The following is a 72,089-nucleotide window of genomic DNA, read 5'->3' as shown; positions in this document are numbered from 1 at the left end:
AGTTCATGCAATATTTATGAAAATGTTGACATGATAGATATGAGGCATTTGTCATCATGACGGAAACAAAAGGGGTGCCATGACAACGAATCCAAAAGTGATGCCACGTCAACATATCGGTTTCCGGTAACTCGATTGAGATATCGATGCAAAGGGGAAGTGTGCGGGAGCGTGTCGTGCAAGATGGTGGGGTGATCCCGGTAACCGGGTTCCCCACGAATTAGCGGCAGAAGAGGAGGACCGAGCAAGTGACAACTCGGGCACGGTGCAAACATAGGGTGCAACTCATACAACACATGCAAACGTTGTCGGACTGTCGTCTTGGGGTTATACCTTCGAAGCGTGCGTTTCGAAGCATATCGGTTCGTTGCAAGTAGAGGAAGTAGACGTTCTCGACACGTTCGTAGTGGTAGTAATTGTACTCATGCCGTAGTGGAAGTAGTGGTTCGCGTCGATGGTAGTGGTACATAGCAATCGTGGACGAACTTGAGGGTCATCGGTACACATTCACGGTTCTTAGTCTCACAAGTTTTCGTAGATGTTCAGGGGCACGGCGAGAAACTTGACGTCCATGGAGTCTTCGAGGGACGACGGTAGTGGTACTTAGCAAAATGCACATCGACGGCAGTTGTTCTCGTATCGTCGTGGTACCTGGCGATTTCGGAGACGGCGGAAGGTGAACTTGTCGGTCCTCGTTGACCTAGTACTTGGCGTTGTTTCCGGTTCGATGATCGTTTTAGGCGTAGGGCGTCGTGGAGGAACTTGACGTTCTTAGCGATTCCGAAGACGAAGGTAGTGGTACTTAGCGCTCCGGTTCTTCCGGGGTAGTCAAACTCGACGAATCCGAAGGGGTACTCAGCAAAACCGCGTAGTTGTACACCTGTTGAAGTCGTGGTACTCCGATGTCGATGATTGTTGAACTTGGAGGGCCATCGGTAGTCTCCTGACTTGGGTCTCCGTGTGCACATCTTGACAGGTCCGGGGGTTCTCGGTGGTGGCCATAGTCTTCCTGATGGCGCCGTGGTGGTCTAGCAGCCGCAACAACAAGGGCGTCAAGGCCCATGGGCGCAGAGGAGATGGAGGGGAGGCCGGTTCAGCAGTGAGGAGGATGCAGGGGAGGCCCGGGCAGCGCATGGGGCTGCTGTTGCTGCTCCAGCAAGCAGGCAGCGGGTCGAGGCACTCGGGATCCCGCGTCCAGATCGAGCGGGGCGAGGGAGTTGCGGGACGGCATGGAGGTCGAGGAAGATGAGCTCGAGGCGGCGCTGGAGCATGGTGGCTGACGACGAGCTTGCTCCGGCAAGGAAGGGGAGGCAGATCGGCGACGCAGGAGGCCGACGCCGAAGGAGACCCTGGGCGGCGCAGCGGACGTGGAGAAGAGGGAGGTATAGTGCGGGGCAGGGGAGATGGGATCGGGCCCCTGGTGCGATGCGTGTGTGAGAGTGGCGGCGAGGGAGAAAAACGAGCGGAGGGAGATGGGGCGCTGGGGTGTAGCGCGAGGGAGAGAAGTGGATCGGGGGAAAGGGACGAAGGGAGAGGCGGCAGTGGACGAGGACGAGAGGGAGTTGAGGATCGAGTGGTAGGCTAGGGTTAGCTGCAAGTGGGCTGGCGCGGGAGGCCTTGGGCCGGCCGGCCTGAGGCTGCAGCTGGGCTCCCTCTCCTTTCCAAAATCTTCCCTATCTTAAATTTATTGTTTATATAATTAAACAACTAACAAAAGGGGAAAAACCAGGGGTTTTGGTTAGGAATATGAGATATATAAAAATATATCTGGAACCCTGGATTTATGTAGGGTTTGAATAAATTGCTCTGGCATTTTTAGAAGGTAGAAAAATAATTAGAGTTTGAATTATTCTCAAACTTCAATCATTTTTGAACCTGACCAAAACAACTTCGAATGGGATGAAATCTGACAGAGAGGGTGTAGGAAAAAAGGCAAGATTTATAGGGAAAAGATGAACATTAATGGAGGAGGAATAAGGTCGCTTGCAAAGACATGAAAGAAGAAGGAAGTGAGAGGGATGATGCATGGGTATGGCTTGAGAGAGAGAGATGACAAGGAAAAATATATGAGGTTAAGTCGGATACAAGAAGAGTTGAAGAGTAATGCAATTGTGTGATGGGTGATTCCAAGTTAATGGGATATTTAATATAGCTCCCTAATATCGGGAGGATATGTTATAAAGAGAATCACCATGTGAATTCCCTCGGTTTAAATGGATCGAAGATCCATACGGTTTATTTAGTTGAGACGCAAAAGACTTATGAGATGAAGGCATGATGACATGATGCAATGCACATGATGCAAAAAACCAAACAAATCACACAACGAAACCCAAAAACCCTGGAAGGCGTCTAAAGATCCGGTCTTGGGGCGTCACAACACTCCACCACTACGAGAGGATCTCGTCCCGAGATCTAGAATGGCACCGGAGGGAAAACGGAAGAGAAAAAGAAGAGGTAAAACTAAGTTGCATCTTTGACAAACGAGTGAAACCAAAGAACCTTGAAAAGGTTAAGCCATTTCGAGAAAAGAATGCAACGGGGATGAACGAAGTTGAAAACACTCCGTTAGAAAAGAGGGACAAGAAGGAACAAATTCGGGTAGCACTCCGATTGAAAAGAGATGCAAGGCTTGACAAGGCGAAAAGAACTTGAGCAAAAGGGCACAACACTCCGGTTAAATGGATAGGCATGAAAAGAACATGATCTTTGACAAAATGAGATGATGGTTGAAGAAAGCAACATGAAAATGCCTCCGGAACAAAAGAATAGAAGATAGATAATTGAACTAGGAGAATGGGGAAGAAAATGCCAACTTCTGACACAAAAGAGTTGAAAAGGCATCCTTAAGCGAAAGGTCGAACGGAGTTATTGGAAAACCAACAATGAAAAGATAAGCTTTAAGTGGGCTTATGGAAAACATGTCAAAACTGAGTAGAAATTCTGTCACTGACGGAAACGATAGATTGGAATGATAAGAACAAGGAAACGAGAAACTTTTTCACCGAGAGGATAAATGAAGAACTTGGGTCATCATGAGCAACATAAATAGCAACAATCCTTCGGGAAGACTTTAGGTGCAACATGACACAAGATAACTCCAATGAAGAAAGTGATGGGTTTAAATACCTCATTCTTGACAACATGTGAATCATGAAACATGAACTCAAATGATCAAGAATGACATAATACCACCTCCAATGGAGCGGTAGAAAAAAAAATTGCACTCCGGATTGCAAGATGAAGAATGCTTGAGCACCTCTGAAAAGAAACTTGATGAACACTTTGAGAAGGAATTAAATCCTTGATGAACCAGCATGTAGAACCTTCATGCAGAACTCCGGTAACAAAAGGATGATCAAAATGGAATGAAGGACAAGTTGAAAACACAAGGTGAATCCTTGCAATGATTAGATAGATCTTTGGAATGATATAATTGAAATAACTTTGAGCTCCGGAAAGAAAGATGGACAACTTGAATCAAGAATTTGATGCACCTCCGGAATAGGGAATTAATCACTTGGATGAACAAGAATAAGGATTACGTTATGCATATCCTTCACCAATTTAAATTGATGACAAACAACAGATTTGGCATTCTATTTATTCTCGTGGAAAGGATTAAGGAGAGGCATAACTTAAGCTTGAGAAGGTCTTCAATGATCCACTGGTAGAATTAGGAAAACACGAATGCATTTATATGATAAACGAAGGAAGAAGAAACTTGGAAGAACCACCGTAAGAATTGAACATAAAAATAGCAAGAGCACAAATTCACCGGGAAGAATTGGAAAACAAAAGAAGATACTTGAAGGAATTTAGATACAAGAGAACGAATAGATCCTGAACTGATAGGAGAATATTTGAATGATGCACCGGTAAGATTTGGAGAACGAGAGCTGAAAACTGGGAATGACTAAACCTGGATTGATGACCTCCGGATAATCAAACTGAACAGAATTTTGAATTGCTCCGGATAGATGAAAAGAATTTCCACAATCGAAAATAATTATGACAGGGTGGAACAAGCTAGAATCACGAATCTTGAAGAGAATGGAGCAAGATATGGAGGGAAAACTCTTCTTCGTCCTTCCAAATCTGAGAATTACGACGAGAAACACCACCATGTATTGTTGAGATACTCCGGAAGAATCAAAAGTGAAGAGGTTGAGCCAACTATGAAAAGAATTTGAAAAATCTTGGAGAAAGACATTTGACTGATGATAAATCATTCTTACGCCAAACTTCGAAAAGAAAATTTGGGGATAGCTCCGGGAAAATAAGAAGAGTCAGGTAAGATCCTGGGAAAAGACCTGTGGGTTAGGGCCCACTCAAAAGAAACACCGTTGAATGATTTAAAAGATAGATTGCGTCGGTTGAAATAAATGGCTTGAATGAGGTAACATCCTTGAAAGATCTTGAATGAATATAGAGTGGAACCACGAGTCTTCAAGATATCTTGAACACTCCGGAACAATTGAATAGGGAGAAGTGGATGATTAAGAGGCGTACCGGCATGAGAAGGTATTTGAAACGAGGAAAAGGATATGATCAACAAGGCTTGAATTGAAATCCATCGGAGAAGAAAAAGAATGATGAAAGATGAGCTAGTAGAACATCTTCATGGAAAACACCGGGTAAGAACATTGACGGAAAAAGGAATGGAGAGACTTCACAATAATAAAAGGATACTTAATAAAGAAATCTTAGTCCTTCAAGAAAAAAAAGGGTGGGTGGGCGGGAAAACAAAGGCAAGCTTGGGGCGGATGAGATGAACACCGTTGAAAAGAACCGATAATTGATCTTGCGGATGTTGAAAACAATCGGATTCACTTGAAGAGAACCACGCCGGTTGAAAGGAGTGATATGACAAACTCGATTATCGAGAAGGATTGGTATCCACATAGGAATATGAGAACATCATTTAGGAAAAGTATGGAATCACACTTGACTTCGAAGCAACTCGAATACCACAACTCAAAACAAAACAAAGGATTGGCTTGCAGAATAAGCCGGAACAAACATATGATAGAGATTTCGTCCGAAGTTTTCGTGGTGGGGCCTACACGGGCTCGATCATACAGCACCATCATGTACAAGGCAGTGCACATGACATACGAAGCGTCCCCGAGTTGGCATAGCCAAGGACTCTTTAAGACACAATGAGACCACTGTAAAACCAACCGTGAATAGGCGGACCACTAGACGTCGAACCCCAATTTCAAATCATACATCTGTCGGAAAGATATCCTAGGATCTACTTGAATTCCCACTTATAAACTCCCGAAATTTTCCCAGTTATGCAATCAGGTGTTGGGGATAGAGGGGAAGCATAATATCTTACCCAAAACTAGCAAATCCTACATCCAGTTGTATCCATCCTTCAACACATAACCAAGAAACCTTCGGAAATCATCTACCTCAACCTTCGAAAAGCATCTGTTATACAAGTTATGGCAATACTCCCGAACTCCCGCCCCAGTACTGGGTGGCGTCAAGGTTATCTCACCAACAACTGCATAAAAGAGATTTTCGATGTCGGCGAACTAAACTCAGGTATTTCGGAACTGCAACAATAAAATTGTGACGACAACACCTCGGAGCTCAACTCCCCGGGACACTGCCACAACCCCTAAATGATAGGAGGCACCAAGAACAATGTTCTTGTCACAAATCGATCGGAACGATTCCAAAATACCCGCGTGATCCTAAAAAAATTTTAGTGAAATTTGAGAAGAGAAGAGTCAAAACTCTATGTCAGGATGCATTACCAGAGCGATGAAGGGACTGAGGAGTAAAAAGAATTCCTAAACTCTCCGATATATAATTCCTAAATGACTCAAAACATTTTTTTTCTAGACTCAACAACGGCTGGTAGTTCGATCAAGCAGGGGGGCTCCTAAGGTCGGGGAAGGCTCTTATTACCAACTTGTAACGCCCTTGATGCGGCTATATCTCCCACGTGTCGAAGCACGACTTAGAGGCATAACCGCATTGAAAGCAATGTCGCAAGTGAGGTAATCTTCACACAACCCATGTAATACATAAGGAAAGATATACATAGTTGGCTTACAATCGCCACTTCACCCAATACATGAATAAAGCATTACATCAACCAGATACAATCAAGGTCCGACTACGGAACCCAAATAAAAGAAGACTACCCCAAAAGCTACACAGATCCCCGATCGACCCCAACTGGGCTCCACTACTGATCAACTAGCACGAAACGACACAAAGGACAAGATCTTCATCGAGCTCCTCCTTGAGCTTGGTTGCGTCACCTGCTCGGTAACATCGGCACCTGCAAACTGGTTTTGGAAGTATCTGTGAGTCACGGGGACTCAGCAATCTCGCACCCTCGCGATCAAGACTATTTAAGCTTATAGGAAGGGTAAAAGGTGTGAGGTGGAGCTGAAGCAAGCGACTAGCATATATGGTGGCTAACTTATTCGCAAAAGAAGCGAGAAGAGAAGGCAAAAGCATGGTCGAACAACTATGATCAAGAAGTGATCCTAGAACAACCTACGTCAAGCATAACTCGAACACCGTGTTCACTTCCCGGACTCCGCCGAGAAGAGACCATCACGGTAACACACGCGGTTGATGTATTTTAATTAAGGTCAACTTCAGGTTTTCTACAACCGGACGTTAACAAATTCCCATCTGCCCATAACCGCGGGCATGGATTTCGAAAGTTGAAAACCCTGCAGGGGAGTCCCAACTTAGCCCATCACAAGCTCTCACGGTCAACGAAGGATATTCCTTCTAGCGGGAAGACCCGATCAGGCTCTGAATCCCGGTTACAAGACATCCTCGACAATGGTAAAACAAGTCCAGCAAGACCACCCGCTGTGCCGACAAATCCCGATAGGAGCTGCACATATCTCGTTCTCAGGGCACACCGGATAAGCTAAGCGTACGGGAGCCAACGTAACCCAAGTTGCCAAGGGACGGCCCCGCACGGTGCTCTGGGTTGGACCAACACTTAGACAAGCACTGGCCCGGGGGTTTAAAAATAAAGATGACCCTCGGGATGCGTGACTCCCAAGGGAAAAAGGCTAGGCGGCGAATGGTAAAACCAAGGTTGGGCCTTGCTGGAGGAGTTTTATTCAAAACAAACTGTCAAGGGGTTCCCATTATAACCCAACTACGTAAGGAACACAAAATCCGGGAACATAACACCCATATGACGGAAACTAGGGCGGCAAGAGTGGAACAAAACACCAGGCATAAGGCCGAGCCTTCCACCCTTTACCAAGTATATAGATGCATTAATTAAATAAGAGATATTGTGATATCCCAACAAAATATCCATGTTCCAAACATGGAACAAGCTCCAATCTTCATCTGCAACTAACAACGCTATAAGAGGGGCTGAGCAAAGCAGTAACATAGCCAAACAACGGTTTGCTAGGACAAGGTGGGTTAGAGGCTTGGTTCAACAATATGGGAGGCATGATAAGCAAGTGGTAGGTATCACAGCATAGGCATAGCAAAAGAGCAAGCAACTAGCAAGCAAAGATAGAAGTGATTTCGAGGGTATGGTCATCTTGCCTGAAATTCCACAAGGAAGAAGAATGAGTCCATGAAGAAGACAAACGGACGTAGTCGAACGGGTCCTCACAAATGCGACGTTACCGAAACCAACCCGAAGAAGCAAACACCGGAAAGAAGCACACAACATAGTAAACAACCACCACATAATCATTGCATGATGCACAACCAAGTATGATGCATGTCTGGTTTAATGATACATGGCATGGCAAAGTGCACAAATAACTCTACAAGTTAAATGGAGCTCAATATGCAACGAGTTGCATATTGACAGAACACCACATCAATTATTTAGTTCACTCTCGGTTAGGTACTCAACAATATTAAATGTTGGTTAACATGGCAAGAGGTGAAGCATAACAAAACTATACCATCTAACAATTTAAATGAGGCCAGATATAACCAACAACAAATCCGGTAAATCCCCATATGCATTAACAATTTAATGCAACAACAATTTTAAACATCTTAAAGTTGTTAACATGATGCGGATGACATGTTCAAGTTCATGCAATATTTATGAAAATGTTGACATGATAGATATGAGGCATTTGTCATCGTGACGGAAATGAAAGGGGTGCCACGACAACGAATCCGAAAGTGATGCCATGACAACATATTGGTTTCCGGTAACTCGATTGAGATACCGATGCAAAGGGGAAGTGTGCGGGAGCATGTCGTGCAAGATGGTGGGGTGATCTCGGTAACCGGGTTCCCCACGAATTAGCGGCAGAAGAGGAGGACCGAGCAAGTGACAACTCGGGCACGGTGCAAACATAGGGTGCAACTCATACAACACATGCAAACGTTGTCGGCCGGTCGTCTTGGGGTTATACCTTCGAAGCGTATCGGTTTGGTGCAAGTAGAGGAAGTAGATGTTCTCACCACGTTCGTAGTGGTAGTAGTTGTACTCATGCCATAGTGGAAGTAGTGGTTCGCGTCGATGGTAATGGTACATAGCAATCATGGACGAACTTGAGGGTCATCGGTACACGTTCACGGTTCTTAGTCTCACAAGTTTCTGTAGATGTTCAGGGGCACGGCGAGAAACTTGACGTCCATGGAGTCTTCGAGGGACGACGGTAGTGGTACTTGGCAAAATGCACGTCGACGGCAGTTATTCTTGTATCATCGTGGTACTTGGCGATTTCGGAGACGGCGGAGGGCGAATTTGTCGGTCCTCGTTGACCTAGTACTTGGCGTTGTTTCCGTTTCGGTGATCGTTTTAGGAGTAGGGAGTCGTGGAGGAACTTGACGTTCTTAGCGATTCCGAAGACGAAGGTAGTGGTACTTAGCGCTCCGGTTCTTCCGGGGTAGTCGAACTCGACGAATCCGAAGGGGTACTCAGCGAAACCGCGTAGTTGTACAGCTGTTGAAGTAGTGGTACTCCGATGTTGACGATTGTTGAACTTGGAGGGCCATCGGTAGTCTCCTCACTTGGGTCTCCGTGTGCACGTCTTGACAGGTCCGGGGGTTCTCGGTGGTGGCCATAGTCTTCCTGATGGCGCCGTGGTGGTCTAGCAGCTGCAACAACAAGGGCGTCAAGGCCCATGGGCGCAGAGGAGATGGAGGGGAGGCCGGTTCAGCAGTGAGGAGGATGCAGGGGAGGCCCGGGCAGCGCATGGGGCTGCTGTTGCTGCTCCAGCAAGCAGGCAGCGGGTCGAGGCACTCGGGATCCCGCGTCCAGATCGAGCGGGGCGAGGGAGTTGCGGGACAGCATGGAGGTCGAGGAAGATGAGCTCGAGGCGGCGCTGGAGCATGGTGGCGGACGACGAGCTTGCTCCGGCAAGGAAGGGGAGGCAGACCGGCGACGCAGGAGGCCGACGCCGAAGGAGACCCTGGGCGGCGCAGCAGACGTGGAGAAGAGGGAGGTATAGCGCGGGCTAGGGGAGATGGGATCGGGCCCCTGGTGCGATGCGTGCGTGAGAGTGGCGGCAAGGGAGAAAAACGAGCGGAGGGAGATGGGGCGCTGGGGTGTAGCGCGAGGGAGAGAAGTGGATCGGGGGAAAGGGACGAAGGGAGAGGCGGCGGTGGATGAGGACGAGAGGGAGTTGAGGATCGAGTGGTAGGCTAGGGTTAGCTGCAAGTGGGCTGGCGTGGGAGGCCTTGGGCCGGCCGGCCTGAGGCTGCAGCTGGGCTCCCTCTCCTTTCCAAAATCTTTCCTATCTTAAATTTATTGTTTATATAATTAAACAACCAACAAAAGGGGAAAACCAGGGGTTTTGGTTAGGAATATGAGATATATAAAAATATATCTGGAACCCTGGATTTATGTAGGGTTTGAATAAATTGCTCTGGCACTTTTAGAAGGTAGAAAAATAATTAGAGTTTGAATTACTCTCAAACTTCAATCATTTTTGAACCTGACCAAAACAACTTCGAATGGGATGAAATCTGACAGAGAGGGTGTAGGAAAAAAGGCAAGATTTATAGGGAAAATATGAACATTAATGGAGGAGGAATAAGGTCACTTGCAAAGACATGAAAGAAGAAGGTAGTGAGAGGGATGATGCATGGGTATGGCTTGAGAGAGAGATGACAAGGAAAAATATATGAGGTTAAGTCGGATACAAGAAGAGTTGAAGAGTAATGCAATTGTGTGATGGGTGATTCCAAGGGATATTTAATATAGCTCCCTAATATCGGGAGGATATGTTATAAAGAGAATCACCATGTGAATTCCCTCGGTTTAAATGGATCGAAGATCCATATGGTTTATTTAGTTGAGACGCAAAAGACTTATGAGATGAAGGCATGATGACATGATGCAATGCACATGATGCAACGAACCAAACAAATCACACGACGAAACCCGAAAACCCTGGAAGTCGTCTGAAGATCCGGTCTTGGGGCGTCACAAGATCTTTGTGATGAAATTGATGAAAGTGGGATTGAAAGAAATAAAAATCTAGATGTTGCTAAACCCACTATATTGGATTTCAAAGAATTTAATTATGAAAGTTTCTCTTTAATTGATTGTATTCCTTGTTGCAATCCGTGCTAAATTCTCCACATGCTTATAGTCAAAATAAAGCCTTCACCGAACATATTGTTGATGCCTTGATGCAATCTTATGAATAAAAACTTGAGTTGAAAGTTTCTATCCCTACAAAACTCTATGATGGGTGGGAACCAACTATTAAAATTAAAATTAAAGATCATGAGTTTTATGCTTTGTGTGATTTGGGTGCTAGTGTCTCCACTATCCCCAAAACTTTGTGTGATTTGCTAGATTTCCGTAATTTTGATGATTGCTCTCTAAACTTGCATCTTGCGGATTCTACTATTAAGAAACCTATGGAAAGAATTAATGATGTTCTTATTGTTGCAAATAGGAATTATGTGCCCGTAGATTTCATTGTTCTTGATATAGATTGCAATCCTTCTTGCCCTATTATTCTTGGTAGACCTTTCCTTAGAATGGTTGGTGTGATAAAATTTCCATATGAAACTATCATGAGAGCCACTTATGGATTGCCTACCAAAGATGGCAATACCTAGATCTATCCTTGATTTTATGCCTAGCTAGGGGCGTTAAACGATAGCGCTTGTTGGGAGGCAACCCAATTTTATTTTTATTCCTTGATTTTTGCTCCTGTTTAGTAATAAATAAATTATCTAGACTCTGTTTTGTTTGTGTTTTTGTGTGTGTTTAATTAGTGTTTGTGCCAAGTAAAACCGTTGGGAAGACTTGGGGAAAGTCTTGTTGAACTTGCTGTAAAAAACAGAAACTTTAGCGATCACGAGAACTGCTGTCATTTTTATTTGGAGAGTGATATTTAGTTAATTCTTTTTTCAGATGATTAATAGATAAATTCCTCACGTCCAGAAATTTATTTTAGAATTTTTGGGGTTCCAGATCTTGCGCTAGCTACAGATTACTACAGACTGTTCTGTTTTTGACAGATTCTGTTTTTCGTGTGTTGTTTGCTTATTTTGATGAATCTATGGCTAGTAAAATAGTTTATAATCCATAGAGAAGTTGGAATAAAGTAGGTTTAACACCAATATAAATAAATAATGAGTTAATTACAGTACCTTGAAGTGGTCTTTTGTTTTCTTTCGCTAACGGAGCTCACGAGTTTTCTGCCTTAAGTTTTGTGTTGTGAAGTTTTCAAGTTTTGGGTAAGGATTTGATGGATTATGGAACAAGGATTGGCAAGAGCCTAAGAGTGGGGATGCCCATGGAACCCCCAAGATAATCTAAGGACACCTAAAAGCCAAAGCTTGGGGATGCCCCGAAAGGCATCCCCTCTTTCGTCTACTTCTATCGGTAACTTTACTTGGAGTTATATTTTTATTCACCAACATGATATGTGCTTTGTTTGGAGCGTCTTGTATTATTTGTGTCTTTGTTTGTTAGTATGCCACAATCATCCTTGCTGTACACACCTTTTGAGAGAGCCATACATGAATTAAAATTTGATAGAATACTCTATGTGCTTCACTTATATCTTTTGAGCTAAGTAGTTTTGCTCTATGTGCTTCACTTATATCTTTTGAGCTATGTAATTTTGCTCTATATGCTTCACTTAGATCTTCTAGAGAACGGTGGTGGATTTGTTTTAAAGAAACTATTGATCTCTCATGCTTCACTTAAATTATTTTGAGAGTCTCTTAATAGCATGGTAATTTGCTTAATAATAATATGCTTGGTATTCAAGATTTGTGAAACTTTCTTTTGAGTGTGTTGAATACTAAGAAAAGATTGAAGAATGATAATTGTTTTGAGATATGGAGGTGATAATATTAAAGTCATGCTAGTTGAGTAGTTGTGAATTTAAAGAATACTTGTGTTGAAGCTTGTGATTCCCGTAGCATGCACGTATGGTGAACCGTTATGTGATGAAGTCGGAGCATGATTTGTTTATTGATTGTCTTCCTTATGAGCGGCGGTCGGGGACGAGCGATGGTCTTTTCCTACCAATCTATCCCCCTAGGAGCATGCGCGTAATACTTTGCTTTGATAACTTCTAGATTTTTGCAATAAGTATATGAGTTCTTTATGACTAATGTTGAGTCCATGGATTATACGCACTCTCACCCTTCCACCTTTGCTAGCCTCTCTAATACCGCGCACCTTTCGCCGGTATCATACACCCACCATATACCTTCCTCAAAACAGCCACCATACCTACCTATTATGGCATTTCCATAGCCATTCCGAGATATATTGCCATGCAACTTTCCACCGTTCTGTTTATTATGACACACTCCATCATTGTCATATTGCTAGCATGATCATGTAGTTGACATCGTATTTGTGGCAAAGCCACCGTTCATAATTCTTTCATACATGTCACTCTTGATTCATTGCATATCCCGGTACACCGTCGGAGGCATTCATATAGAGTCATATTTTGTTCTAAGTATCAAGTTGTAATTGTTGAGTTGTAATAAAAATAAAAGTGTGATGATCATCATTATTAGAGCATTGTCCCAGTGAGGAAAGAATGATGGAGACTATGATTCCCTCACAAGTCGGGATGAGACTCCGGATGAAAAATAAATAAAAGAGGCCAAAGAAGCCCAAATAAAAAAAGAGGCCATAAAAAATAAAAATAAAAGGCCCAAATAAAAAAATATAAAATATAAAATAAGAGAAAAAGAGAGAAGGGACAATGTTACTATCCTTTTACCACATTTGTGCTTCAAAGTAGCACCATGATATTCATAGTAGAGAGTCTCTCATGTTATCACTTTCATATACTAGTGGGAATCTTTCATTATAGAACTTGGCTTGTATATTCCAATGATGGGCTTCCTCAAATTGCCCTAGGTCTTCATGAGCAAGCAAGTTGGATGCACACCCACTTAGTTTCTTTTTGAGCTTTCATATACTTATAGCTCTAGTGCATCCGTTGCATGGCAATCCCTACTCACTCACATTGATATCTATTGATGGGCATCTCCATAGCCCGTTGATACGCCTAGTTGATGTGAGACTATCTTCCCCTCTTTTTTTCTTCTCCACAACCATCATTCTATTCCACCTATAGTGCTATGTCCATGGCTCACGCGCATGTATTGCGTGAAGATTGAAAAAGTTTTGAAAAAGTTAGAGTATGAAACAATTGCTTGGCTTGTCATCGGGGTTGTGCATGATTTAAATATTTTGTGTGGTGAAGATAGAGCATATCCAGACTATATGATTTTGTAGGGATAACTTTCTTTGGCCATGTTATTTTGAGAAGACATAATTGCTTTGTTAGTATGCTTGAAGTATTATTATTTTTATGTCAATATAAACTTTTGTCTTCAATCTTTCTAAGTCTGAATATTCATATCACAATTAAGAAGATTTACATTGAAATTATGCCAAGTAGCACTCCGCATCAAAAATTCTCTTTTTATCATTTACCTACTCGAGGACGAGCAGGAATTAAGCTTGGGGATGCCTGATATGTCTCCAACGTATCTATAATTTTTGATTGCTCCATGCTATATTATCTACTGTTTTGGACTATATTGGGCTTTATTTTCCACTTTTATATTACTTTTGGGACTAACCTATTAACTGGAGACCCAACCCAGAATTGCTGTTTTTTGCCTATTTCAGTGTTTCGAAGAAACGGAATATCAAACGGAGTCCAAACAGAATAAAACTTTCGGGAATGTGATTTTCTCACCGAACGTGATCTAGGAGACTTGGACCCTGCTCCAAGGAACAAAAGAGGCGGTCACGAGGGTGGGGGGCGCCCCCCCCCCAGGGCACGCCCCCTGCCTCGTGGGCCCCTTGGAGCTCCACCGACGTACTCCTTCCTCCTATATATACCTACGTATCCCCAAACAATCAAAACAGGAACCAAAAACCTAATTCCACCGCCGCAACTCTCTGTATCCACGAGATCCCATCTTGGGGCCTGTTCCGGAGCTCCGCCGGAAGAGGGCCGTCATCACGGAGGGCTTCTACATCATCATAGCCTCTCCGATGAAGTGTGAGTAGTTTACCTCAGACCTTCGGGTCCATAGTTAGTAGCTAGATGGCTTCTTCTCTCTCTTTGAATCTCAATACAAAGTTCTCCCCCTCTCTTGTGGAGATCTATTCGATGTAATCTTCTTTTTGCAGTGTGTTTGTTGAGAAGGATGAATTGTGGGTTTATGATCAAGTCTATCTATGAATAATATTTGAATCTTCTCTGAATTCTTTTATGTATGATTGGTTATCTTTGCAAGTCTCTTCGAATTATCCATTTGGTTTGGCCGACTAGATTGGTAGTTCTTGCCATGGGAGAAGTGCTTAGCTTTGGGTTCAATCTTGCGGTGTCCTTTCCTAGTGACAGAAGGGGCAGCAAGGCACGTATTGCATCGTTGCCATCGAGGATAACAAGATGGGGTTTATTTCATATTGCATGAATTTATCTCTCTACATCATGTCATCTTGCTTAAAGCGTTACTCTGTTTTTAACTTAATACTCTAGATGCATGATGGATAGCGGTCGATGAGTGGAGTAATAATAGTATATGCAGAATCGTTTCGGTCTACTTGTCACGGACGTGATGCCTATATACATGATCATGCCTAGATATTCTCATAACTATGCTCAATTCTGTCAATTGCTCAACAGTAATTTGTTCACCCACCGTAGAATACTTATGCTCTTGAGAGAAGCCACTAGTGAAACCTATGGCCCCCGGGTCTATTCTCATCGTATCAATCTCCATCACTTTAATCTTGCTTTGCTTTTACTTTTCCTTTAATTTTCACTTTGCATCTTTATACCAAAAATACCAAAAATATTATATCTATCAGATCTCACTCTCGTAAGTGACCTGAAGGGATTGACAACCCCTAATCGCGTTGGTTGCGAGTAGCTATCATTTTGTGCATGTACGAGGGACTTGAGCGTGGCCCCCTACTGGATTGATACCTTGGTTCTCAAAAACTGAGGGAAATACTTACGCTACTCTACTGCATCATCCTTTCCTCTTCGGGGAAATCCAACGCAAGCTCAAGACGTAGCAGGCAAGAACCAGCTCATATCCAAATGGCGTCTGAGCCAGAAGGATAATCCTAGGATTCGACTGATGATTGTGAACATTCACAACTTTTTGAATCAAGGGACTCAAAAATGATAGTGACAAATGATGCCAATAAGATTAGTATACTTATGGGATTGACCATAATGCAAGTAAGAATTTCAAGAACAACAAGCTATTGAGGATTTTCGAAAGATCAAATAGTATTTCAAAGACTTTGGTGAAACACATGAACAACGGAGAAAGAACAGATACTCGGTAAGTGCGAGGAATTATCCGTAGGGGGTATTCATGTGGCAATAACTGCAAGGCAGTAGGCACAAAGTATTCTTAGAATAATAGAGAAATTTCTGGGTATCTTGTAATAACAAGGTCAACGGGGAATGATTGTATGAATGGCAAGTGTACGTGGTTATCCATAGGGATTTATCGGTGGAAGTGAATTGCAAAAACGATGGCACATAGTCTCAAGAGCACAACATGGGGTGTCTTCGGAATCTTCTAGTGCAGCAGGCGGTAATCAACAATAAGGGGCTCTCCAGGTGGAAGTGATCACGAGATCCTAATGTTAGAGTTAGCAAAATTCATTTAACCCGAATAGAAGAGAGATCAGAGTCCCAGAGTATAGACGAGGAGTAAAAGATCCTAATACCACCCAATGGCAACGTGGGGCCATAAGCCACACATCCATGTTAGTAAAACAGTTTTCACTGACTAGACTCAACTTCGGCCAAGGAGTTGGAAGGGGGCTACCTACATGCAGTTGGCTCTGATACCAACTTGTGACGCCCCCGATTCAATCATACACTAATCATACACACAAATGTGTACGATCAAGATCAGGGACTCATGGGAAGATATCACAACACAACTCTAGACACAAGTTAAAAATAATACAAGATTTATATTACAAGCCAGGGGCCTCGAGGGCTTGAGTACATAAGCTCGAATACACAAGAGTCAGCGGAAGCAACAATATCTGAGTACATACATAAGTCAAACAAGTTTGCCTTAAGAAGGCTAGCACAAAAACAACATCGATCGAAAAGGCAAGGCCTCCTCCCTGGGAGCCTCCTAACTACTCCTGGTTGTCGGCGGCCTCCACGTAGTAGTAGGAACCCTCAGTGTAGTAGTAATCATCAGTGGTGTCGTCTGGATCCTGGGCTCCAGCATCTGGTTGCAACATCCGGAAATAAAGGAAAAGGGGAAAAAGAGGGAGCAAAGCAACCATGAGTACTCATCCGAAGTACTCATCAAGCAAGGATCTATACTACATATGCAACATTATCAAAGGAAGGTTGTATATGTGGACTGGGCTGCAGAAATGCCAGAATAGAGAGAAGGCCTAGTCCTATCAAAGACTAGCATCTTCTGAAAACCACCATCTTGCAGCAACAAGAGGAAGTAGAGTAGCATAAAGTAAAGTAGTAGTAGTGTCATCAACCTCGGCCAGAGATCCTTTCTCGACTCCCTGCGAGAAAGCAATCCCAGAGCCATACTATCTAGTTATCACCACCATCCAAATCTCATCACCATCTAGTTCTCATCATCAGTATCCAGTTCTAGTTGCATCGATCGGGATACAACTCCAAGTGTCCGTTACCGTAGGACAGGCTATCGATAGATGTTTTTTCCCTGCAGGGGCGCACCAACTTACCCACCATGCTCGATTAACTTCGGCCGGACACACTTTCCTGGGTCATGCCCGGCCTCGGCCAAACAATACGCCGCAGCCCGACCAAGGCTTAATAGAGAGGTCAACACGCCGGACTAAACCTATGCCCCCAGGGGTCTTGGTCATCGCCCCGGGAACTCCTGCATGTTGCGTGGGCGGCCGGTGAGCAGACCTAGCTACCTCCTTCAAAAAGGTAGGTGCTTACCAGTCCAACCCGGCGCGCGCCGCTCAGTCGCTGACGTCTATTAAGCTTCGGCTGATGTATACGACGCAGAACGCCCATACTATGCCCACGTGATGGTTAGTGCTATCAGGATAGAGGCCCCTCAGATCAAATATCCAAACCGTAGTGGATTAGGAGCACGCGGTAACGAGCAGAGACTCACGATCAATGTGACCCCGTCGCCCCGTCTCGAGTACTTGCGGCAAGGGCTAAGAATGCCCGGCCACGCCTCGTAAGTATCTCGCGGGCACCTTCCAGGTCAACCTGACTCCACATCACTCGCAATTAAGCTCGCGCGGGTACCCCTCAGGGCCAACCCATCTTTAGTAACATGGCTCAGTGCAAAGTCATAGTAACCATAGTAACTGTGTGTCTAACACCAAGGGGAAAACCCGAGGAATCACCCCAGGAGAATTCCACTCGATGTTATCATCAAGGTGAACGTAAGAGGATTCACCCTCGAGGTTCACACTTGAGGGGTTGCACGATAGAGCCGTAACGGAAGTGGTTAAGGAGGAAATCACCCTCGATGATCACGACCGCATAGCTACACTACAGAGATCTCATCAGGAGTGATGTATGAGGTTCACCCTCGGCACTCGATAGTAACTCTATAGTGCCGTACAACTAGGGGGTGATGTGCGGTGTCGGGGCCTGGACGTCGATCACGTTGATCGAGTCATCGAACATAAAGCAAGGCAACTAGGACAAGGTGGGGTCACTGATGGATCTCTAACCAACCTATACTAAGCAGTTTAGGATAAGCAGGTAAGGTATGAAAGCAGGTAACAACAACAGGCTATGCATCAGAGTAGGATCATATAGAAAGGAGTAGCAGTTCTAATGCAAGAATGAGAGGGAAAGAAATGGGCGATATCGGAATGCTCAAGGGGGTTTTGCTTGCCTGGTTGCTCTGGCAAGGAGGGGTCGTCGTCGACGTAGTCGATCAGAGGGGCAACATCGGTCTCGGGGTCTACCAGAGAGAAGAGGAGGAAGAAACAGTAAATATAAAGCAACATAGCACCACAAAGCATAACATGGCAATAAGATGTGCCGGGTGTGACCTAACGTATGGCTACACAATATAGGTGAAGGGGGAAAACAACCGGGAATGTTTTCCCGAAGTTTGGCATTTTCGGACAGATGAACCGGAGGGGGGCGGTTGCAAGTTCGCTATGCTAAAGACGCGTGAAAGACGAACGAACTGTGTATTCGGATTCGTCTCGTCATTCTGAGCAACTTTCATGTATAAAACTTTTTCATCCGAGCTACGGTTTATTTTATATGAATTTCTAAAGTTTTAACCAATATTCTAGAAATCCCTGAAATTTTGCTAAGTCTGAGAATTCGACAGTTTTTTTAAACGTCACTTGGCTGTTTTCAAAAGACTACAACTATTGTTCTGTACATCCGATGAGTTAGTGCCTTATATCAATTTTGAGTACTTTTCTGTGATCTACATGTTAGTACCAATTACATCCATATTAGAGTTCATTTGCTTGAACAACAAGAGCACTAAAGTAGCTATGAAAATAAAACTATTTTTTGGTTTTTCAGTTAACAGAACATACCACTTTGCGATTTTCATAGGATTAAATCCATACATTGAAAGGATTTGGTCCAGTGGGATAAAATGGAGTTTTCCTCGTATATTTTCTACTCATATTATTTTTAATCATGTTAATATTTGCTTTGCCATAGTTTAGGGGTTGTCCAAAGGGTTAGTGAGTGTAAAATTTGAAAATCTAGCTAGCACTAGCTACAGTACTAGCAATAGGCCATCAGTACAACGGCAACAGAGTAGAGTTGACGCGCGCTTGCACGCGTAGGCGACTGCGGGCAAGCACGGGCCGGGTGCGGGCACGAGCGCGTGGGTGTGCGCGGGGACGCGACCAGGCGAGAAGCCGTCAGCGACGGCAGCAAGCCGCCGCGTGCGGGCAGCAGTAGTATGCGTAGCAGCCTTAGCAGAAGCAGCGAAGCAGAGCAACAAGCGAGCGCAGCAACAAGCGGCAGTAGGAACAAGCAGCAGCAGCGACAAGAGGAGCAATAGTGTGACTACTGCAGCAGCTAGCAGAGACAGAGGGCAACGGAACACACATACGCGTACGCATACGCCGGAGCTCAAACAAGCTCGGGGACGGCGACTATGACAACGACTCGAGGGGGCGGGTTACGGAGGCGGAACGGAGCGGGAATGAGAGGGAAGCTCGTGGAGGGCTTGATGAAGCTCGTGGAGGGCTTGATGAAGCCGGAGGGGTCGAAGGACAGTGGATCGACAGCGAGGTCGTGGTGTCTGTGCGTGGGGTGGATCCCGATGGCGAACACTGGCGGCGGTCTGGAGATGAGCCGAGGGGCGTAGAGGAAGGAGACGACGACGGCGGACCGCCTGGACGCCGTGGCATAGCTCGGGGTGGCCGGTGGCTGCGGGATCGATGCGGGCACGGCGACCACCGTTGGGATTCGCGTTGGGGAGAAGACAGTGGCGTGAGGGAGAGAAGGGGAATTGAGCTAGGGTTCGGGAGGAGTAAGAGAGCGATCTTGTAGGGCGCCAGGGGGCATGGATGGCCGCCCCGTGGCCATCAGCGCCGTGTACGGTCGCCCTGCGTCCACAAGCGCCCGATGAACAGAGGAAGGGGACAACCTAGCGGTGGGCTGGGCTTCAGTGTGGGGTGTTGGGCCAAAGTGTACCTTGACTTTAGTTTTTTTTAACTCTTTGCTATTTTGTATTTTCTACTACTGTTTTGCATCAAGTTGGGCCACCAAATGATTTTTGCTTTGAACAGAACTTTGCACATAAATCTAACACAAAAGATAAGAGTGGCACAAAAAGTTTGGGGTCAAAAGGAGTTGCCTAACCATTTTTAGAAACTGAAAAGGCCAATTTAATTGCTCCTGGACCTAACATTAATTCCCAGAGGCATTTTGGGAATTCAAAAGAGGTTGGTTCCAACATGACAAATATCCAAGGATTATTTTCCACCCTATGAACATTTTAGTTTGCATGTTTGAGAAATTTGAATTTGGACTTTAATTTGAATTTGAATTTGAGTAGTGTTTGAATGCAAGTGAGGATTAGCAACCGTAAGGGTGATGATGTGGTACCATTAACACGGGATTACTGTAGCATGGCACTGGGGGCGTTACAAGAAGTTGGGGGTATGCCCCACAGATCCAGGAGCTAATCAACTCCAAGATGGGCACTGGCACATATCTCTTGGACAAGGAACACATGCCCATCTACCCGGACTTTGAGGACAACACTGTGGTGATGGATGAAAATGAACCATCTTCTGTGCACGCACAAGCAAAGAGGGAGAAGGAAAGGGCTGGAAAGGCTACAAAGATGCCAACCACTGATGAGGCATCTCAGTATCTTCTAAAGAGCAAGCAAGATCAACTTGGCTACTTGATTGCCTCCACTCTGAGGATTGAGAAGGGATTGGCCACCCTGACTCAAAACCAGGAGAGCTTGGAGAGGATCATGGAGCAGAAGTTCTATGACTTAGATGTGAAGGTCACTGAGATCCAGTAAGTTATTGAGCAACTTCAGGATGAAGTGCAGGAGAAGAAGGGCAGGTCTACCGCTGATGCTTTTGCTAGAGTGCCTAGAGGACAGAGATCTGCTGCAGTGCCTGTTACAGACACCAGAGCAACTTCATCTGCACCAGCTACAACTTCAGTGCCATCAGCTCCAGCACCCACTCCACCAGCTCCATCTACATCAATGGATGCCTTCGTCCTCGGAGTTTTATCTACACCACCACCTGAAGACCAAGCCTGAGAGTCGATCTAGCACTATGCATTTTTATGAACTTTTTGGTAACTTGTTGCCAAAGGGGGAGAAAATGTATAGATCATAGGCTTCGAGAGAGTGTGTTGCTTTTTATTCTCTCTTATTGTTTGGTGGTTGAACTTTGTTTATTTGCTTGTTTGAGATACTTTATGCTTGTGTGTGATACTTGGATGATCATGTGTTTGATCATTTGCTACCTTAATGCTTGTTGGATGACATTATCCTTTTATATCCCCATATATGATCATTCACTTTGCTTGGTGATGAGTGCATGTATTTAATTATTATCATTTTGAGCGCTCCACCAAGATGTATGTGACTTGGAAGAGTAACCCATGATCCAAACTCATTGTGCATTTGCAGTCCAAAGCAAATCTTAAACTATGCACAAATTTAGGGGGAGCTCTTGCTTTTCACATACTTCTCAAAGGTACAATGTTTTTCATTCTTATTATCATTTGTCTAAGCTTTGATCTATATGTTGACATCAATTACCAAAAAGGGGGAGATTGAAAGTGCAACTATCCCTAGGTGGTTTTGGTAATTCCTAACAACATATAACTCATTGAGCTAATGCCATGTCAAGATTAATATCTCAGGAAAGCTCAATGTTTGGCATGGCATGGATAAGAAAAGTGGACCCCTCAAAATGATAAGGACAAAAGGATTGGCTCAAGACTCTACATTTTCTATTTATGTGATCCAAGATCACATTGAGTCTATAGGAAAAGCCAATACTATCAAGGAGGGATGAGGTGTTGCTTAATGAGGCTCTTTCTCAAAATGCTTAGTGATATGCTCCAAAACCCTCAAATACTTTCTCACATCCACATATGACCTAAACCAAAAGTCAAACTCGGCCCCACCGACTCTTTCTATCCGGCGCCACCGAGTTCAAATGTCATAGCCACTGCCACAAACCCTAGGTAAATCGGTCTCACCGATAGGGATCTCGGTCTCACCAAGATGGGATTGTAATCTCTCTGTTTCCCTTCGTAACATTTTGGTCTTACCGAGATGAGCGATCGGTCCCACCGAGATTGCAATGTAAACTCTCTGTTTCCCCTCCGTAACATTTTGGTCTCACCGAAATGAGCGATTGGTCACACCGAGTTTACCTGACCAACTCTCTGGTTAGCTTATTACCAAAATCGGTCTCACCGAGTTTGTGTAATCGGTCTCACCGAGATTACGTTATGCCCTAACCCTAATCATATTGGTCCTACCGAGTTGCATGTCAGTCCCACCGAAAACCGTAACGGTCACTAACTTTGCTGAATCGGTCCGACCGAGTTTAACTATTCGGTCCCACCGAGATTGGCAAGTTGTGTGTAACGGTTAGATTTTGTGTGGAGGCTATATATATCCCTCCACCACCTCTTCATTCGTGGAGAGAGCCATCAAAATGAACCTACACTTCCAACTTACATTTTCTGAGAGAGAACCACCTACACTTGTGTTGAGGCCAAGATATTCCATTCTTACCATATGAATCTTGATCTCTAGCCTTCCCAAGTTTCTTTACACTCAAATCTTCTTTCCACCAAATCCATATCCTGTGAGAGAGAGTTGAGTGTTGGGGAGACTATCATTTGAAGCACAAGAGCAAGGAGTTCATCATCAACACACCATTTGTTGCTTCTTGGAGAGTGGTGTCTCCTAGATTGGCTAGGTGTCACTTGGGAGCCTCCGACAAGATTGTGGAGTTGAACCAATGAGTTTGTAAGGGCAAGGAGAATGCCTACTTCGTGAAGATCTACCGCTAGTGAGGCAAGTCCTTCGTGGGCGACGGCCATGGTGGGATAGACAAGGTTGCTTCTTCATGGACCCTTCGTGGGTGGAGCCCTCCGTGGACTCGCGCAGCCGTTACCCTTCGTGGGTTGAAATCTCCATCAACGTGGATGTACGATAGCACCACCTATCGGAACCACGACAAAAACATCCGTGTCTCCTATTGCGTTTGAATCCTCCAAACCCTTCCCTTTACATTCTTGCAAATTGCATGCTTTACTTTCCGCTGCTCATATACTCTTTGCATGCTTGCTTGAATTGTGTTAAGATTGCTTGACTTGTCCAAAGTTGCTAAAATCTGTCAAGAACTAAAATTGGGAAAAGGATAAGTTTTTATTTGGTCAAGTAGTCTAATCACCCCCCCTCTAGACATACTTTCGGTCCTACACTATGCCTCAGCCATAGGTTCTATAAAGTATGCTATGTTGTGTACCAGACCTATTGTGTACCTCACCAAGAGTTTGGCAAGAGGGTACAATAGTGATCCTGGAGTGGATCACTGGACATCAGTAAAAATTATCCTTAGTGGAATAAGGATATGTTTCTTGGTTATGGAGGTGACAAAAAGTTCTTCCTAAAGAGTTACGCCGATGCAAGTTTTGACACCTATCTGGATGACTCTGAGTCTCAATCTGGATACATATTGAAAGTGGGAGCAATTAGCTAGAATAGCTCCGTGCAGAGCATTGCAGACATAGAAAATTTTGCAAAATACATACGATCTGAATGTGGCAGATCCATTGACTAAATTTCTCTCACAAGCAAAATATGATCACTCTTTGGGTGTTAATCACATAGCGATGTGAACTTGATAATCGACTCTAGTAAACCTTTTGGGTATTAGTCACATGGAGATGTGAACTAATCACATAAAGATGTGAACTATTGGTGTTAAATCACATGACGATGTGAACTAGATTATTGACTCTAGTGCAAGTGTGAGACTGAAGGAAATATCCCCTAGAGGCAATAATAAATTTGTTATTTATATTTCCTTATATCATGATAAATGTTTATTATTCATGCTAGAATTGTATTAACCGGAAACTTGATACATGTGTGAATACATAGACAAACAGGGTGTCCCTAGTATGCCTCTACTTAACTAGCTCGTTAATCTAAGATGGTTAAGTTTCCTAGCCATAGACATGTGTTGTCATTTGATGAATGAGATCACATCATTATAGAATGATGTGATGGACAAGACCCATCCGTTAGCTTAGCACTATGATCGTTTAATTTGTTGCTATTGCTTTCTTCATGACTTATACATGTTCCTATGACTGAGATTATGCAACTCCCGAATACCGTATGAACACTTAGTGTGCTATAAAACATCACAACGTAATTGGGTGACTATAAAGATGCTCTACAGCTGTCTCCGATGGTGTTTGTTGAGTTGGCATAGATCGAGATTAGGATTTGTCACCCCGATTGTCGGAGAGGTATCTCTGGGCCCTCTCGGTAATTCTCATCACTATAAGCCTTGCAAGCAATGTGACTAAAGAGTTAGTTACGGGACAATGCATTACGGATCAGGTAAAGAGACTTGCTGGTAACGAGGTTGAACTAGATATGAGGATACCGACGATCGAATCTCAGGCAAGTAACATACCGATGACAAAGGGAACAACATATGTTGTTATGCGGTTTGACTGATAAAGATCTTCGTAGAATATGTACGAGCCAATATGAGCATCCAGGTTCCGCTATTGGTTATTGACCAAAGATGTGTCTCGGTCATGTCTACATAGTTCTCGAACCAGTAGGGTCCGCACGCTTAATGTTCGATGACGATTTGTATTATGAGTTATGTGATTTGATGTACTGAAGGTTGTTCAGAGTCCCGGATGAGATCACGGACATGACGAGGAGTCTCGAAATGGTCGAGACGTAAAGATCTATATATTGGAAGGCTATATTCGGACATCGGAAAGGTTACGAGTGATTCGGGTATTTTTCGTAGTACCGGAGAGTTACAGGAATTCGCCGGGGGAAGTAGTATGCCTTAATGGGCCATACGGGAAAGGAGAGAAGGGCCTCGAGGGGTGGCGTCACCCCCCCCCCATGGCAAGTCCGAATTGGACTAGGGAGGGGGTGGCGCCCCCTCTCTTTCCTTCTCCCTCTCCTACTCCTTCCCTCTCTCCCCTCTTGGAAAAGGAAGGGGACTCCAACTAGGATTGGGAATCCTAGTTCGACTCCCCCTATAGGCACGCCTCTCCTAGGCCGGCCTCCTCTTCCCCCCTCCTTTATATACGTGGGCAAGGGGGCACCCCAAATGCACTCCAAGATTTGTCTTAGCCGTGTGCGGTGCCCCCCTCCATAGTTTTTCACCTCAGTCATATTGTCGTAGTGCTTAGGCGAAGCCCTGCCTCGGTAACTTCATCATCACCATCACCACGCCGTCGTGCTGACGAAACTCTCCCTCGGCCTCAACTGGATCAAGAGTTCGAGGGTCGTCACCGAGCTGAACGTGTGCAGATCACGGAGGTGTCGTGCGTTCGGTACTTGGATCGGTTGGATCACGAAGACGTTCGACTATCAACCACTTTACTAAACGCTTCCGCTTTCGGTCTACAAGGGTACATAGACACACTCTCCCCTCTCGTTGCCATGCATCCCCTAGGTAGATCTTGCATGATCGTAGGTAAACTTTTTGAAATACTGCGTTCCCCAACACGAATCCTCCCCTTTCCTTCTCCCTTCCCTTCCTTTCCTTATCCTCCTATTCAGCCGTTAGGGGGCGCACCAGCTCTTTCCCAACTCTTGGCCCATTAGGCCCATATAGCTTGCCGGGGGTTGCCCGGAACCCCTTTCGGTGACCCGATACGTACCCGGTACCCCCAGAACACTTCCGGTGTCCGAGTACTATTGTCCTATATATGAATATTTACCTCTCGACCATTTCGAGACTCCTCGTCATGTCCGTGATCTCATCTGGGACTCCTAACAACATTAAGTCACCAAATCACATAACTCATATAATACAAAATCATCATCGAACGTTAAGCGTGCGGACCCTTTAGGTTCGAGAACTATGTTGACATGACCGAGACACCTCTCCGGTCAATAACCAATAGTGGAACCTGGATGCTCATATTGGTTCCCACATATTCTACAAAGATCTTTATTGGTCGTACCGAAATGACAACATTCGTTATTCCCTTTGTCATCGGTATGTTACTTGCCCGAGATTCGATAGTCGGTATCTTCATACCTAGTTCAATCTCGTTACCGGCAAGTCACTTTACTCGTTCTGTAATACATCATCCCGCAACTAACTCATTAGTCACATTGCTTGCAAGGCTTATTATGATGTGCATTACTGAGAGGGCCCAGAGATACCTCTCCGATACTCGTAGTGACAAATCCTAATCTTGATCTATGCCATCCCAACAAACACCTTCGGAGATACCTTTAGAGCATCTTTATAATCACCCAGTTACATTGTGATATTTGATAGCACACAAGGTATTCCTCCGGTATCTGGGAGTTACATAATCTCGTAGTCGAATGAATATGTATTTGACATGAAGAAAGCAATAGCAATAAAACTGTACGATCAATATGCTATGCTAATGGATGGGTCTTGTCCATCACATCATTCTCCTAATGATGTGATCCCGTTCATCAAATGACAACACATGTCTATGGTTAGGAAACTTAACCATCTTTGATTTACGAGCTAGTCTAGTAGATGCTTACTAGGGACACATTGTTTTGTCTATGTATCCACACATGTATCACGTTTCCGGTTAATACAATTCTAGCATGAATAATAAACATTTATCATGATATAAGGAAATATAAAATAACAACTTTATTATTGCCGCTAGGGAATATTTCCTTCCTCAAGTATGATCATAGTGCCCCCTACTTGGTGCTTTATAAGAGAAGGTGGAGACTCAAATTCAAAAAATAAAAATTGCATAAAGTAAATGAAAGGCCCTTCGCATAGGGAAGTAGGGATTTGTAGAGGTGCGAGATCTCAAAGCGAAAATTGAGAGATAGAAACATTTTGAGAGGCATACTTTTCCCACCAACAAAAACGACTTAGTGTTCCCAACACTTTCCATGCTAGTATATCATAGGAGTTTCCAAACAGAAAATAAAGTTTATTCCTTTTTCCACCATACTTTCATTTTCCATGGCTAACCATATCCACGGGTGCCTTCCATACCAACACTTTCCAAGGAATTTATTATTTGACAACATAAAGTAAATGCATTTTTCATTTTGGGACTGGGCATACCTAATACCTTTGCCTTACTCTCGTGCAATGACAAGTGAATAAACACTCATCGTGAGAATAACACATCTAGCATGGAAAATATTAGCCACCCCTCACCGCCTCGCAAGCGGTAGGAGCACACAAAAGAGAAATCTATTTTGAATATTAGAGATGGCACATACAAATTTGCTTACAATGGCAACAGAATACCGCATATAGGTAGATATAGTGGAATCATGTGGCAAAACTGGTTTAAAGGATTTTGGATGCACAAGTAGTGATCATACTTAGTGCAAAATGAAGGCTAGCAAAACATTGAGAAGCGACCAACCAAGAAATGAATAATCTCATAAGCGAGCATTAAGCATAATTAACACCGAATAATGCACCACAAGTAGGATATAATTTCATTGCATGACTATTTACTTTGGTGCTTGCATAGGGAATCACAAACCTTAACACCAATGTTCTTACTAAAGCATAATTACTCATCAAGATGACTCACATATCACATCATCATATCTCAAAACTATTACTAAGAATAAAGTTTATTTTGTCCAATGATCTTCATGAAAGTTTTTATTATATCCTACTTGGATATCTATCACTTTGGGACTAATTTTCATGTGTTGCTTTTGATAAGCTCAAACAAATATAAGTGAAGATCATGGGCATAATATTTCTTTCTCTCAAATTAAATTAAGTGAAGCAAGAGAGAATTTCTTGAAAATTTAACTAACTCTCAAATAAAGTGAAGCAAGAGAGCATTTCTTAAAAAATACTAAAGAACACCGTGCTCAAAAAGATATAAGTGAAGCACTAGAGCAAATCCATAGCTCATAAAAATTTAAGTGAAGCATAGAGAGCAATTTTAATAAGTCATGACATAATTTTGGATCTCTCAAATAGGTGTGTCCAGCAGGGGATCAAGACTAAAAATACAAAATAGAACAAGCAAAGACTCATATCATACAAGATGCTCCAAGCAAAGCACATAGTATGTGACGAATAAAAATATAGCTTCGAGTAAAATACCGATGGTCGTTAGAAGAAAGAGGGGATGCTACTCGGGGCATCCCCAACTTAGTTGCTTGCTCTCTTTTAGAATAATAGCTTGGGATGTCGGGGCATCCCCAAGCTTAGGTTCTTCTTACTCCTTATTACTTCATCCATTGTAAGATAACCCAAAACTTGAAAACTTCAATCACACAAAACTCAACAAAAGCCTTCGTGAGATCCGTTAGTATAAGAAAACAAATCACTACTATAAGTGTTGTAGCAAACCAATTCATATTTTGTTCTTGCATTATATCTATTGTATTCCAACTTTTCGATGGCAAAAACTCATCAAAGAAAACCATAGAATCATCAAAACAAGCACACAACGCAAAGAAAATAGAATCTGTCAAAAACAAAACAGTCTGTAGCAATCTGGATATTCCGAATACTTCTGTAACTCCAAAAACTCTGAAAAATTTGGACGGTATGGGAAATTTGTATATTAATCTACTTCAAAACTAATTAGTATTTTATCGCACTCTGGTTAAAAATGAGAATTGTTTTCATGAGCGCAAAAGTTTCTGTTTTTTAGCAAGATCAAACAACTATCACCCAAGAAGATACTAAAGGCTTTACTTGGCACAAACACTAATTAAAACACAAAAAACACAATCATAACAGTATCATAATTGTGTTATCACTCAATAACAGAAAGAAAAAAGCAAAAATAAATTTTATTCATTGGGTTGCCTCCCAACAAGCGTTATTGTGTCATGCCCCTAGTTAGGCATAAGATTTCAACGATGCTCACACGAAAGATAATAATTGAAACACAAACAAAGCATCATGAAACATATAACAATCACATTTAAGCCTAACATACTTCCTATGCATAGGAATTTTATAGGCAAGCAAATTATCAAGACAATAAACATCTAACATATGCAAAGAAGAGGAATAAAACATTGACGATCCGAACATAACAAGAGGTATTTTAGTAACATGAAAATGTCTACAACCAAATTTTCCTCTCTCATAATACATGAAGGATCGTAATTAAATTCAACAATATAAAAATCACATAAAATATTCTCTTTATGATCCACATGCATGCAAAGTTGACACTCTTCCAAAATAGTGGGATTATCATCAAATAAAGTCATGACCTCTCCAAGCCCACTTTTATCAAAAAATTCATAAGATTGAACACTCTCCAAATATGTGGGATTACTTTTACCTAAAGTTGACGCTCTTCCAAACTCACTTTCAATATTATTGCAAACATATTTATCATGAGGCTTAAATAAATTTTCAAGATCATAAGAAGAATCACCCCAATCATGATCATTGCAATAAGTAGTAGACATATCAGAACAAGCATCCCCAAGCTTGGGGTTTTGCATATCACTAACACAATTGACATTAATAGAATTTATAATAACATCACTGCAATCATGCTTTTCATTCAAGAATCTATCATGAATCACTTCATCAATTTCTTTGTTTAACACTTCATCACAGTTTTCAGATTCATAAATCTCAAGCAAAACTTCATAAAGATAATCTAGTGAATTAAATTCACTAACAATTAGTTCGTCATAATTGGATCTTTTAAAAAGATTAGCAAGTGGATGAGGATTCATATTAATAGATTTTTAGCAAGCGAAGATGCAAGCAAATAAGAGACACATGGCAACACAAGCAAACAAGAGATATGACGAGAAAACGACGAACGAAAAGGAGGGCGAATAAAACAGCAAATTTTTGTGGTGGGGGAGAGGAAAACAAGAGGCAAATGGCAAATAATATAAATTGCAAGGAGATGAGATTTGTGATTAGGAGCCTGGTATATGTAGATGATCCTCCCCGGCAACGGCGCCAGAAATTCCTTTTGATAGCGGCTTGAAGCTATTTTGGTATTTCCCCAAAGAGGAAGGGATGATGCAGCACAACGGCAGTAGGTATTTCCCTTAGATATGAAACCAAGGTTATAGAACCAGTAGGAGGACCAAGCAACAACACGTAAACAACACCTACACAAAAATAACAAATACTCGCAACCCGACGTGTAAAAGGGGTTGTCAATCCCTTTCGGGTATGGCGCCCAAGATAGGCAAAACGGACATGAATAAATTATAGTAGATTGATAGATCGAACACCAAATAAAATAAATAAGAATAAATTGCAGCAAGGTATTTTTTATTTTTGGTTTAGTAGATCTAAAAGTAAAAGCAAAGGAAAATAGATCGCAAAGGAAAATAATAAGAGAAAGAGACCCGGGGGGCGTAGGTTTCACTAGTGGCTTCTCTCGAGAAAAATAGCAAACGGTGGGTGAACAAATTATTGTTGGGTAATTGATAGAACTTCAAATAATCATGATGATGTACAAGCAGTGATCATTATATAGGCATCACGTCCAAGATTAGTAGACCGACTCCTGCCTGCATCTACTACTATTACTCCACACATCAACCGCTATCCAGCATGCATCTAGCGTATTAAGTTCATGGAGAAACAGAGTAATGCAATAATAATGATGACATGATGCAGACAAGATCTATTTATGTAGAAATAGACCCCATCGTTTTATCCTTAGTAGCAACGATACATACGTGTCGGTTCCCCTTTTGTCACTAGGATCAAGCACCGTAAGATCGAACCCACTACAAAGCACCTATTCCCATTGCAAGATAAATAGATCAAGTTGGCCGAACAAAAGCCAAATATCGGAGAAGAAATATGAGGCTATAAGCAATCATGCATATAATAGATCAAAGAAACTCAAATAACTTTCATGGATAAAAAGAAATAGATATGATCATAAACTCAAAGTTCATCGGATCCCAACAAACACACCGCAAAAGAGTTACATCATATGGATCTCCATGATACCCTTGTATTGAGAATCAAACGAGAGAGAGGAAGCCATCTAGCTACTAACTACGAACCCGAAGGTCTACAAAGAACTACTCACGCATCATCGGAGAGGCGCCAATGGAAGTGGTGAACCCCTCCGTGAGGTGTCTAGATTGGATCTGGTGGTTCTGGACTCTGCGGCGGCTGGAATTGATTTTCGTCGACTCCCCCCAGGGTTTCTGGAATATTGGGGTATTTATAGAGCAAGGAGGCAGTGCGGGAGGACACCTAGGTGGGCACAACCCACCTGGTCCATTGGATGTCTTTTGGTCCATAAAAATTCCACAAAAAGTTTCGCTGCATTTGGACTCCGTTTGGTATTGATTATCTGCGATGTAAAAAAACATGCAAAAAACAGGAATTGGCACTTGGCACTATGTCAATAGGTTAGTACCAAAAAATGATATAGAATAACTATAAAATGATTATAAAACATCCAAGATTGATAATATAACAACATGGAACAATCAAAAATTATAGATACGTTGGAGATGTATCAAATGCCTTCGGGAAGTTTTTCCAAGTCCAATGCATGCAATCAATGCTTCCTAGCATGCATGGCCAACCTCGCTTCTCATTTGTTGCCATCAACATTTCGTGTCTTCCTCGTTGGGTACCTGTCGTGGGTTCGTCACGGCAGATGTCCTAGCGTAAGGACTTAGTCATGGAGCCATCGCAACGTACTAGCTTAAAGGGGTTAAACCGAAACAAAGGACGCACGGAGTTTATACTAGTTCAGTCCCTTGCGGTAAAGGTAAAAGCCTAATCCAGTTGTGATGGGATTGCTAGGGTTTCGATGACCAGGGAGCAAATACGCTTTGCTTGGCTCTCGAGTTTGTTGTTGTCTGTCCTTGAACCGCCGCCTGGTCGTCCCTTTATATACACAGGTTGATGCCCAGTGGTTTACAGAGTCCTGGTCGGCTCATAAACGTCTCCGACTCAGTTTCTACCCTTCTCCTATCTTACAGCACAAGTTACACACCATATGGCGGTTTATGTCTACGGGCCCTAATCCATTTTTGGGCCCTGGGCCTTTAGATCTGCATAACTAAGCGCCATGCTCCTTGTCTTCATAGGCTTCAATATGGATAACTCCTTATGGGTATAACCCGACCCCTCCTGGGCGGTTTATACTCAGTAGTTATATCCCCAACATTAGGCTCCAGGTTGATTTGAACCTGTTCATGTCAACCTTTAGCACTTTAGGAAAATTTCTTCTTTAGTACCTTCGAGTAAACCTTGTAATCCGCCATGACATCATCTTCCAGGATTATAATAAATTGCCATGACGTCACTTGTTCATTAAAAAACCCTATATACCTTACTTTTATTAATGAACCTCCGAAAATCGAGGCAACAGCTTTGTGATATATCTATTTTTTGGGCTCCTCGATTCCCGCGTGTGTCGCTTACCCCTTCGTCTTATAAATAGGGCCGAGGGTCCCTTTCCTTTTTTCCCTTGCCTCTTCGTCTTTCTTCCACCTCCCATCGCCTCAGTACTCGAGCGCTACCGCTGCCGTCAACCTTCGACTCTACCCCAACCTTGGCCGCTGCATCACCCTGAACGTACCAGAGAATCGCAGCGCCTCTTCGCTGTTCAACAGTTTCGGTGAGTTCTTCTTCCTTTCCTGTATAGATCCGTTTAGGGTTCGCACGGGCTCATGGAAGCTTTGTGGCATTCTTCCCCTGTTCTTCATTAGAGCATATATGATAGACTCCAAACCTGATATACTCTTGTGCGGTAGCAATGATGGTCATTTTTTGCCATCAGATAATCTATTTTGTGTATAAAAACCGATCTGGAACTTCATGAACTGCTCAAGCACCAACTTTTAGGTCTAAATATTTTACTTTTCCTAACATGTGGTAGATCCGAAATTCTAATGTGAAACTATGAAACTTGTTCTTCCTCACTTAGTCATTTTTCGGCTTCAGATCTATACTCTCACTGTCCATGTAGGCGGTTTATCTTTTAGAAAGTAACCAGCCATATACCATTAGTCCCCTTGTAAACCGCCAATCGCTTTACCATTTATAATAGCATCAACCTCCGGTTTAACAATTTTGCATGTGTGAATACCTTTTGTCTCTTAACCTGCAACGCTTTATGCTTGTCAACCATGACTCTTAAACCGGCATAAACCTTCCTTCAGGTTGTCCAAAAAATGGCCAAGACTTTTTATGCTTGTAACTGGGTTCCATCCCGGATTACGGAAGAAGATCTGAAAGGATGTGTTATAGCTGGCGCTTTACAAAAACAGAGTGAAATCCACTGGCGAGCCCCTGGTCGAGAAAATCCTCCTGAGCCCAAGGATGGCGAGATAGTTCTGTTTGTTGATCATCTGAACCGTGGTTTTAAACCTCCTGGATCAAAGTTTTTTCGTGACGTGCTTGCTAGCTTCCAGATCCACCCTCAAGATATTGGACCTAATTCTGTGTCCAATATTTGTAATTTTCAAGTGTTTTGCGAGGCTTATCTGCAAGAAGAACCGACCGTTGAACTGTTCAGGGATTTTTTTCTATTTAAACCACCATACCAAATTTGTAGACGGGCCCAATACTGAACTTGGCGGTGTTTCAATTCAGAAAAGAAAAGACGTCAGCTTCCCTCATGCCAAGCATCATAGTCACCCAAGGACAGGAATCAGACTTGGTTTTACTGCCGAGATACGTCTCCAACTGATGAAAATCCTCTGCCGGGTTATCGTCCTCATCGGCTTACAAACACACATTCGTTTCCCCAACGACTTAGCGCCAAAGAATGAGCCAAGTACGCTCCACAACTTTTAAAGCTTCGGTCCTTCGTTGCAAACGGTTTAACATGCATTGATTTTGTTCGCTGTTGGATCTCCTGGAGTATTCTGCCTTTAAGTCGATGCCCCGGTTTAATGTGCGAGTACACATGGGACTTAAAAGACCCTCAAAGGCATGTGGACATTCAACTAACAGAAGCTAAAATTACTAAGGCTGTCAAGAAAATATTGAATGAACCGGAGTCTGTCTGCAGCAAGACAGGGTTAAGTCCCTTCTGCGCTTCCAATAAACCGCCAGCTGTAAGGATCATATAAGTTTTGTTTTAACCTGATCCTTTTAAGTATTCCCTTAAAAAATTTATCAATCTTTGACAAGGTGACGATCCGTTCTGGAGAAAAAACCACCGGATAAACCGGCAAAGACACCTCGCCCCAAGACTAAGGTTATCAAAAGACCTACCAAGAAGAAAACCGCTGAATCCTCTGAACCAAATGTTGATGATGATCTGGAAAATCCGGAATCAAAGGTAGAACTTGATTCTCTTGCTTCTTTTTTCATACACCTCATTGATAATGACTATTATCAGGATGACGCTGAAGCCAGCCAAGTTGATGATGTAGAGGTAATTATTCTTTCCTCCGGTTCAGATCCTCTGCCAACACAGAGAACCCATCAAGCAATCCGGAAAGTAATATTTTCTCACCCTCTAGCTCACTTGGACCCAAACTTTCTTTTGAAGAAGCAGCAACATGAAGCTCGCCACACAACCTGGCACAGCGGCCATGTAATTACTTCAGCCGGTTTACCGAACACTCCAACCCGGAAACGTCGATCAGAGGTCTCATATATTTCTGATACTCCTTATCCCAAGGCGGGTTATTTTAGGAAACCTCTTAATCCGTCTGATTGAAACTATCAGGGAACACCTCATTCATCATCCAGCGAGTCAACAGCCACACAACTCCCTCCTCTCAAGACTGTTCCTGGGTGAGCACTTTAAACTTAACTCTTGATGCTTTACACTGGTTTGTTATACTAACCTTTATGTCTGTTCCTTTCAGGGCCAAGGCCAGAGCCAGCAAAAATGCCAAACTGAATACACCGACTGATGATAACCCGACGTCTGAACCGGAGAAGACCCTTGAACCACTGGATCCAAATGCTGATGCTATCTTAGATGATTCAGTGCCTCAATTTAAGGATACTTTTGTTGAACCGGTGGAGACAGATCCGATGAGTCGGGCTACTGATCTGCCAAGCCCAGCAAAAACGGCTGATAAACTGCCGAGCCCAGCCAAAACTGCTGAAGATAACACAGACGGTATCATGATTACCGACGTTGGCCACACCACCCCTGGCAATCCTATCGCTTTATCAAAGCATAGTGCCAAGGAAGAATTTTCTGCTATGGATAAGGGCAAGTGGAAAACAGATTTCTCCAGCTATGCCCACCTCAACGCCCAAGAGATCCATTCCGGCTTCTTAAACCATCTATATACAAGCCGTGACTATGAAGCCGGTTTAGTGGGCCTGATGAAGGAGCGATATGAGGTAAACACTGCTAACTCTTCATAATTATTTCTCTTGTGTCCAATTTCTAGTATCAACTCCAGCAGCCCCCAAGGGCCGGTTTATGATATCAACGTGAACCGGGACTTCATAATACTTCAACTTTGCATGCGTAGTCCCCAAGGGCTGGTTTACCGTTTTAGGATGAACCGGGACTTTAAAGTATGAATCTTGCAATTTTTGCTTGTGTAGCCCCCAGGGGCCGGTTTATACCTTTAGGATGAATCGGTACCTGTCTGTCATGAAGCTTCCAAAATTCTTGATAACCATCTTTGTAAACTGATTGAGGAAGAAAAAAAATCCATAACTTTGACCTGAGCAAACATACATTAGCCCCCAAGTGCCAAGTGTATAACTTGTTATGTGCTTGGGACTTAAAATGTCAATTGATAAAAGCCATATGCATTAGGCCCCAAGTGCCAAGTGTATAACCTGTTATGTGCTTGGGACTTCAAATATGCACTATTAACTCATTGAATGTCTCTTGCAGGCTGATCTGAGCAAAAAGGAATCTCAAATCGCCGACCTTCAGGAAAATATCAAATCCCAGCAATCAGAAACTTCCAAGGCTAAAGAGGAGCTGACTGGCACTTTAACCACCATGGAACAACTGAAGGAAAACTTTAAAAGCGAACGGGCAGGATGGGACGCTGAAAAAGCAACTCTGCTAAAGCGGGCGGAGGATGCTGAAACAGCTCTTAAACCGGTAGTAGAAGAACTGACTGGCTTGAAGCAGCAAATCAATGCCATGACCATTGCTGTGTTTGGTAAGTACCCTTACGATAAGCTTCAACATGTATTATCCCATAAAATGTCGGTTTATCAATATGTTCAATGATGCAGGATCTCGTATTACCCATCTGGGCTCTGGTATGCAGAAGGAGTTGAAGGTTGCCTATACTCTGATAGAGCAGTTATATACCGGTGCACAATGGATCATTTGTACTGCCGCTCATAACAAAACGCCCCCAAACCTGATAAAGGAAACATTAGAAAAGCTGTCAATGCTGCCTACCCGGTTGGACGAGTTAAAAGGATCAGCTGCAAGAGCAGGTGCTCTGACTGTGCTAATCCAGGCTAAAGCCTGGATACCAGATCTTGACTCGGCTGATATAATACGCGGCTATCCGAGCATAAAGGAAGACGGGTTAGAGTTTGATAATGACGATCTTCGAGCTTTGACGAAGGAAATGCGCCCATTAGCGAGCAAATTGGCTGAAGAAATAGATCTTTCTCACTATCAGCCAGTTTATGATGCTGACAACAAACGACTTGCTGCGCCAACTCATGATGTGGAGAATCTTATCCCACCAATTCGTAAGCATACCTATGCTCCTGATGTTGACCCCTCCACCCTTATAAGCGACAAAGCTGTATTCAAGGCCCAAACTGGAATCGACTAGACCACCATTGATTTCCAGCCGCTTGGTGGAGAGGAGGAGGGTGAACCGGTGCAGGATGACCCACAACCGTCAAGCCAGCCTGGCGAAGAGTCATGATCCGAAGGCCGATTTAATCTTCTGCATACTACAATACTTGCCGAAAACAATTATCCTTTTGGGCATCAAAACGAGGCTAGCTTAAACACTTGGTCTACTATGCCATCATGCATATTCACTTTGCATGATACTGTTAATCCGCCATGATTTATGTTATGTCTGCTTATGATCCTTAGCAGCTTTATTTGACCTGTTTCTGCATATAACAAGTTTAAAGTGCCCTAGCGGTTTATCGGCGGGCGGGTCATAATGCCCAACATATAACCCGGATTTATAACCAGGCTGGAAATAATAATAATCAAATATGAATTTATCATACCTGTGATATTGAATCACATCGTTGGCTTACCAACATTCTGTAGTAAGTGTGATAACTCAAATCATGAATACTGATAACTCCTCCCTATTTTGCCGGTTTATAATAAAACCATGCCGGGTTGTAATAAACACCGGATTATTCGTATATCATACTGGCGACTTGTAGTCGAAGCCAGGCTGGGTCAGTTAACACCGGATTATATCTGATTGTATACTGACGAGTTATAAGTGACAACAAAGCCGGGTCAATAGATGCCAACAATATTCTCAATTTGTTTAGCCGACTTATAGTCAACAGCCAGGCCGGGTCAATAAACACCGGTTTAGAATAAAACGCATCAAAAAGAAATATCAAAAAGATAGATTTCAGAAGAAAACATGTAAAAAAGGCGAGGCTTTTCATGGGCTGTCAGGCCACTAAGTTAAACCATTTAACAAAGCCTCATAAGATGGACCTCACATCAACCAATCGTCATTTTAACTATGACAAGTTCAGGTTCTTTATAAGATTGACTTGTCGAACGTTCGACGGGTCTACCAGGATTACCTGGATGGAGTGGCTTACTTAAAAAGGCAGGATAACCCGGGGTTTTAGGTGAATACACCTGGCTTCCAAGCCTGGCTTTTATAGCCTATTACAAGGTTATAGACTCTTTGTTCTTGTAGAAGCAAAGAGCCCCCAAGTAATATTTTGAGTTGTGCTCAATGGATGCCTATGTTTGAGTTGCGCTTTGCAACAAACTCTCTTTGGCTCCTTTTAACTTGAGTAGCAAGCCCCCAAGTCTGATTATGTGTGGCTTATGAGCCGGATTAATGGGATGTCAGAACTCCGCTTTATACACATAAGCCCCCATGTAACCAAAGACTTTTAAGGAAAAACAGCAGAGGCCCCGCTTTAGCAGGGATCCCGGTTTATTATATTGATCATTATAATATATACATTGTCAAGAATATGTACATAAAAGGAGTCTGTGGATCAGGTGTAGTAAGGCCGAAGATGAGCTATATTCCACGGCCGGTGGGTCTCCTCCTCCGATTTACGTGAGTCTTTGTGCTCTTGAACATCGATAAGATAGTATGATCCATTGTGCAGATTCTTGCTGACCACAAAGGGTCCTTCCCAAGGTGGGGACAACTTGTGCATATCAGTCTGATCGTGAATGAGCCAGAGCACTAGATCGCCTTCTTGAAAAGTTCTGGTTTTAACCCGGCGGCTGTGATAACGACGCAGATCTTGCTGATAAATCACCGAATGAGCCGCTGCAATATCACGCTCCTCATCTAACAGGTCAAGTGATTCCTGACATGCTTTCTCATTGTCAGCTTCAACATAAGCCGCCACACGGGGTGAGTCATGACGGATGTCACTAGGGAGAACCGCCTCTACTCCGCAAACCATGAAAAAGGTGTGTAACCCGTAGATCTATTGGGCTTGGTATTGATGCTCCATAACACAGAAGGTAACTCCTCCACCCAACAACCCGGCGTCCGCTTTAAAGGAACCATAAGCCGGGGCATGATGCCTCTTAAAATCTCTTGATTGGCTCTCTCCGCTTGACCATTAGATTGGGGGTGAGCCACTGATGACACATCAAGCCGGATGTGCTCACATTGATAAAATTCTTCCATGGCACCCTTAGATAGATTAGTACCATTATTAGTTATGATGTTGTGTGGAAAACCAAACGGAAGATCACCTTCTTGATGAATTGAACCGTCGTGGCTGCATCACACTTACTGACTGGCTCTGCCTCCACCCACTTAGTGAATTTATCAACCGCCACCAGAAGGTGGGTCTTCTTGTCCTTGGACCTCTTAAAGGGCCCAACCATATCCAGCCCCCAAGTTGCAAACGACCAAGTGATTGGAATCATCCTTAGTGCTTGAGCCGAAACATGAGCTCGGCGTGAGAACTTCTGACAACCATCACACCTTTTTACCAAGTCCTCAGCATCAGCATGAGCCGTCAATCAATAGAAGCCGTGACGAAAAGCCTTAGCTACCAAGGATTTTGAACCGGCGTGGTGACCACAATATCCTTCGTGGATTTCACGCAAAATCTCATAGCCTTCTTTAGGAGATACGCAACGCTGAAACGCCCCTGTTACACTGCAATGATGCAATTCTCCATTGACAATAGTCATTGACTTGGACCGCTGGATTATCTGCCTGGCCAAAGTTTCATCCTCCGGTAACTCGCCTCGGTTCATATACGCCAAATATGAAACTGTCCAATCGGGGATAACGTGAAGATCCGCCACCAATTGAGCCTCCGGGTCAGGAACAACCAAATCCTCCTCTATAGGTAGCTTGACTGACGGGTTATGCAAAACATCCAAGAAAACATTGGGTGGCACCGGTTTACGTTGAGAGCCCAAGCGACTTAAAGCGTCTGCCGCTTCGTTCTTTCGCTGTTCTACATGGTCAACCTGATAACCCTTGAAATAACCAGCCACCATGTCCACTTCTCGTCGATACGCCGCCATGAGTGGATCCTTGGAATCCCAAGTACTAGACACTTGTTGAGCTACCAGGTCCGAGTCACCAAAGCACTTAACCCGGGTTAAATTCATCTCCTTAGCCACTCAAAGACCATGTAGCAAGGCCTCATACTCAGCTGCATTGTTAGTGCAAGGGAACATTAAACGGAGAACATAACAAAACTTATCACCTCGCAGGGAAGTTAATACGACTCCAGCCCCCAAGCCCTCCAATTGCTCGGACCCATCAAAATGAATAGTCCAAGAAGTGTTATCCGGCTTTTCTTTTGGTGCTTGCAACTCTGTCCAGTCATTGATGAAATCCACAAGCGCTTGGGACTTGATCGCCGTGCGAGGCATATATTTTAACCCGTGGGGTCCAAGCTCAATAGCCCACTTGGCAACTCGGCCAGTTGCTTCCCTGTTTTGAATTATATCTCCCAAAGGGGCAGAACTGACCATAGTGATGGGATGACCCTAAAAATACTGCTTAAGCTTCCGGCTTGCCACAAAAACCCCATACACCAGCTTCTGCCAATCTGGATACCTCTGCTTAGACTCAATAAGCACCTCACTGATATAATAAACCGGCCGTTGAACCGGATATTCCTTGCCAGCCTCCTTACGTTCTACCATGATGGCCACACTGACAGCCCGAGCATTGGCTGCCACATACAACAACAACGGCTCTTTATCAACTGGAGCAGCAAGGACATGTGGCTCAGCCAACTGCTTTTTTAAGTCCTCAAACGCTGCATTAGCAGCATCACTCCAGACAAAATTGTTTGTCTTCTTCATCATCTGATACAGAGGGATTGCTTTTTCTCCCAAACGGCTGATAAACCGGCTCAACGCTGCAATACGACCCACCAGACACTGAACATCGTTAATACATGCCGGTTTAGCTAAAGACGTAATAGCTTTGATCTTTTCCGGATTAGCTTCAATGCCCCTGTTAGACACCAGAAAACCCAAGAGCTTGCCTTCCGGAACACCAAAAACACACTTGGCCAGATTAAGCATCATCTTATAGACCCGGAGATTATCGAAGGTTTCCTTCAAGTCATCTATTAACGTCTCCTCCTTTCTGGACTTCACCACAATAGCATCCACATAAGCATGAACATTGCGCCCAATCTGATTATGAAGACAATTCTGCACACAACGCTGATAAGTCGCCTGGGCACTCTTGAGCCCAAAAGGCATAGACACATAGCAGAAGGCTCCAAAGGGAGTTATAAAAGCTGTCTTCTCTTGGTCTTTAACTGCCATTTTGATCTGATGATAACCAGAATAAGCATCCAGAAAGCTCAAACGGTCACAACCCGCCGTAGCATCAATAATTTGATCAATACGAGGGAGAGCAAAGGGATCAGCTAGACAAGCCTTGTTCAAATATGTGTAGTCCACACACATATGCCAAGTGCAGTTCTTCTTAAGTACCAGCACCAGGTTAGCTAACCACTCAGGGTGAAAAACCTCCACGATAAACCCTGCTGTCAAAAGCCGGGCTACCTCCTCACCAATAGCCTTACGCCTTTCTTCATTGAAGCGGCAGAGAAACTGCTTGACCGGTTTAAACTTAGGATCAATATTAAGAGTGTGCTCAGCGAGTTCCCTCGGTACACCTAGCATGTCAGAAGGTTTCCATGCAAAGATGTCCTGGTTCTCACGGATGAACTTGATGAGCATGCCTTCCTATTTCGGATCCAGGTTAGCGCTGATGCTGAACTGCTTGGATGAATCGCCAGGAACAAAGTCAACCAGCTTAGTCTCATCAGCCGATTTAAACTTCAAGGACAGATCATGCTCTGTACTTGGCTTTTTTAGAGCAGTCATATCTGCCATATCAACATTGTCCTTGTAGAACTTCAACTCCTCTGTTGCACAAACCAACTCAGCATAGGCCGCATCAACTTCTTCACATTCCAAAGCAATCTTACGGCTCCCATGTACTGTGATGGTCCCCTTATGACCTAGCATCTTGAGCTGCAGATAAACATAACAAGGCCTTGCCATGAACTTAGCATAAGCCGGTCGTCCAAACAGGGCATGATATGGGCTCTTGATTTTTACCACTTCAAAAGTCAATGTCTCTGATCTTAAATCATGATCATCTCCAAAAGCAACCTCTAGAGCTATCTTACCAACTGGGTACGCCGATTTACCAGGCATCACACCATGGAAAACAGTGTTCGACGGTTTAAGATTTTTATCTGTCAACCCCATGCGGCAGAAGGTTTCATAATAGATGATATTGATACTGCTCCCTCCATCCATGAACACCTTGGTGAACTTATACCCCCCAACCTGAGGTGCCACCACTAATGCCAGATGACCCGCATTATCAACCCGAGGTGGATGATCCTCTCGGCTCCACAAAATGGGTTGTTCAGACCAGCGCAAATAACGGGGCACTGCCGGTTCAACAGAGTTTACTGCCCTCTTATGAAGCTTTTGATCGCGCTTGCATAGGCTAGTGGTGAAAACATGATACTTCCCACCATTCAACTGCTTCGGATTGCTCTGGTAACCCGATTGTTGTAGCTGCTGACTCCCCTGATGATTATAACCACCCCAGTTGCCCTGACCGCCTGGACTGCCATGTCTGCCCTGGTTGCCTTGAAATCCTGAACCGGAACTGCCTCCACCATAACCCGGCCCATGAGAACCGCGTCCTGAACCGCCGGGCGGTCCATGATCGTATTGGAAAAGATCCGAGTTTTTGAACTCCCGCATAATAAAGCAATCCTTCCAAAGGTGCATGGCTGGTCTCTCTCGCGTCCCATGCCTTGGGCAGGGCTGGTTTAACAGGCGCTCAAGATTGACACTTGATCCTCCACCCCGAGGGGGCAGTTTTCCCTTACGACACTAATTATTATTCTGTGTGTTGGTGTTATCTACAAAATCCAAACTATTATCTGCTTTGCGCTTACCGTTGTTTCCATGACCCGCCGGGTTATCTGCTGCCCCTTGGTACTGCCACTCTTATTTCCCTTCCCTGGCTTTTCATCATCAGACTCGGGGTCCTTAGTACTATCAGAGTCGTCATACTTAACCAGAGCTGCCATAAGCGTTGCCATGTCATTTTAGTGACGTTTCAGCCATCCAATTTCAGCATTAAAGGCGTGAACCGGCAATTGCCTTCCAATGTTAAAACTGTCGTATCAGCATTGATGCAGTCTGATATGCAGAATAGCTGAGACCCGCTTCACCCAATGGGTTGCCGATTCCCCTTCCTCTTGAACACAGGCGGCTAAGTCCACAATCGACATGGGCTGCTTGCACGTATCTTCGAAATTCTGGATAAACCTGCCTTTTAACTCAGCCCACGACCCAATGAGTTAGCTGGTAAACTCTTCAGCCAGGTACGGGTTGTTCCTTCCAACATCATGGTGAAGTATTTAGCACATGCCGCCTCATCCACATCCAGCATTGATACGTCTCCAACGTATCTATAATTTTTTATTGTTCCATGCTATTATATTATCTGTTTTGGATGTTTATGGGATTTATTAGACACTTTTATATTATTTTTGGGACTAACCTATTAACCCAGAGCCCGGTGCCAGTTTCTGTTTTTACCTTGTTTTAGAGTATCGCAGAAAAGGAAAATCAAACGGAGTCCAATTGACCTGAAACTTCACGGAACTTATTTTTGGAACGGAAGCAATCCAGAAGACTTGGAGTGTACATAAGGGAAGCAACGAGGAAGCCACGAGGTAGGGGGGCGCTCCCTCCACCCTCGTGGGCCCCTCATGGCTCCCCTGATGTATTTCTTCCGCCTATATATATCCATATACCCTAAAACGATCGGGGAGCACAATAGATCGGGACTTCCGCCGCCAGAAGCCTCCGTAGCCACCGAAAGCCAATCTAGACCCATTCCGATGGCCATCTTCATCATCCCGGTGCTCTCCATGACGAGGAGGGAGTAGTTCTCCCTCGGGGCTGAGGGTATGTACCAATAGCTATGTGTTTGATCTCTCTCTCTCTCTCTCTCTCTCTCGTGTTCTTGAGGTGATACGATCTTGATGTATCGCGAGCTTTGCTATTATATTTGGATCCTATGATGTTTCTTCCCCCCTCTACTCTCTTGTAATGGATTGAGTTTTCCCTTTGAAGTTATCTTATCGGATTGAGTCTTTAAGGATTTGAGAACACTTGATGTATGTCTTGCGTGGGATACCCGTGGTGACAATGGGGTATTCTATTGATTCACTTGATGTATGTTTTGGTGATCAACTTGCGGGTTCCGCCCATGAGCCTATGCATAGGGGTTGGCACAAGTTTTTGTCTTGACTCTCTGGTAGAAACTTTGGGGCACTTTTTGAGGTTCTATGTGTTGGTTGAATAGATGAATCTGAGATTGTGTGATGCATATCATACAATCATACCCACGGATACTTGAGGTGACATTGGAGTATTTAGGTGACATTAGGGTTTTGGTTGATTTGTTTCTTAAGGTGTTATTCTAGTACGAACTCTAGGGCTGTTTGTGACACTTATAGGAATAGCCCAACGGATTGATTGGAAAGAATAACTTTGAGGTGGTTGCGTACCCTACCATAATCTATTCGTTTGTTCTCCGCTATTAGTGACTTTGGAGTGACTCTTTGTTGCATGTTGAGGGATAGTTATGTGATCCAATTATGCTATTATTGTTGAGAGAACTTGCACTAGTGAAAGTATGAACCCTAGGCCTTGTTTCAACGCATTGCAATACCGTTTACGCTCACTTTTATTATTAGTTACCTTGCTGTTTTATATTTTCAGATTACAAAAACCTTTATCTACCATCCATATACCACTTGTATTACCATCTCTTCGCTGAACTAGTGCACCTATACAATTTACCATTGTATTGGGTGTGTTGGGGACACAAGAGACTCTTTGTTATTTGGTTGCAGGGCTGCTTGAGAGAGACCATCTTCATCCTATGCCTCCTACGGATTGATAAACCTTAGGTCATCCACTTGAGGGAAATTTGCTACTGTCCTACAAACCTCTGCATTTGGAGGCCCAACAATGTCTACAAGAAGAAGGTTGTGTAGTAGACATCAAGCTCTTTTCTGGCGCCGTTGCCAGGGAGGTTAGCGCTTGAAGGTATATCTTTAGAACTTGCAATCGAATCTTTTTATTTCTTGTTTTAGCACTAGTTTAGTTTATAAAAGAAAACTACAAAAAAATATGGAATTAAGTTTGTCTCATACGCTTCATCTTTTTAATATCTTTCATGAGTATGATGGAAAGGAAAATTGTGCTTAAATGCTAGAAGAAGAATGCATTAAAATGTTTGGCACTAAATATTTGAATGATGAGCATGATTGCAATGTTGTTAGTATGAACTCCTTGAATATCCATAGTACTAATGATGATTGCACTAGTTATGATGAAAATGTCTCCTATAAACATGTCAATTTTTGTGGAGTGCATTGGGTTTGCAAGTATACACCAAATAGGGAAGATAGATATTGCAAGAGGCATAAGCATTTAGAAACTAAATGGTTGCAAGAAAGGCTAGAAGTTTGTGCTGAAAATTTAAATTTTCTTAGCCGTACTTGTGAACTTTGTAATGAACATGATCATTTCAGTACCCAATGCAAATTGTTTCATGATCGTATCGTATCCAAAAATTGTGATGACTTGATTTCCCTTGCACATCATAATGAACTTAGTTTGCTCTTGGGTTATGAAGAAATGAAACGTATAACTAAGGATATTCCAGAATTTTCCCTTGATAGAGTTCTTCATTTTGATCTAGAGGAAATTTATATGTATTGTGCGGTGAATTGTATTGAAAATCCTTATATTGCCAACTACATAAAGAAAAGAAAACAAATAGAAGATGAAGAGAATACTAATGAAAGGGAAGAGACTTCCCAATACCCTCCTATTATTTCTTATGATGAATCAGGTAATGAGGAGGAGCCTCCTATTCAACCAATCTCATTAATAAGGAGCTCCAAAAAGAGGATTGAACCCACACATGATGTTGTGAAGAAGAAGAAAAGAAAAAGGAAGAGAGGTAAAAAGATATCTCTCCAAAATAATGCTGCTCCTATTACTGTTTTGCATCATAAAAATATAATTGTGGAAGATAATGATACTTCTTATGATCTTGAAAATCTTTTTGTCACTTGCTTGGAAGAATATGATAATTGCTATACTATTGGTGCTATCCATACTATTAATGATGAGAGTGATTATGCTTATGATATGAAAAGGGCCAAGCTTGGGGATGCTATGTTTGATGAAGACGATGTTTTTGAGAATATATTTGCTGCAATTAATGTCTGTCCCAAGCTTGGGGATGCTACGTTTAATGAAGATGATATTTTTTGTCTCCCAAGTTTTGATATGCAAATTTATAATGATGATAGCATGCCTCCTACTTATGATGATTATTGTGATGATAGTTATGCTATAAAAAGTAGTGATTATATTTATAAAACTTGTCATTATTATGATTACCCCTTTTCTGAACATTACTCTTTTAATGTGGAAACAATTTATAGTATCCGAGTCTCTTATGATACTCCCACTATTCCGAATGAGAAGAATTTTGCTTATGTGGAGAGTAGTAAATTTTGTATGCTTGTAGATAATGAAAAGAATGCTTTAGATGCTGGTTATATTGTTGAATTCATTCATGATGCTTTTGAAAATTATTATGAGGGAGGAATATATGCTTGTAGGAATTGCAATAATATCAAGTTCCCTCTCTATGTGCTTAAAGTTTTGAAGTTATGCTTGTTTTACCTTCCTATGCAAGTTGATTCTTGTTCCCATAAGTTGTTCTCTCACAAAATCCCTACGCATAGGAAGTGGTTATACTTAAATGTGCTAGTCATATTCTTCATGATGCTCTCTTTATGTTACAATTCTTATCTTTTATGTGAGCATCGTTGAAATCATCATGCCTAGCTAGGGGCGTTAAACGATAGCGCTTGTTGGGAGGCAACCCAACTTTATTTTTATTACTTACTTTTTGTTCCTGTTTAGTAATAAATAATTCATCTAGCCTCTGTTTAGATGTGGTTTTATGCTTTTAATTAGTGTTTGTGCCAAGTAGAACCTTTGGGAAGACTTGGGGAAAGTCTTGTTGATCTTGCTGTAAAAAAACAGAAACTTTAGCGCTCACGAGAACTGCTGCCATTTTTTATTGAAGAGTGATATTTAGTTAATTCTTTTTGAAGATGATTAATAGACAAATTCCTCACGTCCAGCAATTTACTTGAGAATTTTATGAGTTCCATAAGTATACGTTTGATTAAGATTACTACAGACTGTTCTGTTTTTGACAGATTCTGTTTTCATGGTGTTGTTTGCTTATTTTGATGAATCTATGAGTAGTATCGGAGGGTATGAACCATAGAGAAGTTGGAATACAGTAGATATTACACCAATATGAATTTAGAATGAGTTCGTTATAGTACCTTGAAGTGGTGTTTTGTTTTCTTCCGCTAACGGAGCTTACGAGTTTTCTGTTAAGTTTTGTGTTGTGAAGTTTTCAAGTTTTGGGTAAAGATTCGATGGACTATGGAATAAGGAGTGGCAAGAGCCTAAGCTTGGGGATGCCGAAGGCACCCCAAGTTAATATTCAAGGACAACCAAAAGCCTAAGCTTGGGGATGCCCTGGAAGGCATCCCCTCTTTCGTCTTCATTCATCGGTAACTTTACTTGGAGCTGTATTTTTATTCGCCACATGATATGTGTTTTGCTTGGAGCGTCATTTTATTTTATTTTCTTTTGCTTGCTGTTTGAATAAAATATCAAGATCTGAAATTCTTAAATGTTAGAGAGTCTTCACATAGTTGCATAATTATTCGACTACTCATTGATCTTCACTTAGATCTTTCAGAGTAGTTTGTCATTTGCTCTAGTACTTCACTTATATCTTTTTAGAGCACGGTGGTGGTTTTATTTTGAAGAAATATATGAACTCTCGTGCTTCACTTATATTATTTTGAGAGTCTATAGAATAGCATGGTAGTTTGCTTTGGTTATGAAACTAGTCCTAGTATGATGGGCATCAAAGAGGGATATAATAAAAACTTTCATATAAAGTGAATTGAATACTAAGAGAAGTTTGATACTTGATGATTGTTTTGAGATATGGAGATAGTGATATCAAAGTTGTGCTAGTTGAGTAGTTGTGAATTTGATGAATACTTGTGTTGAAGTTTGCAAGTCCCATGTCATGCACGTATGGTAAACGTTGTGTAACAAATTTGAAACATGAGGTATTATTTGATTGCCTTCCTTATGAGTGGTGGTCGGGGACGAGCGATGGTCTTTTCCTACCAATCTATCCCCCTAGGAGCATGCGCGTAGTGCTTGGTTTTTGATGACTTGTATATTTTTGCAATAAGTATGTGAGTTCTTTATGACTAATGTTGAGTCCATGGATTATACGCACTCTCACCCTTCCACCATTGCTAGCCTCTTCGGTATCGTGCATTGCCCTTTCTCACCTTGAGAGTTGGTGCAAACTTCGCCGGTGCATCCAAACCCCGTGATACGATACGCTCTATCACACATAAACCTCCTTATATCTTCCTCAAAACAGCCACCATACCTACCTATTATGGCATTTCCATAGCCATTCCGAGATATATTGCCATGCAACTTTCCACCGTTCCATTTATTATGACATGCATCATCATTGTCATATTTCTTTGCATGATCATGTAGTTGACATCGTATTTGTGGCAAAGGCACTATTCATAATTTTTTCATACATGTCACTCTTGATTCATCGCAATCCCGGTACACCGCCGGAGGCATTCATATAGAGTCATATCTTGTTCTAGTATCGAGTTGTAATCATTGAGTTGTAAATAAATAGAAGTGTGATGATCATCAGTAATAGAGCATTGTCCCAAAAAAGGCCAAAAAGGGCCGAATAAGAAAGAAAGGCCAAATAAAAAGGAAAGGCCAAATAAAAAATTAAAATAAAAAATAAAAGGGATAATGCTACTATCCTTTTTCCACACTTGTGCTTCAAAGTAGCACCAGGATCTTCATGATAGAGAGTCTCTTGTTTTGTCACTTTTATATATGAGTGGGAAATTTTCATTATAGAACTTGGCTTGTATATTCCAACAATGGGCCTCCTCATGTGCCCTAGGTCTTCGTGAGCAAGCAAGTTAGATGCACACCCACTTAGTTTCTTTTGTTGAGCTTTCATACATTTATAGCTCTAGTGCATCCGTTGCATGGCAATCCCTACTCCTTGCATTAACATCAATCGATGGGCATCTCCTTAGCCCATTGACTAGCCTCGTTGATGTGAGACTTTCTCCTTTTTATCTTCTCCACATAACCCCCATCATATTCTATTCCACCCATAGTGCTATATTCATGGCTCGCGCTCATATATTCCGTGAAAGTTTATAGGTTTGAGATTACTAAAGTATGAAACAATTGCTTGGCTTGTCATCGGGGTTGTGCATGATGAGAGCATTCTTGTGTGACGAAAATGGAGCATGACCAAACTATATGATTTTGTAGGGATGAACTTTCTTTGGCCATGTTATTTTGAGAAGACGTGATTGCTTAGTTAGTATGCTTGAAGTATTATTGTTTTTATGTCAATATTAAACTTTTGTCTTGAATCTTATGGATCTGAATATTCTTGCCACAATAAAGATAAATACATGATGAATATGTTAGGTAGCATTCCACATCAAAAATTCTGGTTTTATCATTTACCTACTCGAGGACGAGCAAGAATTAAGCTTGGGGATGCTGATACGTCTCCAACGTATCTATAATTTTTGATTGTTCCATGCTATTATATTATCTGTTTTGGATGTTTATGGGCTTTATTAGACACTTTTATATTATTTTGGGGACTAACCTATTAACCTAGAGCCCAGTGCCAGTTTCTGTTTTTACCTTGTTTTAGAGTATCACAGAAAAGGAAAATCAAACGGAGTCCAATTGACCTGAAACTTCATGTAACTTATTTTTGGAACGGAAGCAATCCGGAAGACTTGGAGTGTACGTAAGGGAAGCAACAAGGAAGCCACGAGGCAGGGGGCGCGCCCACCGCCCTGGGCGCGCCCTCCACCCTCGTGGGCCCCTCGTGGCTCCCCTGATGTATTTCTTCCGCCTATATATATCCATATACCTTAAAACGATCGGGGAGCACAATAGATCGGGAGTCACGCCGCCAGAAGCCTCTATAGCCACCGAAAGCCAATCTAGACCCGTTCCGGCACCCTGCCGGAGGGGGAATCCCTCTCCGGTGGCCATCTTCATCATCTCGGCGCTCTCCATGACGAGGAGGGTGTAACAAACCAAATTTTCAATTTGGAATATTATACATAGTCATCCATGCATATCATATTTTATTGCATTTTCCGTTCCGCAAATCCTCGAAACCCTAAGCAACTCAAGGACCCACGGAGAGAGTTGGGGATTTTCCCAGTTTTTCATATTTGATTTTATTAAATAATGAAACGAGGATTTTGATTTTAATTATTTTTCTCTCCGAAAAATATTTCTTATCAAGATAAATGAGAGGAGATAATATGACTTCTCCAAAATAATTGAAATATTGGAGGAAAATGTTAAAATCATTTATTTGATTTTACTTGATTTTAGTTGGATTTTATTTGCATTAGAAAAAAATTTGCACGTTTTCAAAGTTGCATTTTAGGACCAAGAAAATGTTCATCTCGTTCTAAATATTTTATTTAGACGGTGAAAATTTGTTTTGGCACTTTTAGATTTTTTTTATTTTTCTAGGATTTTATTTTGGTTGGCGAAATTATTTTAAAAAAACGTTTCCCCGTGCCCACTGGGCCTAAGGCCCAGCCGAGCCAGGCCGGCCTGCAGCCACCGCCGCCGCCGCCAACTCGAACTTGGAGTCCGAGCCGGACTCCTCTCCACCGCCACGCCTTGCCCCTCCTCCAAGACGTCGCCCCGCCCCTTTATATACCGCCGCCCCACCGCCCAAACCCCACACCACCGCCGCCACAGCCCCGCCGCCCGCAGCCGCCGCCGCCCGCGCCACCGCTTGCAGCCCCGCCGCCGTCGCCGCCAAGCCCGCCGCCCCGCAGCCACCTCGCCGGACCCCCTCGCCGGAGGTATCCGCCGGATCCAACCGCCGGTTTTTTTAAAACCGTTCGGTTTTTTTTGAAACCCTAGATTCATTTTTTTTCTCGGTTCGCCGGTTTTTTCGGTTCTTCTAGTTTGCGGACGCTCGTCCGTACGTTTGTTTTAACGAACGGTTTTCGTCCATTAGTTACAGCTAACGAACGCTCGTTCGTTAGTCTGTTCGTCAGTTTTCTTTTATCGGGTTTATTCCGCGCTTTTTCTGATCGTGATTTCTGATCCGATCTTAGTTCTGTTTATCTTTTCGCTCGTTAGTCGGAATCAGGCGATTCAAGCGCCTAGAGTTTCGTCTCGAAACCCTCTTTCCGTTTAACCAACTCAAACAAGTTTTTGCTACTGTAAAATTTGACCTAGGTTCAGATTAGTAAACGAAGCTTCTTTCTTTCGCCGTTTGAGTTTCGTTGCTCCATTTGATTTGATTCTTTTTGCGAACCGGAGTTCTTAAGTTGAACTTTCTGGTCAACCTCTTTTATTTGAGTTTTTCTTGCGCATCTTTTCTTGTTTCTTATGTATGTTATTGTTTGTTTGCGATAGAACACCCAGAGTACGAAGCGTGTTATTACGAGTCTCTAGGATCCGCGGATCGTCAGCAAGGCAAGTAACACATTGATCATACTCTTCTCATACCCAGTTTTTATGCATTAGTTTCACCCCTCAAACATTGCATGATTAGGATGTCTTTAACATGTGGGTTGGGAAGTAGTTGTTGAGGTAGAACCTATTACCCTGTTACTATCAAACCCTGGGAGTTACTTCTACGTTTGCTTATATTACTATGCTATGCTATGCTCGTAGACGTGCTTTGGGTTTGAGTGAAATCCATGACAGATGTGAGATTGTTAATTAATGGTTCAACTTAAGGTGGCAATTTAAATTAACATCTAGGTGGATTGAGGCACCTGGAGTACCCGGTGTTGCCTATATTTTTTTGGAAATCCCGGAGTACCCGTGTGATCTTCCTATGGACCGCCACCCAGGCTAAAAGGGAACTGAGATGATTCATGCTAGAAACTTCCGTGTGTAGCCACAAGCTATTATGGGCTCTAGCATAGTTGAGAAAGTTACGTGAAGCTCTTGAAGAGGCAGATCAGCAGGTAGTGGGATGTAGGTTTGGTATGGTCTGTCCGGAGTAGAGAGTTAATGTTTCTGAAAGACTGTGTCTCGGTCATCAGTTTCTAAAACACCTTGTAGTGCGAGAAATCCAACGGAGGCAATCGAGTCTTGTGGGGAAAAGTGCGCAAACCTCTACAGAGTGTACAATCTAATCATGGTTAGCCGTGTCCCCGGTTATGGACAATTCTTGAGTATCTAGTATTTGGGTTATCACATGTATCTCATCACTCTTAATTAATATTGTTGGGATGTTAATCACTTTAATTGGGATTGAGTTGGAGGAACCTTCTCAATGTTGTTCAACCACCATGATAGTTAAATTAAAATCTATTCCTCTGTTGTAGGGAAAAATTGGCTTTTCGCAAAAACTATAACCATCACTACAAAAAAAAGACACATCCGTGACATTTTGGGCCGAACGAAATTGTATAGATAAGGAACATTTTTTATACATACATTTAACAATTTTTAAATACATGATTAACACTTTTTAAAACATATTTTTAGTCAACAGTGGGCCCACAACGAGCGGAGGAGGTCACAATACACATATTTTTTAAATACATGATTAACACTTTTGCAAAAACAATTAGCCCACAACGAGCCAATTAGCTCTAGTTGGCCCACAGTGGGCCGACAAGACCCAATCATCCCACAGTGGGCCGACAGGGGCCAGTCGGCCAGCTGTAGGACGACTGGAATCCAATCGGCCGGCTGTGGGCCGACTAGGCCCAGTCGGCCTGCAGCGGGCCGACGGTGTATTATTTTTGAAAAAAATTTACCCAGCGTAATATTTACGAAAATTAATAGAAAAATGTATTATTTAAAAAATAGTGAAAAAAGGCCTGTGTAGTACAATACAACCTAACATGGTTACTCAGCCCACATTCAGCGACGCCAGAAAGGCCCAAACAAGGCTTCTGTACAACTTTTTGAAGTCACTGAGCTCAATTAATAACTTAAAAAAGTTAGATTACAGTGGAACCTAACTAAAAGCTGTCACGAGCAAATAAATAATTCAACGGGTCCCTCTTGTGCGTGTGCGTGTGCGTGTGCGTGTGTGTGTGTGTGAGAGAGAGAGAGATAGAGAGAGAGACCTATCGGCCGATGCTCATAAATACATCTTTCAGCCATATGCATTGCTGATGCTTAGTAAAAACTTATATAGTTGACACAATCATATATAACATCATAGCACACTGAACTTGCATACAAAAATTTCACGCAGGCGGCACAATCAGGATGGAAGCAGTGGATCGCTACGGGAAGGGCTATGTTGAAACCAACGAGGTCGTACATAACGGTTCATCGTCTTTATCAATGACAGAGAAATATCTTGAATGTTGTGCAAAGAAAACAGACATACAACACAATAAGTTCTGCTAGCACATTAAGTTGACGTACAGCCCTTTCTAAAAAAAGTTCAGGTACAAAATTAGAACAAGTCACAATCAAATGTACTGGCATATCAGTGCTTCACACCCATAGCTCGGATTTAACTATTATCTGACAAGATTCAGTTGTTACCTCAAATTAGAGCACATCCAGGCAGCCAACCCTGCCTCTTCTCCCAAAGAAGCAGTGGCCTCCGCCGCACGATGTAGTAGGACCTGTGCCATCCATCGTTCCGAGCAACACGGGGAAAGTCTGACGTTGACTCCTGTAATGGACATTGTCGACGGACCCTGGCACCAGCGGCGGCGGCAGGACTTCGATTGATGGATTGACCACTTCTTCGACATGCACGGACACTCGATACAGGTACATCCCTAACGTGGTCCGCGGCAGCCTTGGTGGCGACGAATAGTACAACCCCGGTTCCTGCACCGGTATCTCAACGCTAATCACCTTCGGTATGGTGGACGGCTTCTTCATCCATGCCATAACCGTCAGAGCCCAGCTGTCTGGAGGAACAAACATACTTACGAGCTCACCTCCAAGGTCGTTGATAAGCTCGTTCATGGACTCGTTGTTCCAAGCACGTCGAGGCATGCGTGGAAGGTAAGCTTTGTTAAAAACTCAAGCTCAAAGGGCACCGAGCCCCATCCTGGGTGCCACCGATCAAAGCTCACCAGCGCGCCATCGCAGAACAAACGCCCGGAAGACTCGAACACACGACTGCAGTCGAAAGTTGCCCGGAACCTGACAAAGAAATCAGCCGGTGGCGGACAGACTTCGACGAGCAAGTCACTTATTTGGATGCCGTGCGCAATGCCAAGAGCTTTGACAAGGTCATCCGGCGAGACGGGAGGCCGATCGCCGTTGATGGTTGCCATCAACATTTTGCTGGCAAACTGGCTGTCAAGCGTCTCCATGCCACTGTTGAGCGACAGCACGCAGCGATCGAAGGCAGGACGGACCTCAGGATCTCCATCTCGGAGATCCGCGTTGACCGGCGACATGATAGTGCGCTTGAGTACAGGGAGTACAGGAGGGGGATTTGGGGGAACTGGAGTAGGAATCGAGATTCCAGAGGTGGGGGAGGGCGGGAGACTGGGGATGAAAAGGTAGCATGAATTTCGAGCACGCACAAATATGCTCTCGGCGCGCAAGCGCACGAAAACACCGGTGGCGCCCACATGTCGGCCTAAGAGTCCTTATTCTTTCTTTTTTGGAGAGCCCGGCCTTTTTTTCAGGATCTTTTTAGAGCCCGGTCTAAGAGTCATAATTGACATGTTTGGCATTGCGTTACTACTTGGCCCATATTCAACGACACCTCATTGGCCCAAACAAGTGTACATCATCGAAAAGACACTAAGCTCAAATTATATAACTTGAAAAAAGGAGATATACTCTGAACACTGGAGAATGGTGATGCCCTCATTTAGCCCACCAGTAGTTCGAGACAATAAATAGTTCGAAACAACGATATATACAACATTCAAACACTGACTAGTGACTACTACTGACATAAACAACAAGACATGATAGTTCATAAGAAGTCTTGCTACACCACCAAAACGTACCCATCTGCAGCGCTCAGACTCTCGTGATCCAGAAGAGAATGACATTCTAAACAGAAGCAACTATTACATAGTAAGAGTGACATAGACGAGGATGACCAAATGACAAGGAATATGCATAACAAAAGAAAGAACTACCCATCCAGAACCGGCAGCAAAGACAACAAAGTCATTCGAAGAGATGATCCAACACCATCATAATTTGCAGCCCCGCTTCAGCGACCAGTGATCCGGAGACACCAGTACTCCACCCTTTTGATGCAACAGCCCAATTACCTATCAACCTAAAGGCTCGAACCACATCACTGCCTGTCGTAATTGAGACATCCAAGGATCAAAGTTAATCTGGATGCCTTTGTCATTCTCACCTTCTTTTGGCTGCAGGCTATATCGTTGACAATCAGGGGAGTTTGCTCCCGAACTCCTAGGGCTCACCGTGTAGACACAGTTTTCCATAGCAAATAGAGTCTCTCTGCCATCAAGGTCCTTTCCAACGATGATCTCCTGATTAATCGGATAATTGAGTCCGAGAAACAGAGTGTGTGAACCAAGGCTGTTTACCCGCCTCCAACTAAAAAATCCTAAAGGCCCCAACAAGCTGGTATCCTGCTCATAGACGTAACAGCCATTGTCCGGATACTCACGTATTACACGGTGCTTGTATACAGTGGGGTTTTTCCAATATAACTTTTCCGACTCATGTGTCCGAATGATCATTAGTGTTTTGCCGCCGTCTGATCGAGCGAGGAACCAGTTGTGCTTCCCTGTTTTTGGCAAAGGTGGTGTGATTACAAAGGGCAGTAACTGTAGGGACACTGCATCATATCAAAAAGGACAGGCATTGTTAATGTAAGATCAGCATTGTTCAGAGTATGAGTAGGATAGTGCAAGAAACAACATTGATATGTCCCTCTTGGAACTGGGAGGAAAATACAGGGAAATGTATACTGGGTTCGAAAATATAGAAGTGCCATGCATGGTTATACTCATGTTATCTCGCAATTGATTCTTCACAGGAAACTACCATGTCATGCATGTTATGTAATCATGTTCTGTCCTCACAAACAAATTCTTCAAGGTAACTAACAGACCATGCATTGTTATATACTCGTGTTCTGTGGGCAAAATTTTTGTGAGGATATTATTCTAGCCATTGATTGCTGAAGGGCGAATATAGGTATGTACACATGGTAAGCATTGCAGGATTTCACTACTTCCAAATATAGAGTTCTCCATATGCACAATTACTTCCCTAATGTATGGTTAGATGAAACCAACAGTGTGGTGCATGTTTCTACATCATGAAAATGAGGAAACTAACATGAGAGGAAACAACTTACACGCGCCGTCCCAGCAATACGTGGTGCCATCTGCTTTGTCAATCGCGTAGATGATGCCATTGTGTTCAATAGCATCACATAAGTGTGTATCAGCTTTGATGATGATCCACTGCGAGCCGAGTTGTCTCCGGCTAAAGAAGGCACCGGCATAAAGATAGGCGAGTCCGCGGTCGAACAAGGCAATTAGCTTGAAGTCTGCGTAATTCGCATGTCGTGTGGGCACTTGGCAGATTACAATCTTGTGCAAAACAAGGTCCGTCCAACTGACGTAGTAATCTAGATGACTTGGACCGCGATGGTAATACTCTATATCATCCAACGGAGGAAGGATAATCTCACGGGAGGTCTGGAAGTTCACGAGCACCAACTTTTTACCGTCTTCTCTGAAGGCAGCCATCCAGTGGGAGTTCATGCCGACCCAGTACATACCTGCCAAGGAGTTTCGGGCGATGGTGATCGGATCGATGTCGAGGGAAATGATGTATGGAGACCCACTACATACCTGCAAAGAAGTTTCGGCTAATGGAGATCGGATTGAAGTCGAGGGGCATCATGCACGCCTTCGTATCATGGTGAGAGAATCTCGCAAGACCAGATAGTAGCAAGCAGGGTGTCTTGAAAAGCTTAGGCCTCGCTTCGATGATGGCCGTGTGCATGTCCCTCGAGCATGTAGCCAGCCGCAGGGCGCTCAACATATCCATACACGAACAACAGAGGTCGAGGATATCACTGGGGAGATTGCTCCAATCGTGGCTCATATGGATGCTGCACGGTTCGCGTTCGGCCATGGTGGAGTTTGGAAGGGGGCTTGATTTACGGGGGAGAAGGATGTCGGTGCTGGAGCAGCTAGCGAGGGAATAGTGGTACTGGGGAGGCGAGTGAGGCAACGGTACACGGGGGCACAGTGAGATGGAGATGGAGAAGGAGATGGAGATGGAGTGGTGCTATGGGAGCGGAGAGGGAGACGAGGCGAGGCGCCAATGTGCTGTACAGCGGCGGTGACAGACTGCACTGTGCACAGGGTGAGGCTAACTTTGGTAATCCGAACACACCGCCTGGACTAGTGTCAGGCGTAGGGTGTTGTCACTTCACTGTGAGGACCGGATGAATAGTATTTTGACCATCAAGTGTACCACAGTTGTACTACTACTACTACTAGTAGGTACATGAGTACTCCAGTATTGTATAGCATAAATAGGTCTCCCGTGCTAGCATGCCTGTTCACTTCATAGTTCAGCTATCATCCATATTGCAAGCAGAACCAAATTCTCGTGCATGCCCAATCAACGCTCTGCCGCGATGCATGCAGTGGTCGTTCTGGTGCATCAAGGACGGCATGCAGATCGTTCCACACTTGAGAAGAGGAAAAATGGAAAGGTAGAACGTGGCAGCAGAGGAAGAGAACTCTGGCTGACGAGGCTGGGAGGGGATCGAGCAGGAAGTTAATGCTCCACGCCTAAAGGTTTTGGGAAAACCTGATTTTCATGAGGTGACTTAAACTCACCTAAACGGAGAGAGTATTCCTTAACCAGAGAATGTTGTGTCTCCCACTCACGCGCTCAAAAAAAACTACGACACATTTTTTATCTGTTTGCATAGGTCCCACCTATCAGGAAGGATGGGCACGTACACGAACATGTACGACTCATCAGTCTACCCGCATAGCCTTTTCGTTTAGTCTACCTAGCCGTCTAATCAACTGCCTGCACGCCACTTCTCCCATTTACTCCTTCTTCATCGGGAACCGATTCTCCTCGGCTTCTTCACCTCCCCTTCATCTTCATTTGCATCCAAACCCCACTGCGTTCACATTGTTTTAACCTCTTTAAATAATCATCTACTACTTCAGTTAGACTAGCCATCAAATCCTAATTCTCCAAACCATAGCCCTCCGTTCCAGCGGTTCCAAATGCGAAAGAGATCGAGATGCAGGTTTTTAGCGTCCAACATGTCCTCGTCGAAGGCTCGATGCGCATAGTTGCCACCGTCACCATCCACCCAAGGGTTGTTGGCAGTGGATCAACAATGTATCCAACTCCCTCGAAAAGGTAGAGACGAGGGTCATCGGTCTCGACGCAGAGTACACGGAGCGTGCCCCTGGGAAGATCCAACGCGCCGCCGTCCTTCAGCTGTGCCTCGAAGATGATGTTTTGGTGTACCACATCATACACTCGCCCTCCATACCAGGTGAGCTTCACGATTTCTTGTCTCGGGAGGACATATACTTCTGTGGGGCAGCCATCGAAGGGGACAAACAAAAGCTGGAGCCGTACAACCTTGATTTGAAAAGCATCGCTAACCTACAAACCAGAATCAAAATTCCTATAGAAGTTTGTGATAAACAAACACCATCCCTATTCGACGTAGCAAATTTTGTGCTCGGTACAAATCTTCAGAAGGGTGACGAGATGGTGGCATTAAGGTCGTCTGGATGGGAGAATTATCCCTTGACGTACGAGCGGATAAAATATGCTGCCCTCGATGCCCGTGTGAGTTTCGAGGTAGCTGCAAGGTCCAAAGAGCTTGTTGCGAAGCTGTCTCCCATAGAGAATGAGAACAAGAAGAAGAAGAAGAAGAAGAAAAGCTGCACCAGCAGGAGGGCATTATGGATGGATGAACTATTTCCTCTCTTGTAAAAAAATTATTCCCTCTCGGTGCATATTGATATAGATGGACTATTTCGATGGTGTGCATGTCTTTGGAACAGAGTAGTAGCGTGGGTCCGCTTGACTATAAGGAACTATTTATCCGCATATATAGCTTTCTCTGCTACTCCTTCCAGTGATCGGTATGTAGTGCATGTGTCCATAGACATGACAGCTTGTCCATGGAAGTTCAACTATGGCGACCATCACGTTTCATCTCGCGATTCCCACGATGCCTCTCCAACCCACGGCACCACGCCCCCCGACGTGCGCCTCACCCCTCTCGGCCGCACCGCCCCTCTGCCTTTGTGTGCATGACATGTGGGCCACCTAAAATGCGGCGAGCATCAAGTTTCTACCACAGCCACCCGCGATTCCCACGACGCCGCTCGAACCCATGAAACCACGCGTCCCCCGACCTGCGGCTCACCCCTCTTGGCCCCACTGCCCCTCTGCCCACGGGAGCATTACATGTGGACCAGTCACCTATCGGGTCCACATGTTATTGACTCAAAGGTAGGTGTAGTAAGGCGTTGAAGCTCAGTCCCGACGGCCCTAAGAGGGAAATGTAACTCTTGCGCCAGGGCTTGTGGTGCTCCCGCAGCACGAACTCGTGCCAAACTCGAGATTTGTTTCTTTACTATACATGCACGCAACAATTTAATGGACATTATAATCTCAACATGTGATGGGGAGCTCTAAATTTGAATTTGAAACTTACAAAACGAAAAGATTCAAAACAAATAAACTGGGAGAGAGGGAGTATATCGTAGGATGTGTCCCATACAAAATAAGTCCCCTGGTTTGTCACCGCGAAGATGCGGTTAGAAAGGAGCACAACGTCTTCCTACTCGTGCAACATCAAATCAGCCGCAGACAGCATGGTCCGCCTTTGACCGCCATGTGCAAGGTTCATGCTTTCTTATTCAATCTCAATGTGGTTCCATCGTACCAATTCATGCGTGGCCCGTTGCATGGCTGATCCCAATGTTGGACAAAGGTTCTACGGGAACGGTGTCACCATTGTAAATGTTGTGCAAATTGATGTTGGTACCCTCCCGTACATATGCAAGCCAATCTCCACTCGCACCGAGCCTAACCTGTGAAACAGTGGGCAGGGGGAGAATTAGGAAATGGACACGGAAGTAGTCTTTAGAATGCATTTACTACGTTATCAAACTCATCTTACATGCTCATCGGAGGAAATCCGAGTGCCCCTCAACATCGGCATCTCAAGGGGCGTCAACTTGCAACTACGGCCACGCCGCGCTGGAGAGACCCCCAAGGAAACATCCTCGTGCGTTCCATGGAACATCAAGATGCATTTGTATGAGTAGTTTATCTTGTGAGAGAAAAGGATGAACGAGGGAAGGCCTCTAGAGATAGAGATGGACACTACTACTACCAATGTGCTGGCCCGTGCGTTGCAATGGATCCAAAGTAGTAGAATAATACTTGCTCACGTGCTTGAAATATAAACACTCTAGTTTTGATATACATGTCTCAGCAGACATGACAGCTTGTCCATGGAAGTTGAACCACGGCGACCATCACGTTTCTTGTTTCTACCACTGCCACACCCACACGCGATTCCCATGACGCCGCTCCAACCCACGGCACGATGTCCCTCGATGTGGACATGGATCCTTTGACGTGGCTGTCACTGCCTTGCCCTGCCTTTCCTTCACTGACAGGTGGGACCCACGCTTATGGGTCCCACATGTCAGTGACAGAATGGTAGGATTGTTCGCGTCAGGGGATCCTCATCCCCCCGACGTGCCCCTCATCCCTCTCGGCCCCACCGCTCCTCTGCCTTTGTGTGCATGATATACTCCTAATATATTACTCCCTCCGTACCTAAATATTTATCTTTTTTGAGATTTCAAATGGACTATCACATACGGATTATATAGACATATTCTAGTGTTTCTAGCAAGATGCCCGCGCGTTGCACGAAGTTGATGGAAAAGGTAAGCACAACTTATAAATTGACGGATCGAGTACTAGTTACAGTGATGCATATAATTAAGCAAAGGGATCGCACATGTCGGTATTGACTGGAACGAGAATGCAACAACACAATAAGAATTAAGGCCACGATGATGCGATCGCAGTGGTGGTTATAGAAGGAAAGAAGAAAGATGGATCCACGAACGTACGACCTCCTCCTCCTTCTCAACTTAGTGCACCGGGCCACCGACCGGCGGCTAAGGAGCGGCGGCTTTTGTGGCGAGGTCGAGGTGCTTCTCAGCAAAGGCATCCAAGGCTTCCAGCCGGTTGAGGAAGGCCAACCTCGTAGCGTCCTCACTGGCATTGTAGATACCTATGTACACGATTTGCTCATACACGTGGATGTGTAGGTCGACGAATTCTTGTAGGGTGAGGCGCCTCGCGGCGAGCGCGACCTCCAGGTGGACATTCTTCGTGGCGTCGGCGGGCAGTCGCAGGGCCACCAGTGCTTGAAAGAGGTTCCGGCCATGGAGGCAGATTAGGGTGGCAGGCAATGAGGAGCCCGGACGCGCGGGCTGGAGGAGTACGGCGATGTCGTCCGTGAGCTTCTTGATGACGGTGAACTTGTTGCTGGTGTCAACGATCATCTGGTCCAACTGAGAGTCGTAGTTGGCATCGACGGCGGCCATCCACCAGCCGGTCTCCAACACCGTCTGGAGACGATCCTCGGCGCCATGCCGCAGGCTGGCGTCGTGGACCATCTGGCGCAGCCGCTGGCCGCTCACGCACATCGCCGCCATGTGTCTGGAGTGAGCTCTTTTGCGCTTAGTGTAGGTGCTTAGGCAAATGCTTAGGTGCGTACGATGTGGTAGATGCATTGGAATGGAGAGGCGCCTTTATATGAGGGCAATGAGGGCAAACTGCGTTGCATTCACATCGTGCAGCCTCTTTTCCCGGACCTCCTCCCATTACTTCCCTCATGCATTAATTGAGGAGGATGCATTGGCCGTTCAACATATCGGGAACCGCTACTCCCTCCCTCATCTGCATTAAAGCCGTATCGGGAACTGCGCCACCCGCTTTCAAATTGAATACTCCCTCCGTCTAGGTGAGTATTAAGTCATCTTACGAAAACCAAATAGTAAACACATGGGCGTGGTGCATTAACTCTCACATTGTTTCTTAGGCTAGCCATAGTGGGAGTAACTTAGGTAGTAACTTAACACATCCCAAGACAATTTTTCTTATGTGGCAACTATTTAATGAGGAAAGAGGTGCTTGTGGTAACATAATATGTTACTGTAACATAGCGCTTTAGTCGCTTCGATAGAGACGCGAGAAGACGAGGGAGTAGGCTGCTGCAAACGTAGGGCTGTGTGATTTGACAGCGAGTTACTGCTGGACAGGTGGGGCCCCGTGATTTGACTTGCCATTATCATTTTAATTGCGGCGCTACGACTGGCGTGAGTCTCCTAGATTCCTGACCACCTCCATACAGGTGCCTCTCCCAATGCTCCACCATGTAGTAGAGGCTGACTCTTGCATGAGAGCCCACTTCTCCACTCTTTCCTTGCCTCTATTTCCTCCACATATGCAAAAATGCCATGTAAAGCGCACTATTGTACTTACTTTTACTTGCTCCTACAGGTGCTTAAGCTTGCCACATAGGCATAAAGTCTGATGTGGCAAGTTATTCAAGAAGAGAGAGACTAGTTTGGTGACCCAATGAAGAAACGGTGTTGAGCACGCGTACCTAGGTGAAAATACAATTTTGAGTCTATAGCTAATTAAATGAAGCAAAATTAGCGACACCATTTCATTAGAAGAGGTCACTCCTTGGCAAATGCAATAAATACTAGTACTCCATGTGTCCCATAATATAAGAACATTTTTGGCACTACACTAGTGTCAAAAATGTTCTTATATTATGGGACGGAGGGAGTACAAAGAAAGAGATAGAGAGGAGTAAAAAAATACACTTATAGCCAACCTTGTTGTAGTATGAGTGACTAAGTGATGACTATGTATAACATGCCAAACATCAGATAGCCTAACGCACCGTGTTAAATCTCCAAGGGCGCGACCGCACGAGCGACGCGACGGTCGTGGTAGGCGCGACCACGATACGGGCTGCTGGCAGCCCTTGGATCTGAGATCAAATGGTCGCATGCTAAGTTGCTAAAAAAATTTAGAATAACCCTCCAGGATAGGATATTCACCCATAGGTCTAGAATCACGCCATGCAACCGTTCGATCTCAGATCCAAGGGCTCTCAGAAGCCCGTATCATGGGAGAATGGAAAGCCACTACCCTGCCGTTTGCACGCTGGCAGTTCGCTCCTACTCGTCCCCGCACGTCCTTCAATACTACGGCGGTTCGCTCCTAGTCGTCCCATCCATTCACATTATGGCAGTTCCACTAATCCTAACCCTCCTCCCAAATCCATGGCGTCCCAAATCTCCAGGATTGGCGGTGAGTACAAGGTTAGAACCATCACCGGCGATGAGTTCGACGTCATCTACACCCGTTCTTCCGCGACGGTGAAAGGATGCCTTTCTCGCTTCAGACGCATGTTCGAAAACTCAGATGATGAGTGGGTCTCTGGGCTAGATGTTGAGTACACCACAGTCCTGGGACGAGAGAAGGATCTAAAGGACAAAGAGAGGAAGAAGCCCACCGTGATACAGCTTTGCGTGCATGACTTATGCTTGGTCTACCACATATGTCATGCCGACGTTGAGTGCCAGGATTTTAAGGACTTCCTTGGGAGCAACCTAGTCAAATTCATTACTGTAGACTTTGGTAACGACAAAGAAGTCATGCGTCGGGTAGGCCTCGTTGTAGGCAACACCTTCGACCTCCAGAAGAATCGGCTGGTGTCCTCTCTTCAGCCTTCAATGCTGACCCTGGCAGGAGCCATGGTTCATCCTTCGTACGGTAAACTGGAGAAACCTCCATACACGTTTCATCGTCATGCATGGCAGCGGAATGTACTAGATATAGACCACATCCAGTACGCTGCAATGGATGGCTACCTTTGCTTCAATATCTACAAGGGTCGGATGAAGAGCAACAGCCAAGTGTGTGGTTCAAGCAAAGAAGTATCGGCCAAGAGGAAGAGGGACAAGGACGAAGTCGAGGACGTGGACGAGGACTCCGAGTAAGGTGGAAGTGTCGTTGCTCATGGTGGTTCTAATGCAGTGTCTACCGGAATATTTGCAAAGTTTAATTTCAGGTGTGCTTAATTTAATTTGAGGGGTGTGTTGTGCTAAGCCCCCAGCAGAACTATGTTATGTTTCTTCTTGTTACTTTAACTCTTCAGTACGTACATACAAGTATGTAGGATCGAAAGTATATCTAGAGGGGGGTGATTAGACTACTTGACCAAATAAAAACTTAACCTTTTCCCAATTTTAGTTCTTGGCAGATTTTAGCTAATTTAGGACAAGTCAAGCAATCATCACATAATTCAAGCAAGCATGCAAAGAGTATATAGGCAGCGGAAAGTAAAGCATGCAACTTGCAAGAATGTAAAGGGAAGGGTTTGGAGAATTCAAACGCAATTGGAGACACAGATGTTTTTCCCGTGGTTCGCATAGGTGGTGCTATCCTACATCCACGTTGATGGAGACTTCAACCCACAAAGGGTAACGGTTGCGAGAGTCCACACAGGGCTCCACCCAAGGGTAATGGTCCGCGAGTCCACACAGGGCTCCACCCACGAAGGGTCCACGAAGAAGCAACCACCCACAAAGGGTCCACGAAGAAGCAACCTTGTCTATCCCACCATGGCCATCACCCACACAGGACTTGCCTCACTAGCGGTAGATCTTCACAAAGTAGGCGATCTCCTTGCCCTTACAAACTTCTTGGTTCAACTCCATAATCTTGTCGGAGGCTCCCAAGTGACACCTAGCCAATCTAGGAGACACCACTCTCCAAGAAGTAACAAATGGTGTGTAGGTAATGAACTCCTTGCTCTTGTGCTTCAAATGATAGTCTCCCCAACACTCAACTCTCTCTCATAGGATTTGGATTTGGTGTAAAGAAGATTTGAGTGGAAAGCAACTTGGGAAGGCTAGAGATCAAGATTCATATGGTAGGAATGGAATGTCTTGGTCTCAACACATGAGTAGGTGGTTCTCTCTCAGAACATATGAGTTGGAATGGTGTATGTGTTCTGATGGCTCTCTCCATGAATGAAGAGGAGGTGGAGGGGTATATATAGCCTCCACACAAAATCCAACCGTTACACACAGTTTTCCAATCTCGGTGGGACCGAATCAACAAACTCGGTCGGACCGAAAATGTAAACCTAGTGACCGTTAGAGATTTTCGGTGGGACTGACATGCAACTCGGTAGGACCGATATGGTTAGGGTTTGGGCATAACGTAATCTCGGTGAGACCGATTACACAAACTCGGTGAGACCGAATTTGGTAATTAGCTAACCAGAGAGTTGGTCAGGCAAACTCGGTGGGACCGATTTGCTCTTTCGGTGAGACCGAAAAGTTACAAAGGGGAAACACTGAATTTACATTGCAATCTCGGTGGGACCGATTCGCTCTTTCGGTGAGACCGAAAAGTTACGAAAGGGAAACAGAGAGTTTGCAACCCCATCTCGGTGAGACCGAGATCCCTATCGGTAGGACCGAATTGCTAGGGTTTGGCAGTGGCTTATGACAAATGAAAACTCGGTGGCGCCGGATAGGAAGAATCGGTAGGACCGAGTTTGGCTTAGGGTTTAGGTCATATGTGGATATGGGAAAGTAGTTGAGGGTTTTGGAGCATATCACTAAGCACATGAAGCAAGAGGCTCATAAGCAACACCTCATCCCTCCTTGATAGTATTGGCTTTTCCTAAAGACTCAATGTGATCTTGGATCACTAAAATATAAAATGAAGAGTCTTGAGCTTTTGAGCTTGAGCCAATCCTTTGTCCTTAGCATTTTGAGGGTTCCACTTTCACATCCATGCCATGCCAATCATTGAGCTTTCCTGAAATAATTATCTTGGAATAGCATTAGCTCAATGAGCTATATGTTGTTATGAATTACCAAAACCACCTAGGGATAGTTGCACTTTCAATCTCCCCCTTTTTGGTAATTGATGACAACATATAGATCAAAGCTTCGACAAATGATAATAAGCATGAAATATATCGTCGCTTTGAGAAGTATGTGATAAGTAAGAGCTCCCCCTAAATTTGTGCATATTTAAAATTTGCTTTGGACTGCAAATGCACAAGGAGTTAGAGTCATGGGTTACTCTTCCATGTCACACACATCTTGGTGGAGCGCTTAAAATGATAAGAATGAAATACATGCACTCATCACCAAGAATAGTGAATGATCACATAAGATAGATAAGATAATAGCATTAAGCAAACATTAAGTGTAGCTTATGATCAAACACATGATCATCAATGTCTCACAAATAATGACGTAGTATCTCAAGCACTCAAAAGCAAACAAGTTCGAAAAACCACCAAATAAAGCAAGAGAGAAAAGCAACACTCTCTCTCTCTCGAAGCCTATGAACTATACATCTTCTCCCCCTTTGGCAACAAGTTACCAAAAAGTTCCTAGAAAATGCATAGTGCTAGATCGACGCTCAGGCTTGATCTTCTGGTGGTGGTGGAGTCCGGATCACTCCAAGGACGAAGGCTTCGGTAGACGCTGAAGTAGACGCTGGAGTTGGAGCTGAAGTAGATGCTGGAGCTGGTGGAACTGAGGCTGTAGCTGGTGCTGAAGTGGTGGCTCTGGTGTCAGCAACTGGCACGGCAGATGACCTCGGGCCTCGTGGCACTCTGGCAAAGGCATGAGTGGTAGTCCCGCCTCTCCTCTCCTGCATGTCCTCCTGGAGCTGCTCCACTGCAGACTGAACTTCCGTTACTTTGACATCCAAGTCATAGAACTTCTGTTCCATGATTCTCTCTAGGCTCTGCTGATTCTGAGTGAGGGTGGCCAGACTTTGCTCAATCCTCAGCGTGGATGCAATCAAGTAACCAAGCTGCTCTTGTTTAGTCTTCAAGAAATACTCAGATGCCTCCTCTTGAGTTGGCATCTTGGCAGCTTTCTCCTTTCTTGCCTTCTCCTTCTTTGCTTGTGCTTGAACTGATGATGGCTCATTCTCAGTCATGACCACTTGGTTATCCTCAAAATCTGGACGGATGGGCAGGTGTTCCTTGTCCAATAAGTATATGCCTGTGCCCATCTTAGAGTTGATGAGCTCCTGGATCTGAGGGGCATATCCGCAACTCCTCTTTTGATCTGCTGCAGTCCTTTTGATAGTTTCCACTATGAGGCTCATCACCTTGAACTTCTGAGGCACATCAAATACATGTAGCAAGTTGATCGCATGGCCTCTGATCATCTTGTGATCACCTGACTTGGGCAACAAGGTGTGCCTCAAGATCCAATTGATGGTTGGCAGTCCTGACAGAAGATAGTGCACTGAGCCAAATTTGAAAGTGTCAAGTGCCTCATTTGGAATTTCCTTATACATATTGGACATGGAATTGTGGTCCATTTTCTTCTTGGCATATATGTCCAAGTCATCATCATGCTCCTCTGGGGCATTAATGAGCTGTGCCCACTCAGCCACTGTAGATTGGTACCTTGTACCCTCAGACATCCATGTGATCTTTCCATCTGGGTAAAAGTGTGCCGTGGAGTAGAATTGCATGATCAGTTCCTCGTTCCACTTTGTGAGCTTCTGCCCAACAAAGTCAGCAACTCCACAAGCACTAAAGCTGTCATATACTCCCGGGTAGTGTTCCTCCTTCTCCCTCATGTAGGTCCAGTCGACCCATCTCATGTCACAGACAATGGGCTTCTTATCTAGCAGCACTGTCTCATAGAAGTCCTGCTGTTCCTTGGTGTGAAATCTGTAATCCACGGCAGTCCTTCTCCTTGAAGCATACGGATCTGCTTCTCTCCACTTCCTCAGCCCTGAATCTCTCCTGAGCTTCATGTCCTCAGCCACAGGATGAGCATCGTTGTGGTCTGGGATCTTGGGCTTGAGCTTTCTCAGAACATTCTCTTCCTCTTCTTCAGCAACAGTCTCAGGCACTGGGGCCTTGTTCTTCTCAGCTGCAGGAATGCTCCTTGTATTCCTCTTGGGTGCAGACTTGGGCTTGGAGGCAGCTTTGGGCTTATATGCAGTAGCCCCTGATCTTATGGCATCACCCATCAGCTTGGGTGCCTTGGGTGCTGGTGCAGCTACCTCTTCTTCCTCTTCCTCTTCCATGATGGAAGCCTTTCCTAGCACTCTGGCTACGGTCTTCTTGACCCTTTCCTTCCTCTTCTTGCCTTCTGCAGCAACTGGCTCTTGGGGAGTGGGCTTCTCAGTTGAGGCTCTTGCCTTTGACATGGGCTGCCTGCCTGCTGGCCTTTTGATCTTTAGGCCTGGCTTTGTGCCTTGAGCTGGCTCAACTCTCTTGGAAGTGGCCTCTTCCTCTGCCACATAGTCTTCATCTTCGGAGTCTGAAGTTCTCTTCTTCCTCTGTCTCGTGGCAGCCTTTGGCAAGTTGCTAGGGGTGCTCCTGCTGCCCTCATCTGAAGAACTTGAGGGACTAGTGCCCTCACTCATGTGCACCTGCTGCTCTGACATGTTCTGGCTATCACTTTGATCAGACATGCTGCAAACTCTGACTGCTGACCCTGTGAATAGGTTATAGATGAGATAGAGTGGATGAGCATCACAAAATGCAGAGATTTTTTTTTGCAAAAGAATGATCCAAAAAACTTAGTTTTAGTTTCCCACTGAAATCATCTCGGATCTACCGATTTTTAAACTCGGTGATACCGAAGCAGTTTTGGAACCTAAACTAGTGAACTCGGTTGGACCGAGTCACAGTTCGGTGGCACCGAGACTGCTAGGGTTTCACAGAGTTCCAAAATCGATCACACCGATAAGTAATTCTCGGTCAGACCGAGTCTCACTTGTGCAACGGCATAAGCCAAATCGGTGGGACCGAGTTTTTCAACTCGGTGGGTCCGAGATGGTTTCGGCGAAAACCTAAACCTAGAATTTTCGAATCAAACCTAATCTATGAGTTCATTGACTGGATAGAAGTTTATCAAACGTGGCTAGAATCAATATGATCACAATGTGCTAGGAATCAGATTGGGGAATAGCACAAAGATCGAGTCCATACCCTAGTTCGGCGGAGACTCGCTACGGCGGCAACGGCGGGGCAGAATTCCCGTTGACGGCGACGGAGACCAGCGACTGGAGGCGGCTGGCGGCGAGAAGACGATCCGGAGACCACGAGGGCAGAGCAGGCTATCGCGCGGGCGAAGGGGTTCGGAGAAATTTCCAAAATTTTGCCCGTGACTATATATAGCCCGACCCTGTCGGTGTGACCGAGTGGAACAACTCGGTGGCACCGAGATTCATAACTGCAGGCAGTTACTGAAACTCGGTGTGACCGAAATGTTCAAATCGGTTGCACCGAGATCGAAAACCTAGATCAACTTAATGATCTCGGTAGGACCGAAAGTGGGGTATCGGTCAGACCGAGAATCATAAAGAGGTTTTGGAAGTTTAAGTCTATGACGAATCGGGGACTCCGAGCGCTCCTCACACAGAGTGGTTCGAATCTGACTTGATCAAATTTTGTGATGCAGCATGAATAGAGTTTGAGACGAGAAAAGCATAGATAGCTAGAGGAGGTTCTTAGGCATTCTTGTCCATCCACTTGGCAGAAGAAGATAAAACCAAACAATCAAAACAACAAGTGGATGTCCTCGAATGAGTAAAAGATGCAACCAGCATGCTCACACAATAAGATGGCAAATGAAATATGTGACAAGGCATGCACAACCAATTCTAGCATCTATCAAGCAATTTGCGATGACTAGGTCATCTATATATGAGTATATTGACTTAGGAGTCAAGTGAGAACACTTGATCATAGGTCATACTCATCGTTTAAGCTCAAGTGGGGTTACCACTTTTACATAAAGCATTGTTGTGTTCACATCTTTAGAGTTGCTTTAGCTCAAGTCTTAGAGTAAAGCTCCCCCTAGATGTGATATCCCCCCTAAGAGGGATGAACTAACCTTGGGTTTTGTCGATGATGACTTCATGTAGATGTTGAAGATGTGGATGCTCAATGTTGATGTAGATCACTTGGAGCTATCCATTTGAGTGAATTGCACTTTCAATACCTACATGGGTTAGTCCCACAAGGAACAAACAAGGATATCCATAGACATAGAGTGATGCACACACAAGATGATGTCCATGAAAACTTTTAGGTTACCTTGTCCCTTGTCTTACCAACAAGAGGGTTTGTGACTCCTTGAACTAGTGCAAGATGTGGAAGTTGATTGCACTTGTTCTTGCCAAAATGATAAGAGTGAAGTATGTTGGCGGAGTCACCCTCAAGAACTCTCTAGTTCTTCTTCTTTTGGATCCACATCATCTTGATGGGAATCCTTGGAGTTGTAGTCGTACTTGATGAAGTGGAACTTGAAGTAGTCTTGGGAATCCACTTGACTAAGGTCTTTGGAGCTTCTTCAAATGCGTCAATTTCCTCTTGAAGCTTGTCCTTGCCTTTTTGCTTGTAGTCTTGTGGTGGAAGATCATCTTGAGCTTGTGTCCCCTTGAAAGAAGTATCATACTTCTCTTGTTGAGGAATAAACTTTGTCTTGGGGTATTGATCTTCTTCCCACTCAACTCCATTGGCATTGAACTTTCGTTCAAAACCAACACCTTGATTCTTCCGGTGCATTCCTTGCTTGCGCACAATTTCCTCGAATTGCTTACTCCCGGCAAGGCTTTTGTACACTCCTTTCTCTATAATTCCCTTCAATAAGCTATTTTCTTGCTCAAGTGTAACTTGGCTAAGAGAATCATTAGTAGAATCAAGAGAACTACTAGAAGCAACAATATTGGATTTAACATGATCATTGTTACTGCTAGAGGAAGAATCTTTCTTGTTCTTGTTACTAGACTTGACTTGAGGCATGTAAGTGGATAAGAGTAAACGCTTGGCAATGTAAGAAGAACTTTTCTTGCGGAGATCATCATTGATTGCTTTTAAGAACTCATGCTCTTGCTCAAGATTGAGCTTTTCAAAGCGTAATTTCTCATGAGCTCTTAAAAGTTCTTGATGATCTTCGAAGATAGTTTCATGAGCTAACTTAAGAGTGTTTAGTTCTTTAGTTAGAGCCTCAATCTTCTCCTTATCATTGTCATTCGTTTTATCTTGATTAGCATGATTAATTGACGTTTCATCGTAGTATTCATCACTAGAGTTGTCAACAAGCAAATCATCACCTAACAAGTCATCTTCATCACTATTGAAATCAACATACTCGGGGTGTGTTACCTTAGGACCTTTGGCCATGAAGCATCTTCCAATTCCTTCATTTGGTGAGTCAAATATGTCGTAGGAGTTGGTTGACACAAGTGCTAGACCGGCAACACCTTCATCTTGAGTATCTTCGGAGTCGGAGTGATAACTTCTCTCGGAGTGGCTGTCGGAGTCGGAGCCGGATACCCATTCACCAACATGAGCTTGATGTCTTCGTCTTGTGTAGCTCCTTGATGATTTTTCCTTCCTTTCCGAATCCTTGCTTCTCCGTGAGTATCTTCGTTCATAACGATCATCTCTACTCCTTCTCTCTCTTGGTGGTGATTCTTTGCTTCTTCTTCTTGGAGAATCTTCTCTTCTCTTGTAGGGAGCCGTACACTCATTGGAATAGTGTCCGGGTCTTCCACAATTGTAGCAGTTTCGCTCTCGACTAGAAGATCTTTTGTCATTGTAGGACCTTGACTTGAAGCTTCTATCTTTGCTTCTACTCTTGTAGAACTTGTTGAAGTTCTTCACCATTAAGCTCAATTCTTCATTGAAGTCTTGTTTCTCACTTGATGATGTAGGGGCTTCACATGAGGCTTTATAGGCACCACTTGATTTGTTGTGAAGTTCCTCTTTATCCTTAAGTGACATCTCATGAGCAACAATTCTTCCAATCACCTCAGTTGGCTTGAGATCTTTGTAATTTGGCATCATTTGGATCAATGTGCACACGGTATCATATTTTCCATCCAAGGCTCTTAGAATCTTCTTGATGATGAATCTATCGATCATCTCTTCACTTCCTAAGTCGGCAATCTCATTTGTGATGAGAGCAAGCCTAGAGTACATTTCAG

Source organism: Triticum aestivum, chromosome 1A (assembly GCF_018294505.1).
Source record: "Triticum aestivum cultivar Chinese Spring chromosome 1A, IWGSC CS RefSeq v2.1, whole genome shotgun sequence".
Lineage (NCBI taxonomy): Eukaryota > Viridiplantae > Streptophyta > Magnoliopsida > Poales > Poaceae > Triticum > Triticum aestivum.
This window is presented reverse-complemented; position numbering follows the sequence as displayed.